At 38.5% G+C, this 61,986-nt stretch overlaps 1 protein-coding gene and 1 long non-coding RNA gene across 4 annotated transcripts; both read right to left on the bottom strand.

The window, feature by feature from the left end:
* Positions 1–10,624: 10,624 nt before the first annotated feature.
* Positions 10,625–38,503, bottom strand: LOC142545059 (uncharacterized). Of its 3 annotated transcripts, XR_012820213.1 has the most exons (4): positions 38,210–38,503; positions 11,318–11,383; positions 10,866–10,969; positions 10,625–10,734 (listed from the first exon to the last, which is right to left on the bottom strand). It is a non-coding gene; the product is annotated as an uncharacterized LOC142545059 (long non-coding RNA). The 3 variants fall into 3 exon arrangements; XR_012820214.1 differs by lacking the exon at positions 10,866–10,969; XR_012820212.1 differs by lacking the exon at positions 10,866–10,969 and having other exon boundaries at positions 10,625–10,731.
* A 330-nt stretch (positions 38,504–38,833) lies between these two features.
* On the bottom strand, positions 38,834–39,469 carry LOC142544506 (uncharacterized). Its single transcript, XM_075651549.1, has one exon. The coding sequence runs from the start codon at positions 39,467–39,469 to the stop codon at positions 38,834–38,836; it is 636 nt and encodes a 211-aa protein (XP_075507664.1).
* Between the last annotated feature and the right edge of the window lie 22,517 nt (positions 39,470–61,986).

Raw genomic sequence — 61,986 nt, 5'->3', positions numbered from 1 at the left:
ACAATGACTGATCAGTTGCTACATTCAGTGTGAGCTTATCAGCCATTTTATCAGCTGATCCCTCAAACTGTACACGTCATCAGTTAACGAAAAGGAAATTCAACCGAAAACAGTACAAAGCAGACCACAACTAATAGTGGGATCGCCGCATTTCAGAAGCATATTGATGTGGAAAACAACAGATATAAAGATTCAAATTACATTAATTATTACCGTTGAAGAGAAGCCTATAAATAGCAGAAGAGCAGTTGGAAAAACAACGATTCACTATTCTATCAATCTTGTTGTTATTCTGCTGAAATTCTCACTCATATTCTAAAGAATTAGAAGCTCACACTTATCAGATATATTTGTAGCATTCTAGGCTACTTTCGAGCATACTAGTACAAATTATCTTGTTGTAAATTACATCTTAAAGAGATCAGTTGTGCTAAGTTCAGTTGAGTACTGTGAAACATATTGTAAACTAAGAGTTTCAGTTTTCGCATTGTTAAGTCCAAACTGAAGTGAGTCTGTACAAGTATTTGTATCGATCAAAGTTTTTTAGTGGATATCATATCCTTGTTATAGAAGGGGTGACGTAGGAGTGATTGAAATCTCTGAACATCCATAAAATCTTGTGTATTCTCATTTCAGTTTTTATTCTATCTATCAGTTAGTTTATTTCATCACTTTATTGTTAACTGATTGATATCGACTGACAAGATTCGAGTTACAGTTTGTCACTAAACTGACTCAACTTTCGAAAAAATTGTGAAAATCGTGATTTTATTCAACCCCCTTCTAAACACTCTTTCACCAGTTAATCAATATTATCAAAAAACAAAAAAAATGTTGGATTAAATGTATACGGGTGAGAATAGTACTAAGATGTATGATCTCTTGAAAATTTGTGGAGACCCGGACGCTAATTCATTCCTTAATCGTCTTTTAGAATAATTCAAACAATTATAATAAACAGGGTCTATATTTTTTTTTAAAATACAAAGCGGAAACGTAATGTAATTCAATTCAAATTACATATTAAACATAATTATACAAATCTTGTATTATCTACAAGAATTCAACTAGGTTCAACTATATCTCAGTGCTGAATCCTAAGTTGCTTCGAAGCCCGGATCTCCACGCTATCTAGTCCAGCCTCGTTCTCTTCTTGACCCTGATCCTATCCCACCTGTTGTCATGCACACATACAAACAAGACAACAGCCGGATAACTCCGGTGAGAATTATATTCTCAGTATAAATCATGTATACATGCAATCATAAAGACAATATAAAAGCATATAACAGATATTTCTAACATGTATTCAAATCAGAATATAAATCCATATCAAGAATAAATCCTATTCTAAACATGTACCATCATCAGAAACATAAATCAATATGTACCATATTCAGGAACATAATCAACATGAATCAATATAACTGTCAATTAGACTCATGACTCCACATTTTAGACTAGACTCAATCCTAGTCTAGGGATCCCGATTTCCAGAAGTTAGCATTCCCATATCGACCAACAGTAATAGAAAAGACTCCAGTTCTATCCACGTCGATAGGGTATCGATCACCAGTAATAGAAGAAGCTCTGATTCTATCCACATCGATATAGTATCGATCACCAGTAATAGAAGAAACTCGAATTCTATCCACATCGATATGATATCGATCATCAGTAATAGAAGAGTTACGTTCTATCCACATCGATACAATACCGATCACCAGTAATAGAAGAAGCCACATTTCTATCCACATCGATAGCCAATCATCCGGTGACAGACTTTGGCACTATCGCCAATACACTATCTTGTGACATCGTGCAATGTGCCCGTGGCGATCCCACCACTATCAGGCACTTCTGTCACAAGATTACTCGTCTAATACCTGCTGTCTATAAATCAAGAGAACAAGTACATCAATCAAATCAATACAATAAGGTAAAGTATGTGATTTAGGGAAACTCGAGCCAAACCTCACTCGAGTTGTGCAATCCCAACTCAACATTAATTTATACCTTTATCTTCTCGGTCCGACGAAGACGAAGTATTGAAGTCAACTCTGTCCATACCCAATCTGATAATGACAATCGAATAGATACAATATCAGTATATCACTCAGTTCAAAACCTGTTCTGATTAATACTCAAATCAAAACATAATCTGATCAATGCCAATCGACATATGATACCACGATACCATCTCAATCAATACCGAATCTGATCAATATCAATCAACTGATGTTTCGACGGCATAACAATACAGTCTCGATAACCCCGTCAATTCCAACACCACACATATAATACCAGAACTCATAATCACCATCGATATAACTCATAGTTTCAACGATATAAATCTGATATCGATTTTCAATCAAATTGACTCCAAAATTCATAACAATTCCATAATCAGTCCGTTTCTTAATCTGACTTCGATTCTATGATGTCTAACATGTCAAGAACATCATATATGACGTGTATTCAATTCCAACAACATCATAATTTCAGAACATGTCAAAACGTAATAAAACTTACGTCCAGTTGTAGCCTACGTTGATAGGAACTCGTTACTGTCCTTGGATTCAAAATCAGACGAACGGATTTCTCGTAAATCGAATTCTAAAATCAAGAAGTAAAACTTTCCCTCAATTCTCGATTTATCCTTATTAACGTTTGTATGTATATATATATATACATAACTCGTGCATGATAGAAACGTGGCATGTTCTTGTTCTGCATGACTCGCGCATATGCGCGACCCCAACCGGCGCATATGCGCGAGACCTACTGGTCTCGATGCGCTGCTTCACAACTGCTGGCGCATATGCGGCCTCAACTCCGCGCATATGCGCCAAAGGTTCTGTCTCAAAACTTTGGCTACAGGACTACTTGCATAGGCTTCGCAACTACTGGCGCATATGCGCGCCTCAATCCGGCGCATATGCGCCAAAGCTTCTGTTCCAAAACGTTGGCTTCTGGACTGCTCGCGCATATGCGCGCACCCAAGTCGCGCATATGCGCGAGACCTACTGTCTCGGCGTTTCGATACTCGCGCATATGCGCGCCCATCTCGGCGCATATGCGCCCAAGGTTCTGGACATTCCGCGCATGTGCGCGTTACACGCCACGCATGTGCGCGCTTACACGCCACGCATGTGCGCGAAGGCACCCTCGCACATGTGTTTCGCGTCTGTTCTCGTCTTTCCCGGTCCACTCCGTTCCGTCTATAATCACTTCAATTAATCAAGAAATCATCCCAGATTAATCTCATATTACGGTAAATATACCCAAATCATTTCCGATTACTGTAATCAAATTCTCGGCATTACATTTCTCCCCCTCTAAGATATGATTTCGTCCTCGAAATCACAGACAATCAATTCAGATAAGGAAGGAATGTATACTCAAGGTTACTTCAGAAAATTCATTCTATCAAACCATTTTGATAAAATTACTTGCAAATACTGGCTATTCAACATCCGTATATATCAATCAACAGCTCATATCAAATCAATATCATCCGCTGTTATCAAATTCAATCTCAGATATCATCGTAATATCATTCCCATTCAGCGGAAATCCGCAGTACTCACTGTACAATACCTCGACTAGAGCTATCTCGATACTCATCTAATAGCTATTATTGTACAATAATTCATAATGGAAGATCAAGATTAGAAGATGATGGCCTTGATGATTATGAAGGTCGAAGACATGTAAATATTGGAAGCTTATGTAATAGTTGCATTTGCATCCCATGCATTTCCCTAGGATTGGACCTAGGCCCGTGTTTAGCTCACACGGGCCATTAGTTTTGGGGCGATTGATCATCCTTGTTTTGTTTACTGTTTATAATATATGCATGATATGTTATAAATAATGAGTATGTGCGTTATTATTATGATAATAACAAAGTTCCATGAATCCGGCAAACATACGATCAAACATGGCGAGCTTTTAAATAAAATTAATGATGAGACCTTTCAAAATTAAAAACCCCCATTTTGAATAAGATTCAAAATTAATATCAAGCCCGAAAAGGGAAATTATAAAGTTGTTTATAATCTCCATGTCTTCCATCGACAATGGGTGCATGATGAACGCTACCGGTACTCGGGGCTCGGCTCATATTATTGGGGGGCTCTGGGTGCCGGAAAGCTGTGACATCCATTGACATGGTGATGTGAACTACGTGGAACTCCCATGATTTCAGCTCATATTATTGAGGAAACTCATGGCGACCGTCCATTAAGGTTCAACATCGATGGGTAAGGCTTGACACGTAAAGATGAACGACGTCATATTATTGGGTCCTAATCAAACGTGAGACAAAAGTTTACGTAGAGGGTTGCATGGAGATGCAATTGGAAACTACCTTTTAGGAATTGTGATTGACTATTATTCGGGATTATAATTCGCTAATTGGACCTTGCGTACCTACTGAGGAAAGGAGTTTCCCGTTTTCACTAGAGGGTAGTGAAAGATGTCAAAACAGTGGGAGTAAAAATTTATGAAGTAAAAGTCCATACTTCATATCTTACTAAATATTTTAAAATAGTCATTAACATTTATCTGTTTTACTTTTCAATACTTTTTGACAATGTCTTCGATTCGCAATCCGCTATCTGTAATACTCGACAAACACGTATTAACCAGACCTAATTACCTCACTTGGCTAAGAAACCTAAAAATTGTCTTGAATTCGGAAAGGATAGCGTATACACTTACTAAGTCGCCCCCTGTTGAGGCTCCGACTGACTGCACTCCTGAGGAATTGCAGACTTACAAGGAATGGTGTGACCATGACTTGAAAGCCAGGGTTATATGAAGGCTTCTATGAAAGATGAGAAGTCGGTTCTTTATGTGAGCTCTTCATCTGGTACGAAGACTGGTCCACCTGGGAAGGGAAAGAAGCGTTCTTTCCAACGTCCCAAGAAGAACGTGCCCTTGAAGAGGCAAGCTCCGAATCCCGTTGTGGCAGCCACACCAGTAAAGGCTGACAAGACTGCTGATATTTATCATCACTGCAAAAAGCCTGGACATTGGAGGCGTAACTGCAGAGATATCTTGCCCAGAAGAGTTTTGGAAACAGTATGTTCTGTATTGAAGTAAACATTTCAATTAACTCTACTTCTTGGGTATTGGATACCGCTGTGGCTCATATCTCTGTAATGATTTACAGATGATGGAAGAAGTAGAAGACTTAGAGAAGGTGAGACCTTCTTGAGGTTGGGCAATGGAGCAAGAGTTGCGGCCAAGGCCGTGGGAGATGTTTACTTATTGTTGAACAATGATTTTAAGTTGATTTTAAGCGATGTTTTGTTTGTACCTGATTTGGTGAAAAACATTGTTTCCATTTCTATGCTAGATAAAGATGGATATTCTTGTTTATTTAGCAAAGCTGTTTGCAACATTTACAAGAATGAATGTTTAATTGGTACTGGAGAACTTGAAAACGATTTCTATAACTTAAAATTGAAAGATATTCCACTAAACAATGTCCAAGCAATAACAACAACAAACAAGCAAAAACAAGATACTCTAAATTCGGCACAATTGTGGCATGCTCGATTAGGACATATTTCCCTAAGAAGGATGAACAAGTTAGTAGGAGTGGGCATGTTTGATATGTCTGATATTAATGCTCTCGACTTGTGAATCCTATCTAAAAGGAAAGATGACCAAAATTCCCTTTAAGGGCCATGTGGAGCGAGCCAAAGGGCTATTGGATTTGATCCATACCGATGTGTGCGGTCCGCTTAGCATCACCACTAAGCATGGACATGCCTACTTCATCACCTTTACCGATGACTTTTCGAGGTATGGGTATGTGTATTTGATGAAATATAAGTCTCAAGCCTTTGAAAGGTTCAAAGAATTCAGAAGTGAAGTAGAGAAACAGTTGGGACGAAGCATCAAGACACTTCGATCGGATTGAGGTGGTGAATATTTGAGTGCCGAGTTCCAAGAGTATCTTAGGGAGAATGAGATTCTCTCGCAGTGGACTCTGCCCGCTACACCGCAGTTGAATGGTGTTTCGGAGCGTCGTAACGGGACTTTGATGGACATGGTTCGGTCTATGATGGGGTTCACAGAGTTGCCGCCATCCTTTTGGGGATATGCGCTTGAGACAGCGGCACTGTTGTTGAACAATGTCCATTCAAAGGCAGTTGATAAGACACCATATGAGATATGGATGGGTAAGCCTCCCAAGTATTCTTATCTTAGAATATGTGTATGCCCTGCTTATGTGAAGCAGGTAGTGGGAGATAAATTGGATAGTCGATCCATTTTATGTTATTTTGTGGGATATCCAAGGAATTCTGTTGGATATTATTTCTATCATCCCCAAGAAACAAAGTTGTTTGTTTCTAGGAATGCAACCTTTTTGGAAAAGGAATTTCTATTGGATAGAAAAGGGGAGATGATAGAACTCGAAGAGGTTCGAGAGACACCCACAATTATAGAACCCACACCCGAAGAGCCAAGAGAGGAGATACAAGATCCTAGAAGATCCGAGAGAGTCTCGAGACCACCTATGAGGTATGGTCTGCTTCTTGAAGAGGGCCATGATGAGCCTAACCATGGATGTGATCCAAGGACCTTCAAGGAAGCGTTATCTGATGCCGATTCATCCAAATGGTTTGAAGCAATGGAATCTGAGATGAATTCCATGCATTCGAACCGAGTGTGGAATCTCGTGGATCCACCTGAGGGAATTGTTCCCATAGGGTGTAAATGGATTTACAAGAGAAAACTTGGGGCGAATGGGAAGGTATTGACCTTCAAGGCGCGATTGGTAGCAAAAGGATATACTCAAAGACAAGGAGTTGACTTTGAGGAAACCTTTTCTCCAGTTGCAATGTTCAAGTCCTTAAGGATATTGCTAGCCATAACTGCATGGTATGACTATGAGATATGGCAGATGGATGTCAAGACAACCTTTCTTAATGGGGATATTAAGGAAGAGATTTACATGTCTCAACCAGAAGGGTTTACATCCGTCGGAAGTGAGCATATGGTATGCAAACTTCAAAGATCTATTTATGGTCTAAAGCAGACATCTAGGAGTTGGAACCTTAGATTCGAGAGTACAATCAAAGAGTTTGGTTTTACTAAGAATCCTGAGGAACCCTATGTGTATAAGAAGGTCAGTGGGAGTGCTGTGACATTCCTGGTGCTTTATGTTGATGACATTCTACTCATTGGGAATGATGTAGGAATGTTGCAATCAACTAAAATAGGGTTAGCGAGTAAGTTCTCGATGCAGGACTTGGGTGAAGCATTTTGTATTGGGAATACAGATCTATAGAGATAGATCGAGAAGATTGCTTGGTCTCACCCAGTCCACATACATTGATATCATCGTGAAGCGTTCTCGATGGATGAGTCCAAGAGAGGACATCTACCAATGTGTCATGGCGTGTCCCTATCCAAGTCTATGTCTCGCAAGACTGATGCAGAGATAGAGGCAATGACACGCATTCCGTATGCATCTGCAATTGGTAGCATCATTATGGGATGATATCTACACGTCCTGACGTGGCTTTCGCACTAAGTGTAGTGAGTAGATATCAATCGAACTCTGGTCTTCCACATTGGAAAGCTGTGAAAGACATCCTCAAGTATTTGAGAAGGACCAATAAGTTGTTCTTGGTCTATGGGGTGGAGAACTGAAATTGAAAGGCTATACCGACTCTAGCTTCCAAAGCGATATCGATGACTCGAAATCAACCTCTGGATTCATTCATGCTCAATGGTGCTGCTGTCTCTTGGAAGAGTTCCAAACAAGACATACAGCGGATCCCACCACTGAGGCCAAATATATTGCTGCATCAGATGCAGCAAAGGAGGCTGTTTGGATAAAGAATTTCGTCCAAGAGTTGGACGTCGTTCCTATGGAGTTGCTTCTGTCCCGGTGTGTGTGACAACACGAGAGCTATAGCTCAAGCAAAGGAGCCAAGGTCTCATCAGAAGTCCAAACATGTATTGAGAAAGTACCACATCCTCCGAGAGATTGTGGAAAGAGGAGTAGTGTCGATTGACAAAGTCGGCTCCACAGATAATGTTGCTGATCTACTAACTAAGCCTTTACCTGGACCATTATTCGAGAAGAATCGCGAATTGATGGGTTTGAAGCATATGGGTAGTTGGCTCTAGTGCAAGTGGGAGATTGTTAGAGTAGGTGCACGTCGAGCCAAGTGTTGGCCAAGTTTCACAATGAAACTCTATGTATAAACAATTTTTATTTTAATAATATTTGAAATTATTGTTTTGGCACTTCTTTATCTGTATACCCATGCTAGTTGCATAGATAAAGTACTTGAATATACAAATAGTAGAAAGAATATGAGATGCTCATATGATGAGTATCATGAAACTCATATTTGGAATACTGTATATTCTAAACAGTTCCTAGTCGATTCAGCCGCCGCTAAGAAGGATATAGGCCGCTCGAGTTCGAGACTATTATCTGCGATGTGAGTACCATGTTTCATTGGTAGGGGACATTGTGATGTCCGAGCATGCAGATAGGTGCTCCTGGTAGAGTGCACTGAACAACCCTCCATAAAGGACTTTCCAAGTGGTTCTCACTTATCGAGTGGGTCATTGAGACTCTATGTGCTAGCATTACACTTTGACTTGTTTACCGACTCTCATGGGGTCATCAGGTGGCAAGGTTGGGTGTTTTGTCGAAACATATAGGAGTCGATGCATTGTAGTCGGGGATTCACCGCTTACCTTCGGGTATGGATATCCTATGTGATCTCATGTGCATGTAGTTTGAAATATCTGATCAGAGTATGGTGGTAATTAAGAAAGGGGTTTCTTAGATTACAACATCGATGCAACTACGACATGACACATAGTATCGATTCATTGACAACTCTCGATATACCAATGGTTGTCGAATCGGTCGGGATATATGAGTTGAAGGGACCGTACTGTACGCTAACCATAATTGAATGGTTCTTGCAGGCACTATTATTGATACCTAGGGAATCATGTAAGCGATGCTACTAGGCGTTTAATATGATTGGTTGGGTACTATCAGACTTGAGTTCTGACGTTCTTGTTATCAAGGAGTTGATAATTAAGAATGGAGCAATTGGGGTATGCTCGAATAAGGACATGTTTAGTCCGAATCACATGGAGATGTGAACCCACGGCTAGTTGTATCAATGAACCATTGAGGGCCACACAAGTGCTAGCTTTCTAGATCCCGTTGAGAAGTTAAAATAGTTCAATATGTTGAACGGCTTATAAAGGAGTTTATAAGCATAAATAATATAGAAGTATGACTTCTATAAGGAGAATGTAACTTTTAATTTGAGGAAGTGTTCCTAAATTAAAAGTTGGCCAAACAATAATGTATTTGAAAATTGTGATTTTCATAAACATTATTATGGACTAAATTAAATTAATTCAAGTGTTGAATTAATTAAACACTAGTGGACCTAGTAGAGTCCAAATAATTAAATTAATTCAAGTGTTGGATTAATTAAATAACATTGAGCCTTGTAGAGCCCAATTAGAAATAATTATTAAACTATGGACTTGATTAATATCAAGTAAAGTTTAAATGGACTCAAATATGTTTGGGATATTTAAATAAAAGTCCATGGACCTTGTAATTGTTATAAGCCCAAATAGAATTGCATGCATGGGAGATGAAAGGTTGGGAGACAACATTTTCAATGTCCAAGGCATGGCATGCTTTTGGGACAACATAACCTTTTTGCTAAACCAAGAAAAGTCTTCCTTTCATTCCATGAGCTTGAGTTGGCCGAAATTTTGGGGATACTCCTTCATTTTTCTCTCATTTTCTTCTTCAATTGTTGAGGAAAGAAAACACTTCTCAAAGAAAAATCCTTTTATTTTTCTAGTGCAAAATAAGAGGGGATCTAGCTTGCAAGTGGTGGGCCTAATTTTGAAGGAAGGAAGCTTGTAGATCTTCTTGCCATTCAAGAGCTAAGGTGTTTACACCTTAGTTGGAGCCATCATCAATCTCAAGAGATTGATAGGTATATTTTTCTTAACGCCCTATGTATGACATTTTGGTGTTTTATATTTGCTACACACTATAGGCTTAGGGTGCTCGGTTTTCTTGTTGAAAAACAAATTTTGAAACTTCGGTTGCGTATTGGGGCACCTTAATCGATCCCCTTTCACCAGCAATGATCGCAATACGGACGTGGCTTTCGCGGTTTGTTGTCAGATGTAGATTTTGCCGCAAAAGGATGGTTGGAGTCGGATGAGCACATCGCCGATGCCTCCGCAGGGGTCGAAGACGACAATGGTGATTCGCCCATCATCACTTTTTGTGAGGGCCCGTGCTCCTGATTAATTTTTAATTATCAAACAACCAGGATTTATTAGCGTAAACAGCGAAAACGAGTAAAAATTTTCCATTTGGGGCCTACAGAAATTTCGGCATGACCTTCCCGTAAATAGGACATAACAAAAAAATTCAAAACAACACAACAAAACCTTTATACTCGAAAATAAAGTCCAATAAAACAAACAGAATACCAAATCGCACACAGAGCCGGCTAGGCTCGATCACACCAAAGAGGATCCAACACTTAAAATACAACCATACAAATACACGAGGCATCTCCTCGGCAAATGACTCAATATTAGTATAAATATCTGAGGACTCCAAACTCAAACCGACTCACTGGGCTCCACTGACAGACGCTCCGCCAGCTGCATCAGAACCACCTGTATAACCTGCTATGGAATCACAAAACAAACCACAGCAGCCCCGAGGGACAGGGGTCAAACCCTAGTCTGAAGATCAAATAAATTACAGCATAAATAAATGACATGTATAAAATCAATGCAATGCAATGCATGTAGGGTACCAATAATCTCGGGTATCAAACTGGATCCAAAGAAACGAAAGCAACAACTGTGGCCACATGTGCCAGGGGTGTGACTTGTCAAATACGCCCTCGGCCCTGCACATCTGCGTCAGGGGTGTCAGTTGCAGAACTGCTCGGCCCTTCCGCTAGTCATCAGAGGTGTGACGCTCAAACGCCCTCGGCTCTGATGTCTAAATAACTCATCCAAGAGTAAACAGAGATATCGGAAACAACAGAGTCATGGCTCGATATGAATGCGTGCTCAACAATGCATATAAATTCACAAATTATTCCAATATATTTAAAAAATCACATTTATTTTTAAAAATGAGGAATAATCCTAAAATACACCCAAACAGCACAAAGAGCACATAAACACATAGTTTTCATAAAATCACATCAATTTAATTACACGTTGTTATAGACGCTGTAAAGAATCGATCAATCCGTACCTTAACCTTCAAATTAAATTACCACAATAGTTTATAAACTCCTCGGTGCTTCCTGGCTACTAAAACCTGTGGCAAATAATTAATTACCATCAAATAAATATTCAACTTTTAGCCAAAAACAATTTACTAATTCCAGCTTGGACCTAAGCTCGGTTGTAAGGCCATAAATCAACCAAATCTTAACCAAAACATACTTATCATGTTAGGTATGATTTAATGGGGTGGGGCCTACACATTAAATAATATAATAATTAAAACTTCTTTTCCCACATATCCCACATCGTTATGATAACAAAACTGAACGAATTAATCGATTATAAATTGTAGAACCTGTAAATCGGACTACGTATAAGCCATGCATAATTTTCAGTATTTAATTAAAATGATGTTATTGCATGAGTATCTAAATTCTTTTCTTTAAATTTAATTATTTTTATGCAGTAGTTTAACTAATATCCTTTCAGTTAATTAAGTAAGACCGGACTGGAGTTGGAGTTTTGAGATAAAATTTAATATTAAGAAAACATTCTTAGAATTTATTTAAGATAAATAATAAGTCAATTTAATGTAAAAGAATGTTTGAGAAATTATTTAATAATTTGAGATAAGTAGTAAATAAAGTTCAATAATTAATTTCTCAATTCACTAAAATATTTAATGAGTAGATAAAACACTAAAGATTTAAAATACATTATTTAAGCAATATTTCCCCTCCACTTAATAGCATAATTTCGGCCACCTCATATGTGATTTAATATTTCTTTGGCAACTCACCACCTTTGACTCTTTCCTTATTATTTTTTGGTATGATAACCCTTTCACTTTTAATCACCATTAATTAATAAGCAATCAATATCTTAGCCTTGTTTGAGTAGGAGGAATCGGTCATCATATCACCCCTCAATCCCACCTAATGACACCTCATTCCTTATCTAGCTAACAACTAGGATAGAAAGTGAGGAGCTTGCCATTTTGTATCCCATTTAATTAGTAAACTCCCCTCACTCCAAGCCATTCTCTCCCCACCATTATCACCGAAATTCAGAGCTTAATCAGAGCAAAAATCGTGAGACTCCTAGCAAGAAAAAAGAGAAAAATCGTGTAGGAAAGAAGAACATTCCGTCTCCGCCGCGCCGCGTCGTCGTTTCGTTTGTTTTTCATTCGAAACAAACCAAGGCATGTTTATTTTTCCTTTCACTCTTCAATCAAGCCATAATATGATTTTAAACCTTTCATGATCAAGATTTTATGAGGTAAAAACCGAAATATTTGACAGCACATTTTTGAAACATGTACAGAAAGTTTTTCTTCCTTGTGCTCCTCATGGCTTGGCTTCTTTTGACGGTTTCAGGTGGTTGGCTTAAGTCCAGGCTTTCCAGGCTGCTTCTAGGAATGTTATAGGGTGTGTTAGGAAAGGATTAGTCCATTGGTTTAAGCCCTTTTTCCCTCAGAAACACGAAATGACAGCAACCTCCCCATAGTGCAAAATTGGATTTCGAAAATTCTGGTTTTGTTTGTCTAAGGATGGTTCGAATCTTGGTTGGCTCTTGGGCCTGTAACCCTGGTTTAAACCCTTTCCTAGCATGTATAGGACGTGACCAAGATTCCCTTTCATGGCTTGGTTCACGTTCCAATCAGTTTTTTAAAAATAAACAAGAACAGCCCCCTTCGATCCCTTTCATTTTCTGCATGAGTTGGTGTTCGGTTATTAGGTTGGTATGGATCTTGGTTGGCTTCTGGCCCTTAGCCACGGTCCATACCATACCCCTTGATGTCTAGATCATGCCATGGTCAATCAAATGGCCGCTGGAATGGTCCATGACATCAAACGAAGCAACTCGCCCCACGCGCACAGGTTCGCCTCTCAGGTGGAAGTTCGGGTGATCCATGGTGTTGCTTGGATTTTGGCTGGCCTAGGACCCTTAGCCATGGTTCAATCCAACCCTTAGGATGTTGGGAAGAGGTTATGGTTGGTGGTTCAAGCCCCAATGGCCATTAACCTCGCAAACAACGAAAGAAACGGAAGCGCCGCTGCTGTATTTTTGTGACAGCAAGTTGTGCTTCGGTTCAGAGGTGTGTTTCGAGTTCTTGTTTGGCTTTTAGCCTATGGTCTTAGACTGGAAAGTACCCCATTGAGTTAGAAAGGTCATGTTTTTGGCCGTTTGTGATTTGGTCAAGTTTAGAAGGCGTACGAGAATTTACGGTGCAATGTGCCAAAGTGACTCTCGAAAGAGCGTTTCATGTTTTTGGCCTCCATTCACCAAATTTCGAAATACTGACATGTTAAGAGCATTATTTCATCATTTTAAGTGTATTTTAATCATGAATAAACGATGGTTCGGTGTTGGTTCGGGATGGCACGGAGTCATGATTAAATACCAAGTCATTGGGCGTAATTGTCTCGTTTTTGGAGTCAATTACCAAGTTTGAGCGAGTAAATCATTTGCATATTTTTCATGTTAGATTTAAGTCGCAGCGAGCCTAGGAACGATCCAACCCATTCGGTAAAATTAATACAGGATATTTAATTATGTTATTTAATTATATTACGTGCAAAAATATAAAATATTCATTTTTGAGATTTATGCGATATTGCTTGTGGTCACTTCATTATCATGGGATTATTACTTCACCCGGTGGTCACTTACAGGTTCAGTTCAGTTCATTTATTGGTACGGATATCCAGTCCAAGGGCTGTGATGATCTCTACCGCCCAGTATACTGTGGTTTAGTCTGATCAGGCGATCCAGTTCAGTTCAGTTCAGGGGCCACTTGCGTAGAACATAATCTCAACAGAAAATTTATGACATGTTATTTTATTACAGGGCTCGATTGAGCAACCAGTTCACTTATGATTTTCAGTTCAGTTGTGCACGTATTATAATTACTCATGACATGATATTTTTACGTTACGCCAGACTCATGATATTTTTACCATGCATGCAATTTTATTATTATTACTTGTTATTTACGATATATGCATGCTGAGTCTTTAGACTCACTAGACTTGATTGTTGTAGGTACTGATGAGGTCGGGATCGAGGGCGGGGACCAGTGAGCCATATTGGGTCGGCAGTAGTGGAACCCGAGGACCTCATTTTCAGCACTTACTATTTTTATTCCAAACTCAGCATTTTTATTTTGTTGAATTATTTTAAGTTGTTATTTTGAAAACATTGTTTACTTCCGCTGCTACTTTAAACATTGAATCTTTTTATCAGTTTATGAGGCATTTTAATTATTTAAAAAGAAAATTTCAAATTTTTCCGCAAATTTTCAAGTACGAATTTCGGGCCTCTACAGCTGGTATCAGAGCCTATGTTCTTGTAAAGGGTTGTACTACTAGTGACCTCGAGAAGCTCATGAAGTCACGTCTTTGGTATGTAAGTTTTACGTTTACGCATTTCGTTTACAGCATGAAATATTTTAACAACATGTTCTCATGAACTATTTTATGTTCAGATTTTGATTATTCAGTAGTTATTTAAAATTTTAAAGAAATTATGGAAATTATGCATGTTAGTTACGTATGGGTTATGTATGGAACAGTATGCCCCCTAGATGCATTCTTGAGCGTGCGAGAGATGATGAGCCTCGCCAGGAGGACAGGGAGGATCAGAGACAGGAGAGGAACGGGCCTCCACCCCCTCCACCTGACATGAATGCCCAGATGCTAGCTGGGATGACTCAGTTCTTCGCACAGTTTGCGGGGAACAATGCTGTGGCAGCCAGGCCGACAGGGCCCGAGGCTACTTATGAGCGGTTTATGAAGATGCGTCCGAAGGAGTTTTCAGGGACGTCTGATCCCATGATTGCCGAGGGCTGGATTAAGTCCCTCGAGGTTATCTTCGAGTTCATGGAGCTTGGAGATGCAGACAGAGTTCGTTGTGCCACCTATCTATTCGGAGGAGATGCACGCCTATGGTGGGAAGGAGCATCAGTAGCTTTGAACTTGGCTACACTGAGTTGGACGCGCTTCACGGAGGTATTCTACTCCAAATATTTTACTGATGAGGTGCGTTCCAGATTGACCAGGGAGTTCATGACCCTGAGGCAGGGAGATATGACTGTTACGGAGTTCATCCGTAAGTTTGAGAGGGGTTGCCACTTTGTGCCCCTGATCGCCAATGATGCTGTAGCCAAACTGAGGCATTTTATGGATGGTCTGCGGCCGATCTTGCGCCGCGATGTTAGGGTGGCTGGCCCTACTACTTATGATGTTGCCATCTCCAGAGCTCTAGCTGCAGAGCAGGACCATCATGACATTGAGAGGGATCGTTAGGGTAAGCGACCGGTTCCAGTACCACACCATCCTCCTCCTCCTCAGCAGCAGCATCAGAACAAGAGGCCTTTCCACGGCCCACCCAAGAACAGAGGTCAGAGGCAGCTGCAACAAGGACGTGCAGTCCCAAGGACCTTTGAGCACCCAATCTGTCCCAAGTGCTCACGCCGCTATCCTGGAGCATGTATGTATGGTTCCGGGAAGTGTTACAAGTGTGGTAGTCCAGACCACTTGCTACCGCAATGCCCACAGGGAAGTCTGCCTACCCAAGGCAGAGTCTTTGATCTCCATGCAGCGGAGACGAACCCAGACACCATGCTCATGACAGGTATCTTACAGCTTTAAGTTTATATTTGAAATTCGATGTTTTGGGAATCTGGGTTAATATTTTGAACATAGAATTGACGATAGGATTGCATGCTCTAATCAGTGTTATTTTTGGGAATTTAGTTTAGGAGAACTCTGGCCTTTTCATGACTATAAGTTTAGTTCTTGTAATTATTGGGTTCAACTTAGAGTTCCAATCTTTCAGGGAGAATTTTTATATCCGGTTCCGCTACGAAAGCCTTGATAGATTCAGGGGCTACTCACTCGTTTATTTCGGAAGTCTTTGCTAACTTCCTCAAGGTCAAGACCGTTGGGTTAGATGTGGCGTATTCAGTAGTACTGCCTTCTGGAGATGAGATGACAGCTACCAATGTGATCCGAGACATAGACCTCGAGCTTCATGGCAATCTTGTTTATGCGGATCTTATCGTACTGCCGATGCCAGAGTTTGACATCATTCTAGGGATGGACTGGCTATTGCGGAACAGTGTTTTGATTGACTTCCAGCGGAGATATGTTCTAGTCTGACCTCTTGGGATGACGCAGTTCTTATTCGAACCAGACATGTACTTTTTTACCGTGCATTATACCTTGTGTCCAGGCTAGGAAGCTCATGCATAGAGGGTGTCGGGCGTTTTTAGCAACTTTTATATCTGTCCCAAGGCACCCAGTCAGTCAGCTTCAGATGTTCCGATTGTTAGAGACTTCTTAGACGTTTTTCCTGAGGACGTCTCTGGTATGCCACCGGGAGAGATGTGGAGTTTTCTATTGAGCTTATGCCAGGTACGGCTCCGATTTCGAAAGCACCGTACCGACTAGCACCGACAGAAATGGCAGAACTTAAGAAATAGATTCAGGAACTTCTGGACAAGGAGTTCATTCGCCCGAGTTTTTCTCCATGGGGCGCACCAGTCTTGGTTGTGAAGAAGAATGATGGTTCTATGAGGCTCTGCATTGACTACCGGGAGTTGAACAGGGTGACAGTGAAGAACAAGTATCCACTTCCGCAGATTGAAGATTTATTTGATCAGTTGCAGGGAGCTTCGGTATTCTCGAAGATTGACTTGCGTTCCGGTTATCACCAGTTGAGAGTGAAAGATGCCGATGTTTCCAAGACTGCTTTTAGGACTCGTTATGGCCACTTCGAGTTCCTTGTGATGCCGTTCGGTTTGACGAATGCGCCAGCGATCTTCATGGATCTCATGAATCGCGTATTTCAGTCGTATCTTGACCAGTTTGTGATAGTGTTCATAGAAGACATTCTCGTATACTCGAAGAATCAGGAGGATCACAGCAGACATCTGACCACTGTTGCAGACCTTGCAAATAGAAATCGTAAAATGCATGGTTAGTGGCATTCTAGCAGCGGTATTGAGGTAGACCCAGCGAAAGTTGCAGCAGTCAGAGATTGGGTTGTGCCGCAGAATGCATCAGAGATCCGCAGTTTCCTCGGGCTAGCAGGATATTATCAGAATTTTATTCAGGGATTCTCCTCTATTGCCGTTCCACTCACATCATTTACAAAGAAGAATGTTAAATTTGTGTGGAGCGATGAGTGTCAGAAGAGCTTCGATACTTTGAAGCAAGCTCTTATCTCAGCACCAGTTTTGGCCATGCCGTTAGGGCCCGGAGATTTTGTTTTGTATACCGATGCTTCGAAGCTCGGTTTGGGCGCAGTGTTGATGCAGCATGGGAAGGTGATTGTAAAGGCCCGTATTTCGTATTCATATTTTAGCGGAATTATTAAAAATTTTCTAAATAAATAATTATCTTGCCTCATTTATAAAAAACATGTAAATAATTTAACTTTAAAATAACAGCGGAAGCAAATATTGTTTTCAACCAACAATTTAAAAATAATCCAACGTAAACAACAATTTAAAAATAATCCAACGTATTAAAACTGAGTTTGAATAATAAAAGGTGCATAAACCAAAACATGAGGTCCTCGGGTTTTCTACTGCTGCCACAAGATAGCTCACTGGTCTACGCCCTCCGTCTCGACCTCATCAGTACCTACAACAATCAAGTCTAGTGAGTCTAAAGACTCAACATGTATATATCGTGAATAACAAGTAATATATATAAAATTGCATGCAACGTAAAAATAAAGTATCGTAAAACGTGCAGTGAAAATCGTATCATGAATAATTATAACCACGTGCATATCTGAAAATCACACGTAAAAGCTTTGCTCCATAGAGCTCTGTCATATCATATCATAATTTTTTTTGTAGAGATAATGTTTCTAAGCAAGTGGCCCATAACATAACGTGAGCGCCTGATCAGACTAAACCACAGTATACTGGGCGTAGAGATCACCACAGCCCTTGGACTGGATATCCATACCCATACATAATCGTAAACCGGTCGTAAGTCACCGGGTGGAGAGGTCCTCGGTTGCGCCTACCGACTTCCAAACCCATAAACATAAGGTGGCCACAAGACATATCGCATATATCTCAAAAATAAATTTTATATTTTTGCACGTATATAATATAACTTATTTTTACCGGATGAGTTGGATCGTTCCCATGCTTGCTGCGACTTAATTCTAATATGTGACACATGCAATAAATCCTAACTTGACAAAACTTAACAATCGAACTAAAAACGAGATGATTAGAACCAATAACTTGATTTTAATCATGGCTTCGTACCAACCCGAACCAACATTAAACCGACATTTAACCATGATTAAAAATACCCCTAACCTACTGAAAAATGTTCATGATGATAAAAAAAAAAAAATTGGTGAATGGAATCCAAAAACATAAAACACTCTTCCGAGAGTCATTTTGGCACCTTGCACCGTAAATTCTCGTGCGACCTCAAAACTCAACCGAATCACAAACGGCCAAAAACATGACTTTCCTAACTCATTAAGGTACTGTCCAGTCCAAGGCCATGGGCTAAAAGCCAACCAAGAACTCAAACAAGCAACAAAATCGAAATGAAAGTTGCTGTCAAAAATCCAGCAGTAGCAGCTTGTGTATTTGTGGTATAAACTCTGAAATTTAATGACCATTGGCTTGAACACCAACCAAGGACTCTTACCAATATCCTAAGGCATGGCTTGGACCATGGCTAAGGGCTAAAAGCAACCACAACCCAAGCAACCGCCTAGAACAAGAACAGAATACCAGCCGAGAGCACCCCTTGGGGTGGAGTCTTGTAATGAAATATATTTTACTGTCTTGTCTCGTTCCAAGGGTCATTTGATCGACCATGGCTCGATCTAGACATAATGGAGTGTTGTATGAACCATGGCTATGGGCTATAAGCCAACCACAATCCGTCCAACACCCAAAAACCGAAACCATACTAACACAATTCAGAAACTAAAAGAAATCGAATGATGCTTGTGATGCTTTTAAAAATCTGATGGAACCACAAACCAGGCTTTGAAAAGACACTTTGGTCACGTCCTAGACATGATAAGTGAGGGTTCTAACCATGGCTACAGTCCCTAGGACAGCTAAGATTCGAACACTCACCTTAACCACCCAAATGACCAAAACCGTGACTCATTTCTGCACCTAAGGGAAAGTTGCTGTCATTTATTTGTTTGTGCGTGTATGGATGTAAACCAACGAACCAAAAACACCCTAACACACTCTAAAACATTCCTAGAAGCATCCATGAATGCCTGGAATCGAGCAATCCCCTGTAAACAACACAAAAATCCAACCCGTGAAGCACAAAAACAAGAGCCGTGAGTGCCTTATACAGATTTCTTGCAAGTTGCTGGTATATTTCGTTTTATCTCATATGCTTGATCATATACTGATTTAAAATATCTAATATGACTTGATTGAAGAGCAAAGAAACCATATATACATGCCTGGAATTTGTTTTGAAGAAAACAAATCAATACGATGAATACGAGCGGCGGAACGGAGTTGGTTTCTTCTTCTTATTTCTGCTGCTGTTGCACGATTTTTATCAGCTGATCCTTCTGTTAATTTCGAAGTTTGTGGATGGAGGCTGCTAGGTAAAGAAGATGAAGGTTACAAGAGGTGATAAATGGGTCTTGAAGTGCATTTAGATGGGGGTTACAAGTGGGGGAATTTTGAATGGCACTTGGATTTCTTTCACCTTCTTGCTGCCGAAACTTTTCATTTTAAATCTTGCTGCACTCCTCGTTTATGTTAGGCTAATGGGTTGCGAAAATTTTAAGGGAATTATTGTTTTTGCATTACTCATAATTGATAACTTAAAAGTGGGAAATGAATATACTATAAAGCCATTAGGAGTGACTTGAATGGGGTTACTAAAATTTTGAATTGTCTTGACCGAATATTATTACTCATTTGCATGGTATATTATGGCTTAAACTTGCGTTTTTATTATTTAAGGTTTTAAATACTTATTATACATTTTAGTGAACTAACACCTTAATTTAGGATAAGCTCTTACATGGCATTGCATGACCTCAATTTAAATATCAAATGCTATGTTTAATTTCTTGAATATATTATACTTAGATTAATTCATCCTCCATTGTTTACACATTTTACTTTAAACCTTAATTATATATTAACCTAAGAACTTATTCACCAACGTAGCTCTATTAATTTATTAAATCCCAAAGACATTCGTTTTCTTTAAATTAAATTATTCTTTGACTTAATTTAAATTTAGGAATATTTTTTCTTATTATTAATCTTATTATTAATCTTAGCTCTGATCCCTCAACTCGGGTTCGGCCTCGCGTATTTATCCTGAAAGAATAAACTAGACATCTACCTTTAAAATAATATCATGACTTAAAATTATTAAAATAAATTCAAACACTTCATATATATATAAAATATTCATTTTTAATTTAAAGAGTAGCAATTATGCATGGCTTATACGTAATCTGATCTTCGGGTTCTACAGTGATAGCGTATGCTTCTCCGACAGTTGAAAACCCATGAGAAGAACTACCCTACCCATGATCTAGAGTTGGCCGCCGTGGTATTTGCCTTGAAGATTTGGAGACATTATTTGTATGGGGAGAAGTGCCAGATATTTACCGACCATAAAAGCCTCAGTATTTCTTTACACAGAAGGAGCTGAACAGCGTCAGAGACGTTGTTGGAGTTAGTGAAGGATTACGACTGTGACATTAGCTACCACCCGGGCAAAGATAATGTAGTTGCGGATGCATTGAGCAGGAAGGTCGCAGTGATGGCTCATTTGACGATTCAGATACCTCTTCAGTCTGAGATGCAGAGGTTTGATCTAGATACTTATCCTCGGTAGAGTTCCCTGCCTATCTACCTTGACTATTCAGTCCTCTCTTCTAGATCATATTCACAGTGGTCAGTCAAGTAGATGAGCCAGTTGACAAAGTGGAAGTAGAGGGATGAGGCCAAGGGCAGTGTTGTATACAGTCAGCGACGGTATAGTGAGATATCGCGACAGAATGTGGGTTCCTAGCAGTGGGTTCTATCCGAGCAGATATTCTTTCTGAGGCCCATATTCGCCGTACTCTATTCATCCTGGGAGTACGAAGATGTACAAAGACCTGTATTTATTGTATTGGTGGCCTGGTATGAAGAAAGACGTCAGACGGTTTGTATCCGAGTGTCTGACATGTCAGCTTGTGAAAGCAGAGCATCAGAGACCAGCAGGTATGCTCAAGCCTCTTCCCATTCTCGAGTGGAAGTGGGAGAATGTCACCATGGACTTTGTGACCGGTTTGCCGAAGTCAGTCAGAGGATCAAATGCTATCTGGGTGATTGTTGATCGTCTTACCAAATCAGCGCACTTCTTGCCTATCAAGAAGACTTTCACCATGATTCAGTATGCAGAGTTGTATATCCGGGAGATAGTCCGACTTCATGTATTCCAGTTTCTATAGTGTCTAACAGAGATCCCAGATTCACTTCTTCATTTTGGAAGAGTTTGCATTCGACTATGGGTACGAATTTGTTATTTAGCACAGCTTTCCACCCTCAGACAGATGGGCAGTCAGAGCAGGTTTATTCAGATTTTGGAGGATCTTCTCCACGCTTGTGTTATGGATTTCTCTGGGAGTTGGGAGTCGAACTTGCCATTAGTGGAGTTCACCAATAATAACAGTTTCCAGTCGTCTATAGGTATGGCTCGGTATGAACACTGTATGGTCGCAAGTGCAGATCTTCTATTCACTGGGATGAAGTAGGAGAAAGATCAAAGTTAGGTCCAGAGATTATTCAGCAGACTGCCGATGTAGTAGTCAAGATCCGGAATAGGATGAGGACAGCTCAGAGTCGACAGAAGAGTTATGCGGATCAGCGGAGGAGAGAGCTAGAGTTTGCCGTTGGCGACCATGTTTTTTGTGAAGGTAGCACCTATGAAGGGTATCATGCGGTTCGGGAAGAAAGGGAAGCTCAGTCCGAGATTCATTGGAACATTCGAGATCCTCGACAGAGTTGGGACGTTAGCTTATCGTGTTGCTCTTCCGCCGAATCTGGCCAGAGTACACAATGTGTTCCACGTCTCTATGCTGAGGAAGTATATGGAAAACCCTTCGCAAATGTTGAACTTGGAGCCGTTGCAGCTCACTCCGAACCTGTCTTATGAAGAGAGACCAGTGCAAATCTTAGACAGACAGGAAAAGAAGCTTCGGAACAAGCTGGTTAAGCGAGTGAAAGTCAAATAGCTTAATCATTCAGAGGAGGAAGTTACGTGAGAGTCTGAGCCAGAGATGAGAGTCGGTATCCCGAGTTATTCGGTAAGTTTTAATTTCGAGGACGAAATTTCTTTTAAGGGGGGAGAGTTGTAGAACCCGTAAATCGGACTACGTCTAAGCCATGCATAATTTCCAGTATTTAAATTAAAATGATGTTATTGCATGAGTAACTAAATTCTTTTTTTTTAATTTAATTATTTTTTTTATGCAGTAGTTTAACTAATATCCTTTCAGTTAATTAAGTGAGGCCGGACTGGAGTTGGAGTTTTGAGATAAAATTTAATATTAAGAAAATATTCTTAGAATTTATTAAGATAAATAATAAGTCAATTTAATGTAAAAGAATGTTTGAGAAATAATTTAATAATTTGAGATAAGTAGTAAATAAAGTTCAATAATTAATTTCTCAATTCACTAAAATATTTAATGGGCAGATAAAACAATAAAGATTTAAAATACATTATTTAAGCAATATTTTTCCTCCACTTAATAGCATAATTTCGACCACCTCATAGGTGATTTAATATTTCTTTGGCAGCTCATCACATTTGACTCTTTCCTTATTATTTCTTGGTATGATAACCCTTTCATTTTTAATCACCATTAATTAATAATCAATCAATATCTTAGCCTTGTTTGAGTAGGAGGAATCGGTCATCATATCACCCCTCAATCCCACCTAATGACACCTCATTCCTTATCTAGCTAACAACTAGGATAGAAAGTGAGGAGCTTGCCATTTTGTATCCCATTTAATTAGTAAACTCCCCTCACTCCTAGCCATTCTGTCCCCACCATTATCACCGAAATTCAGAGCTTAATCAGAGCAAAAATCGTGAGACTCCTAGCAAGAAACAAGAGAGAAAAATCGAGTAGGAAAGAAGAACACTCCGTCTCCGCCGCGCCGCGTCGTCGTTTCGTTTGTTTTTCATTCGAAACAAACCAAGGCATGTTTATATTTTTCCTTTCACTCTTCAATAAAGCTATAATATGATTTTAAACCTTTCATGATAAAGATTTTATGAGGTAAAAACCGAAATATTTGACAGCACATTTTTGAAACATGTACAGAAAGTTTGTCTTCCTTGTGCTCCTCACGGCTTGGCTTCTTTTGACGGTTTCAGGTGGTTGGCTCGAGTCCAGGCTTTCCAGGCTGCTTCTAGGAATGTTATAGGGTGTGTTAGGAAGGGATTAGTCCATTGGTTTAAGCCATTTTTCCCTCAGCAAAACGTAATGACAGCAACCTCCCCATAGTGCAGAATTGGATTTCGAAAATTCTGGTTTTGTTTGTCTAAGGATGGTTCGAATCTTGGTTGGATCTTGGGCCTGTACCCTGGTTTAAACCCTTCCTTAGCATGTCTAGGACATGACCAAGATGCCCTTTCATGGCTTGGTTCACGTCCCAATCGGTTTTTTAAAAATAACAAGAACAGCCCCCTTCGATCCCTTTCATTTTCTGCATGAGTTGGTGTTCTGTTATTAGGTTGGTATGGATCTTGTCTGGCATCTGGCCCTTAGCCACGGTCCATACCATACCCCTTGATGTCTAGATCATGCCATGGTCAATCAAATGGCCGCTGGAATGGTCCATGACAGCAAACGAAGCAACTCGCCCCACGCGCGCAGGTTCGCCTCTCGGATGGAATTTCGGGTGATCCATGGTGTTGATTGGATTTTGGCTGGCCTAGGGCCCTTAGCCATGGTTCAAGCCAACCCTTAGGATGTTGGGAAGAGGTTATGGTCGGTGGTTCAAGCCCCAATGGCCATTAACCTTGCAAACAACGCAAAGAAACGCAAGCGCCGCTGCTGTATTTTTGTGACAGCAAGTTGTGCTTCGGTTCAGAGGTGTGTTTCGAGTTCTTGGTTGGCTTTAGCCTACGGTCTTAGATTGAACAGTACCCCATTGAGTTAGGAAGGTCAAGTTTTTTTTCCGTTTGTGATTTGGTCAAGTTTAGAGGGCGTACGAAAATTTACGGTGCAATGTGCCAAAGTGACTCTCGAAAGAGCGTTTCATGTTTTTGGCCTCCATTCACAATGAAACATGTACAGAAAGTTTGTCTTCCTTGTGCTCCTCACGGCTTGGCTTCTTTTGACGGTTTCAGGTGGTTGGCTCGAGTCCAGGCTTTCCAGGCTGCTTCTAGGAGTGTTATAGGGTGTGTTAGGAAGGGATTAGTCCATTGGTTTAAGCCATTTTTCCCTCAGCAAAACGAAATGACAGCAACCTCCCCATAGTGCAGAATTGGATTTCGAAAATTCTGGTTTTGTTTGTCTAAGGATGGTTCGAATCTTGGTTGGATCTTGGGCCTGTACCCTAGTTTAAACCCTTCCTTAGCATGTCTAGGACATGACCAAGATGCCCTTTCATGGCTTGGTTCACGTCCCAATCGGTTTTTTAAAAATAAACAAGAACACCCCCTTCGATCCCTTTCATTTTCTGCATGAGTTGGTGTTCGGTTATTAGGTTGGTATGGATCTTGTTTGGCATCTGGCCCTTAGCCACGGTCCATACCATATCCCTCTATGTCTAGATCATGCCATGGTCAATCAAATGGCCGCTGGAATGGTCCATGACAGCAAACAAAGCAACTCGCCCCACGCGCGCAGGTTCGCCTCTCGGGTGGAAGTTCGGGTGATCCATGGTGTTGATTTGATTTTGGCTGGCCTAGGGCCCTTAGCCATGGTTCAAGCCAACCCTTAGGATGTTGGGAAGAGGTTATGGTCGGTGGTTCAAGCCCCAATGGCCATTAACCTTGCAAACAACGCAAAGAAACGCAAGCGCCGCTGCTGTATTTTTGTGACAGCAAGTTGTGCTTCGGTTCAGAGGTGTGTTTCGAGTTCTTGGTTGGCTTTTAGCCTACGGTCTTAGATTGAACAGTACCCCATTGAGTTAGGAAGGTCAAGTTTTTTTCCGTTTGTGATTTGGTCAAGTTTAGAGGGCGTACGAAAATTTACGGTGCAATGTGCCAAAGTGACTCTCGAAAGAGCGTTTCATGTTTTTGGCCTCCATTCACCAAATTTCGAAATACTGACATGTTAGGAGCATTATTTCATCATTTTAAGTGTATTTTAATCATGACTAAATGATGGTTTAGTGTTGGTTTGGGTTGGCACGGAGTCATGATTAAATACCAAGTCATTGGGCGTAATTGTCTCGTTTTTGGAGTCAATTACCAAGTTTGAGCGAGTAAATCATTTGCATATTTTTCATGTTAGATTTAAGTCGCAGCGAGCCTGGGAACGATCCAACTCATTCGGTAAAATTAATACAGGATATTTAATTATGTTATTTAATTATATTACGTGCAAAAATATAAAATATTCATTTTTGAGATTTATGCGATATTGCTTGTGGTCACTTCATTATCATGGGATTATTACTTCACCCGGTGGTCACTTACAGGTTCAGTTCAGTTCATTTATTGGTACGGATATCTAGTCCAAGGGCTGTGATGATCTCTACCGCCCAGTATACTGTGGTTTAGTCTGATCAGGCGATCCAGTTCAGTTCAGTTAAGGGGCCACTTGCGTAGAACATAATCCCAACAGAAAATTTATGACATGTTATTTTATTACAGGGCTCGATTGAGCAACCAGTTCACTTATGATTTTCAGTTCAGTTGTGCACGTATTATAATTACTCATGACATGATATTTTTACGTTACGCCAGACTCATGATATTTTTACGATGCATGCAATTTTATTATTATTACTTGTTATTTACGATATATGCATGCTGAGTCTTTAGACTCACTAGACTTGATTGTTGTAGGTACTGATGAGGTCGGGATCGAGGGCGGGGACCAGTGAGCCATCTTGGGTCGGCAGTAGTGGAACCCAAGGACCTCATTTTCAGCACTTGCTATTTTTATTCCGAACTCAGCATTTTTATTTTGTTGAATTATTTTAAGTTGTTATTTGAAAACATTGTTTACTTCCGCTGTTACTTTAAACATTGAATCTTTTTATCAGTTTATGAGGCATTTTAATTATTTAAAAAGAAAATTTTAAATTTTTTCGCAAATTTTCAAGTACGAATTTCGGGCCTCTACATAAATAGAGCTCAATTCCTTCAGTTTTTTTATCCCAAAATCAAAAGCTTTTCAGCTTTGATAAAAAAGAGAGCGCATAGAAAAAAAAGTGTATTTTTTTCTTGAGTGCGGGAATTCTCTTGTGTGAGTTAGAGAAATTATTTTCTCGGTATACTCGGGTTTGGGAGTGAGAAATATTGAGTGTATTGGTGTATACACTTGTTGTAATATTTTTTCCAGTTATAAAAGTTGTAGTAGCTCCGTGACGTAGCCTATATTGGGTGAACCACGTAAATCTTTGTGTTCTTGTTGATTATTTTATTTCGTATTTTTGGGTACTATTATCATCTTGATCGGCATCGCTTCGGTGCAATTTCCCAACAACTGGTATCAGAGCCTTGTTGTGAAAATTCTTAAGAATTCTGAGTATGCTCTGTGGTTGCAGCTTTGTCTGATCTTCCATATCATAAAAGATTTTCTAGATTTTTTGTTAAGGTTAGAGAAGTGATGGCCAGAGATGATGGATCGGGACCGAGAATCAACAAGTTCGACGGAACAGATTTTTCGTTGGTTACAGATAAAAGATTATTTGTATAGCAAGAAGTTGCATCAACCTCTATCTGGAAAGAAACCGGAAAAGATGGAGGATGATGACTTGAAGCTTCTTGACCGACAAGTGTAAGGTGTAATACGATTGACCCTAACGAAGAACGTGGCGGAGGCAAAAACAACAGAGGAAATGATGTCCATTTTGTCGGACATGTACGAAAAGCCATCAGCAAATAATAAAGTACATCTCATGAAGAAGTTATTTAACTTGAAGATGAGAGAAGATGCATCGGTGGCTAAACACATCAATGAATTCAACACGATTGTTTCATAGCTAACATCGGTTGAAATTAAATTTGATGATGAGATTCGGGCACTTATTCTTTTGGCGTCTTTACCAGACAATTGGGAACCGATGCGGGCAGCGGTTAGCAACTCTGTTGGAAAAAGAAAGCTACAATTCAATGATGTCAGAGATCAAATTCTTGCTGAAGAAGTTCGCAAGATGGATTCGGGTGAAGGAACATCATCGAGATCTACTCTAAATCTCGAGAACAGAGGAAAGGGCAGGAGTGGCGAAAAGAGTTTCAACCAATGGCATGGAAGGTCCAAGTCAAGAAATGGAAAAGACAACAACACATTTGAAAAGAATGTGAAGTGCTGGAGCTGTGGTGAGACTGGTCACTTGAAAAAGAATTGAAAATCAACAAAGAATGACGCTAATGTTGTTACTGAGGATGTACATGATGCTCTATTACTATCCATGGAAAGCCCGGTTGATTCTTGGGTTATGGACTCGGGAGCTTCGTTTCATACCACTGGTAATCGTGATGTATTCGATAATTACATTGCGGGAGATTACGGTAAAGTTTTCCTGGCTGATGGAAAACCTTGGGAAATAATTGGTATGGGTGATATCCGGATGAAGATGACAAATGAATCTGTCTGGAAAATCAACAAAGTAAGGCATGTAACAAAGTTGACACACAATCTGATTTCAGTGGGACAGCTTGACGACGAAGGTCATAAGGTGGTGACCTTTGAAGATGGTTCCTAGAAAGTGAAAAAGGGAGCCATGATTGTTGCTCGAGGAAAGAAAACTGGAATACTTTATATGACTTCCAGTTTGAGAAATAAATTAGCGGCTGTGGATACTGGAGCTAATTCAAGTCTATGGCATAGTAGGCTTGGGGATACGAGTGAGAAGGGAATGAAAATGCTTGTTTCAAATGGAAAGCTACCGGAATTAAAGATCGTTGAACACAATCCGTGTGAAGCTGTATTTTTTGGAAAGCAAAAAAAGGTGAGCTTTTCAAAAGAGGTTAGAAAACCGAAATCGACGGATTTGGAACTGGTACATACTGATGTATGTGGACCATCTCATGTGACATCCCTTGGAGATCACTCAAGATATTATGGCACTACTGTTGACGATTCGAGCAGGAAATTTTGGGTTTATTTTGTGAAAAATAAATCGGATGTATATGAGACCTTTAAACAATGGGAGTTAGCCATGGAAGATGTGATGGATTCACTGTCATCCAATCACATGTGGGAATTGTCAGAACTTCCTGAAGGTAAAAGAAGTTTTACATAGCAAGTGGGAGTATCGGTTAGAACATGACGGTAGCAAGCGGTACAAAGAAATACTTGTTGTAAAATGTGAAAAGTAAGTCATTGGTTACACTGATATTTTCTCTCTGGTGGTAAAGTTAACTACTATCAGGACTGTACTTGGATTGATGGTAAAAGAAGATTTACATCTGGAACAGTTAGATGTAAAGCCGACGTTTCTTCATGGTGAGCTAGATGAAGAAATGAATAAATCACAGGGATTTGAACTACGATGGAAAGAGAAAATGGTGTGCAAACTTTAGAAGAGCTATGGTCTCAAACAAGCTTCAAGATAGTGGTACAAGAAGTTTGATGGTGTAATGAATAATGATGGTTTTCTGAGGTATCAGGCTGATCAATATTGTTATGTGAAGCTTGATGGTTATTATATCATACTACTGATATATGTAGATGATATGTTGATAGCAAGAGCTTGTCTGGAGGAGATTGATAAACTTGAGAAAGAGTTATCAAAGGAATTTTCTTTGAAGGATTTGGGTACTGCAAAACAAATCCTTGGAATGAGGATCCTTAGAGATCGGATGAATGAAGTCTTGAAGCTTGAGAAGATTCCTGGAAGCAAGAATCCAGCTGACATACTCACGAAGGCTGTTATCATTAAAAAACTGAAGTTGCGTTTGACTTCAGTTGGTCTCCTGGACTAACAAAGGAGGTATGAGCTGCTGCACTGATGGTGTGAAGACATGATTGAATCAAGTCTTCAAGTGGGAGAATTGTTAGGTATGATTTAATGAGGTAGGGCCCACACATTAAATAATATAATAATTAAAACATATTTTCCCACATATCCCACATCGTTATGATAACAAAACTGAACGAATTAATCGATTATAAATAGAGCTCAATTCCTTCAGTTATTGTATCCAAAAATCAAAAGCTTTTCAGCTTTGATAAAAAAGAGAGCGCATAGAAAAAATGAGTGTATTTTTTTCTTGAGTGCGAGAATTCTCCTGTGTGAGTTAGAGAAATTATTTTCTCGGTATACTCGGGTTTGGGAGTGAGAAATATTGAGTGTATTGGTGTATACATTTGTTGTAATATTTCTTCCAGGTTATAAAAATTGTAGAAGCTCCGTGGACGTAGCCTATATTGGGTGAACAACGCCCAAAACCAGCAACCATGAGATGCAAGGTCTGTGACAGATTTAGTTTAGACACTTATGAATATAAAATTCATATCTAACTCCTCATTGACTCAAATCGATATCCGCCAATTGGAGATGAAAGAAAACTCAAATATATAAGTTTTCATAGAAAAAACAATTTCCAGAATCCTAACAGATAAATCCCAGAATTTACTAGAAGGCGCTACTACATGCACACTTCGCGGACAGAAGTCTGTACTGAGCAGTTTCGGCAAAATAAGCATAATGACCTCATATCTTAATGGAATTTAACGAATCTTATATCAATACAAAGAAAACGCATAACTCTACAACTCTTAATTGAATCACAAGTCTAGAATCCGAGATCAAAAATGTCATAAACTCGAATTACAGTAGCTACTCTTCACAGCTCCAACACAGAATTCCATTTTGACACATTTTAGTAGAAAAATCATATCAAATCCGTTTTTAATTGGAATTCCATTTTGTCAGTGGCTATAGAAAGCTGACACATAGAGCTATAAGTGCTATTTGAACCACAAGTCAAGATTCTTAGTGCAATCCACACAAAAACCCAAAAATCAGAAGCCAAAAACCTGCAACTCGAAAAACAGAAACCAACTTCTTCCATGGATAAAACTTTGAAAACCTAGGCTTAGGGATTACTTTCAAAAGATTTCCTTGAACTGAAATAAAGCTAGAATCAACCTCTTCACACTCTAAAGAACCAAGAAAAATAGAAATCAAGAGCTGGAAAGGAAACGCAGCAACTTGGAAGAAACATGGTAAAAAGAAACAAGCTCCTCTATGATGATTATGGCAAGGAGAGCTGAGGGACTTCTTGGGCTAACTTGGGAGAGCTATGGAGACCCACTTCCTAGCAGCCAGAGGCGACGAGTAGCTGCTCACGATGGAGAAGAAAAAATAATGGATGGAAGAGAAGAGACAAGAAGAAACGAGAAACTTAAAGGAAGAAATGGATTGGGCTTGGGGCAAATGGGCTTCCTTATAAACACATATCCATATACACATATACATGTATTTGAATGATTTAGCCCAATTGCTAGAATGTGACCCGATCCAAATATTTACAACTCCTGTGTGCTATTAAACATCGATATGTATTTTAATATCGTCTATAATTCCGATATTTTTTCTAATACATATTTTTAACACACAAGTATAATTATTTGGCTTAATTATTTTAATTTAGCACTTTAAAATAATTATTTCTAATTCTTGCCAAATACCGAATAATTAAATTTGGGTTCTCACATTCTCCCCTCCTAATAAAAGATTTCGTCCTCGAAATCTAATGTACACAACACTTATACACAAAGTGGTTAAAACATTTATCATTGATAATACATCGGAAAATCTGAGTACATGGTGTTATTCATCATATTTTCAAACAAGTGAGGCCACTCTTGACGCATTCGAGACTCTAACTCCCATCTAGCTTCTTCTATCCCATGTCTACTCCACTGCACCAAAACCAAAGGAATCGTCTTGTTCCTGAGTTGCTTCTCTTTACGATCAAGAATTTGAACTGGATGCTCAACATAAATTAGAGAATTATCTAACTCCACATCCTCGATACTCAAAACATGAGATGGATCTGGCTCATACTTCCGCAGTATAGATACATGAAACACATCGTGTATCACAGACAAACTCTGCGGCAAGTCCAAACGATAAGCCAAAGTGCCAATCCTCTCAACAATTGCATACGGACCATTATAACGTGGAGCTAACTACCCTTTACGTCCAAATCTCATAGTACCATGAAACGGTGATACTTTCAAGAAAACATAATCGCCAACCTGGAACTCTAAGGGCCGACGCCTTTTATTAGCATAACTTGCTTGACGATCCTGGGCTGCTTTCATTCTTTTTCTGATCAATTCAACTTTATCTTTCATTTCTTGTACAAACTCTGGTTTAGACATCTGTGGTTCTCCCACATCTTCCCAACAAATCGGAGATCTACACTTTCTGCCATATAAAGCTTCAAATGGTGCCATACCGATCGTTGTCTGAAAACTATTGTTGTAAGAGAATTCGACAAAAGACAATGATTCTTGCCAACCACCCCTGAAATCCATTACAACTGCTCGTAACAAATCCTCTAGAGTCTGGATGGTTCTTTCTGATTGACCATCTGTTTGGGGATGATAAGCAGTGCTCATGGCCAACTTTGAACCCAAAGATGATTGCAAACTACTCCAAAACTTCGAAGTAAACCTTGGATCACGGTCTGATACTATGGTTATTGGCACACCATGCAATCTTACCACATGATCAATGTACAATTTTGCCATTTTCTTGTAAGTACAAGTACGGTCATATGGAATAAAATTGGCTGATTTAGACAATCTATCAACAATCACCCAAATTGCATCACAACCACGATTAGAACGAGGTAGGTGTGTCACAAAATCCATAGCAATGTGCTTCCAATTCCGGTGTGGTACTTCAAGACTATTTAACATACCGCCAGGTCTCATTCGTTCAGCTTTAACCTATTGGCAAGTTAAACATTTAGCCACAAAATCAGAAATTTCCTTCTTCATACCTTCCCACTAATAATGAGCTCTCAAAGTATGATACATCTTTCGATTTCCTGGATGAATGCTATGTCTACTACAATGTGCTTCACGTAATAAATCTTCTTTCATATCTATCAAATTAGGAACCACAAGTCTCTCATTAAAGCGCAAATTACCATCTGAGGCAACACTGAACTTATTTGACTGATTGGTTTGAACCAATTCTTTCAATCTATGAATGTGTGGATCAGTTCTCTGCGCTGCTTTAATAGTTGATATTATATGTGGCTCGACTTTGATAGATGAAACTATAAAGTAATCTCCACTTGTTTGATAAGTCCATCCTGATGTTCCCAAATGCTCGTAGACTTTAGAAATATTCAGAGATGTCAGCATAGCGTTTTGAGCTTTCCTGCTAAGTGCATCTGCAACTAGATTCATTCGCCCTGGTTGATACTGAATCTCACAATCAAAGTCTTTAAGCAACTCCATCCATTTACGTTGTCTCATATTCAAGTCGGACTGTGTGAAAAGATATTTAAGGCTCTTGTGATCAGAAAAAATTACAAATTGTTCACCGTACAGATAATGACGCCATATTTTTAACGCAAACACAATGGTAGCCAATTCTAAATCATGAACTTGATATCGAGTCTCATGTGGCTTCAACTGTCGAGATGCATATGCAATAACTCGCCCATTTTGCATTAAAACACATCCCAGTCCATCCAGAGAAGCATCTGTACACACAACAAATCCACCTGAGCCTGAAGGTAAAGCTAACACTGGAGCTGTTGTCAACTTTTCCTTCAAAGTTTGAAAACTTGATTCACATTCTGCAGTCCACACAAAACGTCGATCTTTTTGCATTAATTGGGTCATAGGCCTTGCAATAACGGAAAATCTTTCAATAAAATGCCTATAATACCCTGCTAATCCTAGAAAACTGCGAATCTCAGAAACATTTGTTGGTGTTGGCCAATTAATAACAGCTTCGACTTTACTGGGATCCACTGAAACTCCCTGAGCGGATATAACATGACCTAGAAATACTACTCTGTCCAACCAAATTCACACTTAGAAAATTTAGCATATAATTGTGCTGCTCTGAGTGTTTGGAGTACTAGTCTCAAATGTTCTCGATGTTCCTTCTTTGTTTTTGAATAAATCAAAATGTCATCGATAAAGAAAATAATGAATTTGTCTAAAAATTCTCGAAAAACATGATTCATCAAATCCATGAAAACTGCTGGAGCATTAGTCAATCCGAAAGGCATGACTAAGAATTCATAATGCCCATAACGTGTCCGAAATGCAGTTTTAGGAACATGTTCCTCTTTAACTCTAAGCTGATGATATCCAGAATGAAGATCGATCTTGGAATACACGGATGTACCCTGCAACTGATCAAACAAATCATCGATACGTGGGAGAGGATATTTATTCTTCACTGTAGCTTTATTCAATTGCCGATAATCAATACACATCCTCATCGTCCCGTCTTTCTTCTTTACAAACAATACTGGAGCTCCCAAGGTGACATACTTGGTCTAATATAACCTTTCCCCAGTAAGTCTCGTAATTGTTCCTTGAGTTCTTTCAACTCCGCTAGAGCCAAACGATACGGTGCTCTAGAAATATGGTTCGTCCCTGACATTAACTCAATGCTGAAATCTATTTCCCTTTGGGGCGGAAAGCCAGGAATTTCATCAGGAAATACATCAGGAAAATCCTTTACCACAGGAATATCTGAAACTTTCAACATTTCTTCCTGTGTGACATCAACTGCATAAATCATGAATCCTTCATTCCCTGCCGAATGCTGATAGCAGTCTAAACATTTCCATTGCTGACACTAATGGAATGCATGACTGAGAATCATTACCATAAAAGTTCCACTTATGGCCATAATAAGGTCTAAATCTGACAACTCCATGGAAACAATCAACGGTGGCTCGATAATTCGTCAAAGTATCTATTCCCAAAATACAGCCGAAGTCAGACATAAACAATTTGATTAGATTAGTTATCATAAGTTTATCATCAAATCTAATCACACAGTTCAGAACTATCTCACGAGACATCAAATACACACCAGCAGGGGTAGACACAGACACTGTATCCATCAACAAGGTAGTAGCTATCTCATGCTCATCGATAAATGCAGCAGACAGAAATGAATGAGATGCTCCAGTGTCTATCAATATACGTGCAGGATGATAAAAAATAAAGCATATACCTGCAATGACCCATCCGGGCGTCTCATGAGCCTGGTCCTATGTCAACTCATGCACCCTAGCCTACTGAGGTCTTGGAAAGTACTGCTGAGAAGATCCTCTTGGCTGTTGGTAGTTAAGCTGTAGAGTAGATGGTCTAGGCACAGGGGCTCTCGGAAACTGGCTAAATTGCGAGGGTTGATACTGTTGTCTTCCCCCATTTGGACAAAATCTCGCATAATGTCCCGGTAATCCACATGTATGGCAGTCTCCCTGAACTCCTGTGCATTCGGTAGTAGGATGCCTACCTCCACATCTCCCACAAGAATCTCGAACATAACCACTAGATCTTCCTCCCCTAGAACTACCTGAACTAGATGAACTGCTGTAAGACTTCTTCTTAAAGTGCTTTCCTTTAGCTCTGAATTTCTGCTACTTTGGTGGCTGGTTTGATTGTGGAGGCTGATAAGGAGGTATGCCCACTGGCATCTGAATGCTACTCCCGGACCCTTGGGAAGTAAAAGATGGAACCTGTTGTGATCCTCCCCAAAGCAAACTAGCCTCAATATTCTTTGCTTTCTCTACCGCTTCTGCATAAGTAGTTGGTGCTCCAGTCATAACCAATGTATGTATCGTCCGATTCAGTCCTTGCATGAAACGCGAAAGCTTGGAACGATCACTATTAGAAACATGAGGTACGTAAGCTAGTAGAGCAGAAAATTCAGAGGCTTACTCTCCCACTGACATATTTCCCTGAACCAACTGATTGAACTCGACTTCCTTAGAAGAATAATAAGATGGAGGCAAGTATTCTTGAATAAAATGAGTACGGAATACCTCCCAAGAAATTATCTGACCAGATTCTCGGATTGCTTCCTCTGTGGCTTCCCACCACAGTTGTGCTCGATCCTTGAGTTGGTAAACAGCTAATTTGAGTCTCAGCTCCGGAGTGTACTTCACCAGATTAAACAAATAGTTCATGCTCTTCAGCCACACTTTTGTCTTTTCGCCACCTTCATTTCCAAAGAATTTGGAGGACGCATATCTTGGAATTTAGAAATCACTAACTCCATTTCTCTCATTCTTTGGGTCAGCTGCTGAACTTCACGATCAACTTCCACATTTCTTGCAACATGCCTTTCTCGACGAATTGGTGGTTCCTGCTCCACCTCTATCTCTATATTCACATTTTGATTTGCCCTTCCTCTAGAGCGGCCACGTCTACCTTTGCCAATACCCTCAGTATTTCCTATGTTTGAGCTTCGAACTCTTGGATAACTTCTTTTCCTTTTCTGCCTCTTCCTCCCTGTACCATCTACAAGACACAAGGATTAATCCACAAGCAGAAAATAATAGTAAGCACTGAAGGGTTTCAAGGAAAATTAAAACTTACTCCACTAGGTACAAATAAACGAAGCGTCAAACTTACTTCACTACCAGCTCTATCTCAGCTAAGTTAATAATCATAGCATGCAAATCAAATAAAGAGCAAGTAATAAATCAAATACGAAATCTATTTATTTGTGTCTAAACTCGAGTGTCCTAGACTCTAATTCGAGCATATTCCAGTTACGCTCTGATACCAACTGTGAGGGCCCGTGCTCCTGATTAATTTTTAATTATCAAACAACCAGGATTTATTAGCGTAAACAGCAAAAACGTGTAAAAATTTTCCATTTTAAGCCTACAGAAATTTCGGCATGACCTTCCCTTAAATAGGACATACCAAAAAAATTAAAACAACACAACAAAACCTTTATACTCGAAAATAGAGTCCAATAAAACAAACAGAATACCAATCGCACACAGAGCCGACTAGGCTCGATCACACCAAATAGGATCCAACACTCAAAATACAACCATACAAATACACGAGGCATCTACTCGGAAAATGACTCAGTATATAGTATAAATATCTGGGGACTCCAAACTCAAACTGACTCGCTGGGCTCCACCAACAGACGCTCCGCCAGCTGCATCAGAACCACCTGTATAACAGGCTATGGAATCACAAAACAAACCACAGCAGCCCCGAGGGACAGGGGTCAAACCCCAGTACGAAGATCAAATAAATTACAGCATAAATAAATGACATATAATAAAATCAATGCAATGCAATGCATGTAGGGTACCAATAATCTCGGATATCAAACTGGATCCAAGGAAACGAAAGCAACAACTATGGCCACATGTGCCAGGGGTGTGACGTGTCAAATACGCCCTCGGCCCTGCACATCTGCGTCAGGGGTGTCAGTCTGAAGAACTGCTTGGCTCTTCCGCTAGTCATCAGAGGTGTGACGCTCAAACGCCCTCGGCTCTGATGTCTAAATAACTCATCCAAGAGTAAACAGAGATCTCGGAAACAACGGAGTCATGGCTCGATATGAATGCGTGTTCAACAATGCATATAAATTCACAAATTATTCCAATATATTAAAAACTCACATTTAATTTTAAAAATGAGGAATAATCCTAAAATACACCCAAACAGCACAAAGAGCACATAAACACATAGTTTTCATAAAATCACATCAATTTAATTACACGTTGTTATAGACGCTGTAAAGAATCGATCAATCCGTACCTTAACCTTCAAATTAAATTACCACAATAGTTTATAAACTCCTCGGTGCTTCCTGGCTACTAAAGCCTGTGGCAAATAATTAATTACCATCAAATAAATATTCAACTTTTAGCCAAAAACAATTTACTAATTCCAGCTTGGACCTAAGCTCGGTTGTAAGGCCATAACTCAACCAAAACTTAACCAAAACATACTTATCATACATGGCTGGAATCCTGACTCAAAATTCCATATTTAATCAGAAGACATCAAAATGAAATTCAATCATCTTGACATTGAACAACGCCCAAAACCAACAACCATGAGATGCAAGGTCTGTGACAGATTTAGTTTAGACACTTATGAATATAAAATTCATATCTAACTCATCATTGACTCAAATCGATATACGCCAATTGGAAATGAAAGACAACTCAAATATATAAGTTTTCCTAGAAGAAACCATTTCCAGAATCCTAACAGATAAATCCCAGAATTTACTAGAAGGCGCTACTACATGCACACTTCACGGACAGAAGTCTGTACTGAGCAGTTTCGGCAAATGAGCATAACGACCTCAATTCTTAATGGAATTTAACGAATCTTATATCAATACAAAGAAAACGCATAGCTCTACAACTCTTATTTGAATCTCAATTCCAGAATCCGAGAGCAAAAATGTCATAAACTTGAATTACAGTAGCTACGCTGCATAGCTCCAACACAGAATTCCATTTTGACACATTTTAGTAGAAAAATCATATCAAATCCGTTTTTAATTGAAATTCCATTTTGTCAGTGGCTATAGAAAGCTGACACATAGAGCTATAAGTGCTATTTGAACCACAAGTCAAGATTCTTAGTGCAATCCGCACAAAAACCCGAAAATCAGAAGCCAAAAACCTGCAACTCGAAAAACAGAAACCAACTTCTTCCATGGATAAAATTTTGAAAACCTAGGCTTAGAGATTACCTTCAAAAGCTTCCCTTGAACTGAAATAAAGCTAGAATCAACCTCTTTACACTCTAAAGAACCAAGAAAAATAGAAATCAAGAAGCTGGAAAGGAAACGCAGCAACTTGGAAGAAACATGGTAACAAGAAACAAGCTCCTCTATGATGATTATGGCAAGGAGAGCTGAGGGACTTCCTGGGCTAACTTGGGAGAGCTATGGAGACCCACTTCCTAGCAGCCAGAGGCGACGAGTAGCTACTCACGATGGAGAAGAAAAAAAATGGATGGAAGAGAAGAGACAAGAAGAAACGAGAAACTTAAAGGAAGAAATGGATTGGGCTTGGGGCAAATGGGCTTCCTTATAAACAAATATCCATATACACATATACATGTATTTGAATGATTTAGCCTAATTGCTAGAATGTGACCCGGTCCAAATATTTACAACTCCCGTGTGCTATTAAACATCGATATGTATTTTAATATCGTCTATAATTCCGATATTTTCTAATACATATTTTTAACACACAAGTATAATTATTTGGCTTAATTATTTTAATTTAGCACTTTAAAATAATTATTTCTAATTCTTGCCGAATACTGAATAATTAAATTTGGGTTCTCACACTTTTCGCCGACTCTCTTAATGTCGAACAGATGAGAATGCCTCCTGAAGTGACGGTAATGGCTTGATACTGAGAATACGGCCTCGGACGTCATCGAACTCCTTATTCAGTCCGGATAACATCTTTAACACACGCTTGGTCTCAATGATTTTGTTATAGAGATGGGCATCTGCAGGGCATGTCCACTTGTGTTGATCGTAGAGGTCTAGTTTCTGCCAAATTCGAACAAGGATGGTGTAGTAGTGAGTGACTGAGGAATCGCCCTGTCGGAGGTCATGGAGACAGCACTCTATCTCGAAGAGCTCAGACGTGTTATCGATGTTGGATTGTGTTGTTATTGCGTGGTCCCATATCTCTGCAGCAGTATCATACATCAGAAACCCTTCACCGATTTTAGTGGTCATGGAGCTGATTAGCCACGTCTTGACCATGTTGTTATTTGTCTTCCATACTCTATGGCCTGGATCGTCTTCCTCTGGAGCTTGGATCATTCCAATTAGGTAGTCGTCCTTGCGTTTACCACTCACAAACATCAAAACTGATCTGGACCATGCTAAGTAATTTTGGCCATTCAGCATGTGATGTGTGATGAAACTAGTAAAAGAGTCTGTGGCTGAAGAAGTAGAGATAACTGGTAAAGGTGATGTGGCCATGATGTTAAGATGGTGCTATGGCTCTAATACCATGTGGAAAAAATGAGTGAGGAATAATCTGATTATCTTCTCATTAACAAACGAAGTAAATATACAACTTAATATCCTTAAAAGTAGGAGTTGTAACAAATCTAATAACAAAATCAGTAACAAGATAATCTTAAAACTAGGAATATAACAGACAGATTACATAACTAATCCATGTATTTATATCCTATAATTATTTCTAAATACATGGCAAGCTTCTAGACATTCCACATATATGAACGTGTTATGATTTCCTACGATTACGCTGCCAATATAGGATGTTTAAGGGATAAAACAAGGGCGGTTAAAGGAGGAAACGAGGGCTAGACAAGGACTAGAAGGGGCTGTGCGTGGCTGATGGTAGAGCCTAGGGTTTTCATGGGGCATGTGCATGCAAGGCTCGGCCGTAAGGAGGGGCTGCACCAGGGCTCGACCAGGCTTGGTCTCGGCCCTGTGCAAGTGATGTTCAAGGGCCAAGAAGAGTCCTAGCCATTCGGCCGTAAGGGGGGGCTGCACCAGGGCTCGACCAGGCTTGGTTTCGGCCCTGTGCAAGCGATGTTCAAGGGCCAAGAAGAGTCCTAGCATGGCTAGGACTCAAGTTGCTGCGCGCAAGGAAGAGTCTGCATGAGCTAAGACTCTTCCTATGCATGCAAGGAGTGAGTGCTGCGTGGGGAAGTCATGGCTCGGTTGGGACTGGCTGTGCTGGTCCAGTATGGTCTAGGGAGGATGGTCTAGAGTCGAGTCAGGGGCTGGTGCGGTGCATGGTGGCTCGACCAAAGCTTGAGAAAAGCGCGCGAATCTTGTTCTCGTGCGCAGGAGCGTTTTGCTTGGGCTAGGGGCTGGTCAGCTGGGTTAGGCTAGGTCAGAGAGGGTCCAGGGGGCTTGAGTGAGGGCCTGGTTCATGATGGTCCAGGGTGGCTAGGTGAAAATCGAGCCGTGGCTCAATATGTTAGGATAGGGTTCGGTCGAGGCTAGGAAAAATAAAGGGGTTGAAACCACGGTCCACGGGGGCCGGCTCATGGTCCACAAGGGTAATTTAGGTATAAAAAGTTTATGTTTAAAATTCGAAAAGAAAATATTAAAGTTTGAATTAATTCGGGAATAAAACGCTTCATGAATTAGTAATTAAAGAATTAAATAGAAATCCTCGAATTTACGTCAAATAAAAATATCTAAAATTTAATTGAAGCTTAAATAATTATTCGGGATGGTCTAGAGTCAATAAAAGTAAGAAAAAGTCAAAAACGAGAAATTTTACATCTTGGGACAAAACTGTCATTTTACACCTAGGTAGTACGAAAAGCTTGGCAGCGTCCTGAAAGATCATAACGCATGATAAATGTTCTAAAATAATCATTTTGATGAAAAATGGAATTTTATGATTTATGGTAAAGTTGTGCAATTTTTACTGTTAAAATGTTATTTTTGGAAAGTCGCGATATTTTATGCTTTAAAAAAGAAAAAAGAAAAGTATTTTGAGGGATATGAATTGATTGTGACAAAATGATAGATGATATGTGAGGGATCCTTTTTAAGAAGGAACGACGAACTTACAATTTATGAAAATGTCGTGAGGGAAAAGGCATCAGAGGGAGCCCGTTTACGGGACAAAGCCCCAGAGGGAGCCTGACAAACGTATTTCCATAGAGGTGCCTAGTGCCCTTCCCCATGCGCTATGGTGAGCTAAGACTGATCAGTCGACCATATGATAAAAGGCTAGTCACTTTTAAGGATCAAACTTCACCCAAAATGATAAAAGATGCAAAGCTTTACGATTTTATGTTTTTACGATATATGATTTATTATGCTTAAAAGTTATTTTAAATAAAAGTTCGTTTTAATGCATGTGCTTGTATATGTATTATTTGTTACTCATGTTTAGAATGCTGAGTCATTAGACTCATTAGGTTTTAATTCTGTAGGTGATGATGATATTGAGGGAGGCGCTGACGCTTGAGTGGATCAAGTACGGCAGTACATTCCCGAGAGATTTATTTTCGTACTAGATTGATCATAGGAAAGTTTAAAGGATTTTGTTAAGGATGTTATTAGAGATTTTATGCTTTATTTTTAAGTTAATTTTGATCATGTTAAATGTAGAAGTTGAATTTTGATCATCGACGATTTTAGAGGTTTTATGCACTTGAGATTCAAATTGTTAAGTTATTTTGATTTATGGAAATGATAAGTTATTTATAAATGGTGATTTTTGAATTAATAGATATAAAAAAATTTAGTAGAATTTCAAAGTTGAAAAGAAAGAGTCGTTTCATATATATATATATATATATATATATATATATATATTAATTATTTGTATAATTAGATTAGATGAATGAAAAGAAAAAAAACTATGTGACCTAGCTAGATATAATATGGATTTTGAGACTTCTGATTTTGGTTCTATACATGATTCAAATTTCTAATAGTCAAATCTACTCTCAAGATTTATTAACAGAAACCAAAACCAAAAATAATATTTTGATTAGCATACGGATTCGGAATTCAGGTTATAATCTGAAACCAAAAGAAATATTAACTGCATGCTCGTTTCTGTTTATTAAGAGAATATATATAGGTTGGGGAAAATAAATTTCAAACTTTAAATGCGTAACGTCTTAAATTCGAAGATTATCATCATTGAACCAAGACGAGTCTTTCCAGCGTGTTTATATCTGAGAGTTCATCACAAAAGAACTTCAAAGTTAAACGTGCTTGACTTGGGATAATTCTGGGATAGGTGACCCCCTGTAAAATTTCCTAAGGTACGTGTGACTGAGGAGATAAACATGCTAGAAAGACTCGTCTTGATACAGTAGGGATATTCGTCAAATATGAGGTGTTACAAAATGTAAATATTCTTAAACAATCTCAATCTCGAACAAAGCAAACGAATACAAATATTTAATTTCGAAATCTTTAACATGTGAAATATATGGTATTAGAAATATTAACAATCATAAAATATATATACGATTTGTAATTTTAGTGAATGTAAGTACTTTAAAACATGATTGATGGGGTCGACTATAATATTAGCCTAGAGACTCTTGAACACAAGCCATGAACAAGACAACTCAATTATTATAATATTTTTGTCTCAGTAACACCTTTTTGCCCACATTTTACATCAAATTTGGTAACATTGGGAACTAAAGTTGTTGTTTCCATGCTTTACGAGAAGTCTCAAAGTTTCTTGTAAGTTTCAGTAATAAAGCCGTAATCAATAGAAACTTGAGATTGCGATGCGCACTCGTCTTCGACTCACATTATTGCAAGTGAATTTTTTTCTTCTTCAACGTTTTTGCCAATTGTAAAAATTTGTGATAAATTGGATTTTTATGTGGTTATTAGTTCCACGAGTATTATTAATTTACTTCAAGATAAAGGTTGATATGACTAGTCCAAAGCCTCGATGGATTTTTTAACGATCGAAAGTTCAAGAAAAGTTCACCTAGATAGCAGGAAGTTATTTAAATACTAGATATTAATTATTAAATTAAGTTTACTGTTTAAGTAAATATTTTTAACCTTATTTCCAATATAGTTGTGATTTCTCATGTGTGGTGGTTTCGATATAGATTCTCGGGGGAAGATACCGGAATATAGTGAAAGATTCAGTTTTAGAATTTTACAAGAAAAATCTTGAGGCAAATCGAACATTTTATTTATTTTTGGAGAGAAATAAAATATTTAATTTTCTTATTCCATGAGTTTTCCTACCTTATGAGTCAGAGAGTGTTTGACAGAGCTTATAGCTCAGAAAACACTTATAAGTTGTTTTAAAGCTTATAAGCTCTCATAATTTATTTTATAAAAAAAGTTGCAAACAACTTATAAGCAATCAAAATAAGTTACTTAACAACTTATAAGCTGTTTTAAAAAAACATAAAATACCCCATTATTTTTCAAAAAGATATTATTTTTATATTTCACTTATCTAAGATATCTTTATTGATTTTCTTAAACCATCATTTTATCATGGGCAACTTATTTAAAAATACCCAACTCCCTTTTCAACTTTATTTTTAATATTCATCCCTTCAAAACTTAGTTTTAACTATCCCATTTTCTAAAAATTCTCATAATACCCTTACACCTTCATTCTTTGGTACGTGACATTGTTATACATATCGAGCATGTTCTTAAAGGCATATAGCCTCAAGACACTACGCAATGTTTCCAGCCTTTATACCAATATTCAAATGATCGTTTTTTTAAAAAGCCCATCATGCTTCCGTATGATAAATTGAACAGTTTACCTTTTTGACCAGAGTGTCACCGGGTTATATCCACCAAGTTTTACAGACTGCTCCTCACAGTCCAACCACACAATCGCAATAGATGGTTTCTGACGCAGACTCCTTCAGCAACACTTAGCACAACCCTATTTTGTTTCCTACCTCAGTGTGTAGAGTAAAGTAATTCAATTTGAGACTTATACATGAGAGGGGCAAAAGCCTTGGTCTTTTTATTCAAAAATTATTTTGAAGAAAATCGAAGAGGTTGAGTGATGTCTTCATCTTCCTAGTTATTTATAGAAGTCCCTTGCGGATTTGATTTTCGGACTTCAACTCTTGCCATAGCTTTTCTTTGTTGCCATCCAGCTATGTTTGGCACTATCTTTTGAGTGGGTTGAGTGGGTGGTTGAATTGTCCCTCCATCTTTTCTTGATTTGTCTTATTTCTAGATCATTAATCTAGAAATAGCTCGTTCTTCTGATCTTATCTCCTGGCATAACCAGTAGATATGTGTTTGTATTATATCAGTTGAGATATCGTTCCATTCTTCTTTTAACAGTTTGTAAAGATCTTTAAGATTCATCAGCTGCTTTCTTAATGCTTTAATCCGTCTTTTAGAAACCTTAAGTTATGTAGAATACATTTTCTTTGGTTCTAAATTTTGGTTTAAATCTTGTGTGATTTTCTTGTTCCCATTTATTCTTTATTTATAGTTGTTTGGGTCCAAGTTTTCTAGGTCTTTTAGTGGGTTTATCACATGCCCACTAGCTTCTGTCGGGGAATCTTTTGACTTTTGTAATCCCCAATGAAAAGAAATGGTATTCACATGTCCACTTATTTTTGTCGAGAAATCTTAAACTTTTGATTTCCCCGAGAAAAACGTGGTTGTGGTCCTTCACCACTTGTTCATGTCTCAGCAAGATGCTTCTTGTCTGACCGAGGTCAGACACTTTAATGCCCGAGATTTTGATTCTGTTAATATGAGATTATTTATTTTGAACTGATATGATGATAGACGGATCACTCCGAGACCAGATTAGGTAAAACATAAGAATTGTGTAAACTTTGGACAGAAAGTCTGGTGCCCGAGCAATAGAAAATGACCGCCCGAGCGCCAGTGTTCAACAAGATGAGATATCAGACAGAGAGTCTGGCGCCCAAGCGGTAGTTTTTGACTGCCCGAGCGCTAGTGCACCACAAACCGAGTAACCGGACAGAGTGTTCGGCGCCCGAGCGGTAATTTATAACTGCCCGAGCGTCGCTTGATATGTATGGAAAATGATCCACGTTTCTGTTACATGCAACTTGATATATATATATATATATATATATATATATATATATATATATATCATTCCTTCAGAAATGAAACGGAGAAGAGCTTCAGGAAAGATAAGGAAAATCCTTAGGCCTTTACACTTTTTAGATTTGTGATTTGTGAACGATCCGTCCGTTAGATTTTCAATCCGACTTCAATACCGTGTTTGTATCGACGAGAGCTTCAACTGGACGTAAGTTTTACTACGTTTTGTTATGATTTGAAAATATGATATTGAAAGAATCGGATATGATTCATATATGATGTTCTTGATATGTTAGACATCGTATAATCGAAACCGGATTGAAGAACGGATACCGTATGAAATTGTTATGATTTTCAGAGTTGATTTGACTGAGATTTGATATCAGATTTGTATTGTTATTGATTATAAGTTTTGGGAATTGATATCTATTGATTTGTATTGCTGGGTGTATTGAGATGGTGCAGTTATGCCGTTGAAACAGAATTTGATTGAGTTCTGATTATATCCTGTATTGATTTGAGTGGTGTATTGATATTATACTTCTCGTTATTGTCATTGCCAAATTGAGTAATTGACAGATTCGAATTCAAGACTTCGACAGAACCAAAAACGACAGAAAGAAATGTATAAATCAATGTTGATCTGGGATTGCACAACTCGAGTTTGATTTAACTTGAGTTTCTCAAAATCACATACTGAATGATTATTGCATTGATAGTTACAATTCTTGAGATTGATCTGCTTAGTCTATTGAATTATAGCAAATCATGTACTGAGTCGTGGGCTGATGTGCCTAGTCATTGACTGATGTGCCAAGTCTTCGGCTGATTTGCTAAGACACTGGATGTTTGGTTTATATCGATGTCGCTTAGGAGTTGATTCATTCCTATCGCTGAGATTCGATATTTGTGCCCATGTCCAGGAATCGGGATCCATAGATTAGAGATGAGTCGAGTCTGAAATGACGTGTCCAGAGTTATTTACAGCTTTATATCGATACATGTATTTCTGATTTGATACATGTTATTGATATCTGTTTCATGCTTCTATATCTGTTTATATGATTGCATGTTTACATTGTTTATACTGGGATGTATTTCTCACCGGAGTTATCCGGCTGTTGTCTTGTTTGTTTGTGTGCATGACAATAGGTGGGGCAGGATCAGGAAGAGGATGAGAGATTACAATTAGCGTGGAGATCCGGACTTAGAATAGATTGATTTTCAGTACTTGAGATAGTGACTGAACTTTAGTTGGAGATGAATAAATGTTGTACAAGACTTATACTTTTGTATTGACATGTATATCAGATTGAGTACATTACGTTTCCGCATTTGCATTTTAAAGAAAAAATTTTATGTCCCATGTTACTTAATTGTCATATTGATTCTTAATAATGATTAAGAAGATGAATTAGGTTCGGGTCCCCACAGCAAGTGGTATCAGAGCAGTAGGTTCCTTAGAATGAGATAGGAGCTATTGAGCGGGGTAGAATGAGTTTTCTTTCCTTGCTTTTGCATGCTAGCAATCTATTATTTTTTACTGCTTTATATAATACATGTTTACTTGACTATCTGATTGATTGGTAACGTGTATTATTGAGAATGAATCAGAACCGATTCTTGATCAGCAGCAAGATGATCAGAGTAGGACTGAAATAGGTTTGTTGTATTTGGTTACTAACCATTTTGGTAATCAGATATGCCTCCCCGAAGAGTACCAGAACAGAGTAGTACATCTGCAAATCCGAAGGATGTGACAGCAACTCCGATGGAAACGTTACTGAAGAGGTTTCAGTTGTTCAAACCGCCAACTCTGAAAGGAACATAGACTTCTGTTGACTGTGAGTGTTGGTTAGATGATATTGAGATGCTGTTTGATTCTTTGGATTACATAGATGAGCGCCGAGTCCGATTGATAGAACACCAGTTGCATGATGTTGCAAAGAACTGGTGGATTACGACAAAGAGAGCATTGGAGCATCGAGGTACGACTATCACTTGGAATGTATTTAAAGCTGAGTTTTATCAGAAATTTTTCCCAATGTCGTACAGGAAAGACAAAGGGGCAGAGTTTGCCAATCTGAGACAGGGTCAGTTGAATATTGAGGAGTATGTGGCCAAGTTCTCTACCTTGTTGAGATTTGCTCCACACGTGGCTGAGAATGACAAAGCCTTTGCCGATCAGTTTATCAATGGATTGAATCCCGAGATCTTTACATTGGTAAACACCGGGCGACCGAATAACTACACCGATGCCCTGAACAGAGCCAAAAGAGCAGAAGCTGGTCTGATGAGACAGAAAAGAGCTTCGTTTGTTCCTCCGGCACCGAGGCCAGAGCAACCCCCTCCCAGATTCGAGGGTGGCAGCAGTAGTGGTGGAAAGAAAGAGTTCTTGAAAGCCCGAGGAAAACAGTTCAAGAAGTCGGGCAGCAGTTCTTCTGGCTCCAGTGGATCCAAACAGAGTTATACCGGAGCTTACTGCAGAACTTGCGGAGGGAGACATCCCACAGAGCAATGCCAAGGAGTGTTTGGTAGTTGTCACATCTGCACACAATCGGGACATTTTGCGAGAGTGTGTCCACAGAGAGGTTCCCAAAGATCCCAGGGAGCCGAATCATTGGGATCAGCGGCACAGACTGATATACGATCAGCTGCTGTTCACTCATTCCAGCTAGCACCAGCTCAGTCAGAGCAGAGGCCAGGAGGAAGCCAGACAGTGAGCCAGCCTCCTAGACAACAGGCCAGAGTATTTGCTTTGACAGAGGAGCAGGCTCAGGAAGCACCAGATGACGTTGTTGCAGGTAACTGTTCTTTATGTGGTTACCCTGCTTATGTATTGATTGATACCGGTGCTTCTCATACATTTATTTCTGAGAGATTTGCATTGAGTCATGCATTGCCTGTTGAGTCTTTATCATTTGTAGTGTCTTTTTCTTCTCCTTTGGGGATAGGTTTAATATCAATGAATTCTGTGAAACATTGTATACTACAGTATGACGGGCATGAGATTGAGTTAGACTGCATAGTACTTGGATTGTCTGATTTTGACTGTATTATAGGTATTGATATGCTGACAAAGTATAGAGCTATTGTTGATTGTTTCCACAAGATTGTGAGATTCAGACCGGATATGGCTGATGAGTGGAAATTCTACGGTAAGGGTTCTAGATCTAGAATTCCTTTGATATCCGTATTGTCTATGACTCGATTATTACAGAAAGGAGCGGAGGGATTCCTTGTCTATTCAGTTGATTTACTGAAATCGAGTCCATCATTGGCTGATTTGCCAGTGGTATGCGAGTTTGCTGATGTCTTCCCAGATGAGATTCCGGGTTTGCCTCCGATTCGAGAGATAGACTTCAGTATTGAATTGATGCCAGGTACAGTTTCGATTTCTAGAGCTCCGTACAGAATGGCACCGATTGAGTTGAAAGAGTTGAAAGATCAGTTGGAAGATTTACTGGCCAAGAGTTACATTAGATCGAGTGTTTCTCCTTGGGGTGCTCCAGTATTGTTTGTGAGAAAGAAAGACGGTTCAATGAGACTCTGTATTGACTATCGGCAACTGAACAAGGCTACGATAAAGAATAAATATCCTTTGCCTAGTATCGATGATTTATTTGATCAGTTGCAGGGTTCTTCTGTATATTCCAAGATCGATCTGAGATCTGGATATCATCAGCTGAGGGTCAGAGATTCTGATATCTCGAAGATAGCATTCCGAACCAGGTATGGACATTATGAGTTTATTGTCATGCCGTTTGGGTTGACTAATGCTCCAGCTGTATTTATGGGTCTGATGAACCATATATTCCAGAGATATCTAGATGATTTCGTGATTATTTTTATTGATGACATTTTGATTTATTCGAAGAACATGATTGATCATGTCGAGCATTTGAGAATTGTGTTGAGAACTCTGAGAGCTGAGAAAATGTATGCGAAATTGTCAAAACGTGAATTTTGGCTGTGACAGGTTGTATTTCTGGGTCATATTGTATCTGGAGATGGGATTTCTGTTGATCCTAGCACGTTGTGCACGCACAAAGTTGCGCATATGCGCCGGTAGTTCGAACCAGCATTCTGTCAGCTCGCGCATATGCGCCATCTACGTCGCGCATATGCGCGAAAGGTTCTGCCTTCCTCGCGCATGTGCGCCCAACACGTCGCGCATGTGCGCGAGGACTTCTCCTTACATCTCATGTCAAATCTTCTTTCGGCTCTCCCGGTCTGATCCGTTCCGTCTATAATTATCTCAATTAATAAATAAATCATTTCATATTAATCTCAGATTACAGTAATAAAATCTCGGGCCTTACATTTCTCCCCCTCTTAGATCTGAGTTCGTCCTCGAACTCGTAATTAATCAATTCAGACATATCAGAAGAAATGTACACAGAGTTTAAAGCAGAAACTTATCTCAATGAATCCATTCTGAAATCTTAATCTCATGACAAATTTTGTCTTTTAGATAATCTCTTTGATGCCCTGTCAACTTACTGTATTTTCAATAATAGAATAGTCTTCATTCTGAAATATCTTTCTTGTACGGATCTCTGATTCTAAATTGGAATAATAATTCAAGAGCATAATATATTAATACCCTTCGAAATAACTCTGACAGAATCAATCTCACAATACTGGCTATACTACATCCGTATATACCAATCAACAGCTCATATCATCAGCTGTTATCAAATCTGTTTATCCCAGTCAAGGATTTACTCAATCTTCGGCTTCAATTACCAATCGTCACCATCCGACGTCGGCATATTAAGTCTGTTCATTCGAAGCTGGTTTTCATTCTTTCCTGAATCACCTTCATTTTCTTTATCAGATTTCTGCTTTTATCAAATTCAATCTCAGATATCATCGTAATATCATTCCCATTCAGAGGAAATCCGCAATACTGAGCTGTACAATGTCTCATCTGTAGCTATCTCAATACTCGTTTGATAGCTATCATTATACAATAATTCATATAGTGACAATATGTCATGTCAATTAGTGCTAACATCCAACACTATAACTCCATAAATATCTTTTAATATCTGGATAGTACGTTCTGGCTATCTGTCAGTCGGTGGATAATATATGAATGAGTTCATGGTATGTTCTGCCAGAATTACAAACTCAATCAAAATTCACAATCTGATATAATCTATTTCAACATTCTGATCAATCTGACCATTTATTTGACATCGATCTTTGTCATCTGGTCATGTTTGTACGTCATCTTGTACAAACTAATAGATATAGATTGAACAATCTGTCAATCACAATCATATCATATCACAATCTGGAAAGTATTATAGTGATCTCATTACGAAATTCATCGAATTATACTCCCCATGTCTAGTCAGAAATATACCAATTCTGTAATAACTCTTCTGATTTCTATCTTTCTATCTTCATTTATTGGCGATTCAGACATTTCAGTACAAATTCTGTCAACATTTCAGTACAATTCTGTCACAACTGATTTAATCTGTCTATGTCAAAACTATCTGTTCAAATATCATACATTCTCATTCACCAAAATGAAACCGAATCTACTATGGTGCATTTCGGACACTACCTGTCATTTCAGATTCGAACTATTTGGTACACACAAATCAGTTAATAATATAAATTAAAAAAAATACCTACCTGGTATTCGGTTCTGACTATCGATATCAAATTCTGTCGTGCAAATCTGACACTTTTGACATCATACGATAATCATTCTCATACAGTAAAAATCACATATCTGTCACTCTGATCGATGCTCTGCTCTGATTATCGAAATTAAGTTCTGAACATTCTGGTTAATTCTCTGAACTGCCGAAATTCTCGAATTCAGCTCTGATTCGATTTGAATAATCTGTATCAAATATTTATCTTGAAGCTAACAATTCACAAGTAGTTCAAAACATAATCGGATAAGATAATCTGCCAACTCAGACAAAATAAATTTCTGACATTTCTGAAATTTCTGATCTTTCTGATATCGATATCGTTCTCAGTCACTGATCACAATCTCAAATGTGTCAAAATCAATCGGTATATTAAATTCAAATATCGCTTATTCTGAATACAGTCTGTTTCAAGCAAGATTCTTATCTGAATAATTTCTGTATACAATAATCACAGTTCTCAGAGTATTCAATACAATCTTCAGATATTCGATTCAATCAATCAGATGCTGCAAATATAACAAAATATCATAGATACAACGAGCATGAAATCATCAGAATATCTCTGAATATACTGAAACATGCCATAGAGAAACACTAAATCAAATGTAACTCATGGCCAGTACTCTTAATACTGATCTTTCAATTCTTTATTCAATATCATTCTGTACTGAATTCTAAAATACAAACAGTACCTGGTATCAATTCAATTCTGAAATCTATCTTCCTGATATAAAGCAAATCCAAAATCTTATCTAGGAAGACGTCAACCAACTCGTACATCACTTGGCAAATCTCCCCTTACTAGGCTCGATTTCAGCATGTCTACTGAATACATAAGGATACCATCTGCTCCTTTCTATATCAATCGAGTCATAAACAATACAGATATCAAAGGAATTCTAGATCTAGAATCCTTACCGTGGAATTTCTACTCATCAGCCCTATCTGGTCTGAATCTTATATTTTTCTGGAAAGAATCTACAATAGTTCTGTACTTGTTCAGCATATTAATATCAATAAGGCGGTCAAATCAGAAACACAAGTACATCATAATCTAACTCGACCTCATTCTCATCTTACTGTAGTATACAATATTTCACAGAAATCTCTGATATCAATCTTTCTTTCCCAAAAGTAAGGGAATCAATACTACAGTACAAACAGACTCAACAGATACAGCATATCTCAATGCAACTCAGTCAAAGATCATCGTAGGGAATGCATTAGTATATATCAATACCTATGCAATATAATCATAAAAGAACAGTACCTGCCACTATATCATCAAGTGTGTCCTGTGTCTGCTCCTCGGTCTTCTGCTCCCTAAAATCTTCGGGAACTTCTTCTGAGGACAAACTCTAACAAAGTGTCCCGGCTGTCTACAAATATGGCAACTACCAGTCACTCCCTGGCATTGCTCTGTGGGATGTCTCCCTCCGCAAATCCTACAATACACTCTAGTATAACTTGGGCTGGAACCACTGGAGCTAGATGAATCGCTCAGTCCGCTCCCTAACTTCTTAAACTGTTTCTTTCGAGCTTTCAGTAAATCTTGCTTTCCACTCGTACTACCTTTATCAAATCTAAGAGGGAGTTGCTTTGTCGGGAGTTGAATTACATCTAACCTTTCTCGTTGTCGAATCAGACTCACCTCAGCTCTCTTTGCCCTACTCAAAGTATCAGCAAAATGGTAAGGTCGTTACATATTTATCAATGCAACTATTTCTGAATTCAATCCTTTGATGAACTGCTCAGCTACAGCTTCATCATTTCCAGTTATCTGAGGAACAAAATGCAGTAGAGTAGAGAATTTAGCAACATATTCTTCAATATTCAGTTGGCCTTGTCTCAAATTCTCAAACTCTGCTCTTTTGTCTTCTCGCTATGAAACTGAGAAAAATCTTCGATAGAATTCATCTTTGAAGACTTCCCACATGATCACAGTACCACGTTGTTCTAATATTCCTTTGATTGTAATCCACCAACTTCTGGCAGCCTCTCGTAACTGGTGGAATATCAGTTCAATTCTCTGTTCATCTGAATACTTAAGCAAATCAAACAACAGTTCTATGTCATCTAACCAATTCTGACACTCTTCAGACATCTCAGTACCCCTCAAAATCGGCGGTTGAAACGACTGAAATTTCTTCAACTGTATTTCCATCGGAGTTTCTGATATATCTATCTGTTCAACCGAAGTACTGCCCCGTTCTGGAATTCTTCTAGGAGGTATATCTGATTATCAAAACCATTAGTAACCCAAGTACTACAAACCTGTTCCATTCTTTCTCGGATCATCTTACTCTGATCATGAATCAGATCTGATTCATACTCAATAATACATAATACCAACTCAAATCGGATAATCAGGTAAACATGTATTTCAAATCAGTAAATCATAGTATCATGCTAGCACACATAATGTAAATCAACATTAAAATAAATCTCATGCTAGCAATCACATGCAAGGAAAGAAAACTCAATATGCCCCGATCATTCTATTCTATCTCAGTCTAAAGGATCTATCGCTCTGATACCACCTGTTGTGGGGACCCGGACGCTAATCATCTTCTTACTCATCTTTGGGAGTTAATTATCAATTAAGATAAACATGGTCTAAAAATTTTTCTTTTTTTAAAAATATAAGTGCGGAACGTAATGGAATTTAACTAATATACATCTCAGTATAAAAGTACAATAATGTACAACACTTATTCAAACTAGTCTAAGGTTAAACTACTAAATTTCAAGTATTAAACCAAGTCTACAACAAGTCCGGAATCACCACTCTAACTCATCTTCTCTCATCATCTTCTTGACCCCGATCCTGCCCCACCTGTTGTCATGCACACATACAAAACAAGACAACAGCCGGATACTTCGGTGAGAATAAATCCCAGTATAAAACATGGTAGACATGCATGTACACAATATAAATCATAAAGCATACTATCATGCATAAAATCAATAGCAATAGGTTTCATAGTCTATGGAACTAAATCAAAATAAGCATGCAGTAACAATGGGTTCCATAATCTCTGAAACCAAAATAAAATTAACATGCAACTCAATTCAATTCATATCCTGACTCAACTCAACTTTAACTCTAGGGATCCCGGTGTGAATAAGACGTCACTGTCTGTCACCTACCCTCCCAATCGGGGTGACTGTACGTCTTATTCCTAGACTTCGGCCCTGTCTGTATCGAATATCTACAATCGGAGTGACTCTGATCCGAAGCGTCGATACCACCGAACATCTAGTAATTTGGCGAATCTACCAAATGACTTTCCTATCTCAAATGCTTGAATATAAATCTATAAACAAAGCATAATCATAGAAAAAGATAAACAACAATTCTAGTATGTGATTTTGTTGGGAAACTCAAATTGAATCTCATTTGAGTTGTGTCTTCCCAAAACAAAACATGAATTATACCTTTGTCTTCCCGGTCTGACGAAGACGAAGTCTTGTATTCCAATCTGTCCATACCCAGTCTGGCAATGACAATCACATTAATACAATATCAGTATATAATTCAATTCAAAACCTGTTCTGATCAATACTCAAATCAGTATATAATCTGATCCATATCTGATGCGATCCCGCCCACGAGATCTTTAATTTTTCCCGATCTTTGAAACAAGTAATTGATAGGTGTAAAAATCGCCTCTAGATCACGCGGTCTAGCAACAATTCATCAACGATAGAAACAATCTCGTTCAACAGAACCTCCAAAGAACCCGTCCTTGGCAACCCTCGTGATATTCGATTGACAAACGCCACAAAAGATAAATCTTTTGATAAGTTTGATTTGATACAACGCAAAAAGTTATAACGAAACTTAATCTTGTTTTTGAGAGAATTCTCAAAGAAAGTTTTTATAAACTCAATCAATAATGAACAAAAGTTGTTTTCAATCAATAAAATTCGTCTATATATTGATACCAAATCAAAAAGATATGAAATCTACTTGCCAAGATAATAAAAACTCTAAAATAGGAAAGTAGGATTCTTCCCGAAACTGACTCGCGCTCGGGCGGTCAAATATTACCGCTCGAGCGCCAAGGCTTCTGTACTACTCGCGCTCGGACAGTAAGTATGGCGCTCGGGCGGTAATATTTGACCGCTCGGGCGCCGATGCTGCTGGACTCAACTTCATCTATCACTTGAATAATGTTCTTGTGACTTCCAAACTCACTTCCATGCATCAAAAACCCTCCAGCACTTTGCACCTCGCTTGTAAGACCTTCTTCATTGCTCATAAGTCCGTGCAATGCTTCCTTGAACTTCTTCAATCGTCCCCTCGTGATTGGTCCCTCCGGCAACTCCAAAGGGTCCCATGCTTTCCTTGGCGCCTGACCATCCGTGTTCGCATCATCCTCCCCTTCTTGAAAAGGATTTGTCCTCAAATCTTTGATACCTACACAAAAACGAAGCAAGTTAGTAATAACAAGAATTGTATGACTAATATGCTTACCTTTAAAGTCAAGTTTGTAGGTGCTATCGCCCACACGCGACATCAACGTTTCGATCCCTAACTCCATGGCAGCATTCACCATCAACTCATCAACATCAACATATACCAAATAGTAAAAGGCACCAAATGATAAAATATGATTAAGTATCACAAAAATCAGATTTCTCCCCTTCTTAGACGTAGTCAACACCAAAATAATATCCACACACGTGTACGACCATAGTTCACTAGGAATAAGATATAACTGATGCCTGACATATGAATACACTCGACATGTCATTCTCCTGTATGTAATGCATATACCCCAATCACACTCAACATGTCGTTTCATGTGCAACCAACACATAAAATCATTCATTTTATCAAAGATAAAAACACCACTATATGCATCACTAGTACGTAACTCATGCAATGAATGTAGAATGACGAATTTATTCTCCTTAAAATTGTACTCATTATGAACATAAAAATTCTTATGTTCGATGCATGATTCACAATTCCACCCAATAGACCTCCTCATATGCAACCATAGTAAAAATTCATGCATCCTATCAATGACCCTATTTACTTCATGGCTACCAATCAAACAAAGGTCATGCGCCTCAATATCAAACAGAAACTCATGCAATAGGTGTGTGATGAAAATTTATTCTCTTTAAACATGTATTCATCATAAACAAAGAAATAAGCATCTTCATCCCTGCACCTCTCAAAACCATAACCAAACAAATATAAATCATGCAAATAGGACACAGTAAATGTACTATCCATGCAATCATTTAACTCATCACATGAATTTAATTCTAATGCACACAAGTCATTGCCATGACAAAGCCTCATCAATTTGACAATCTTTGAACACTCAAAATAACTAACATTTGAATTTAATTCATGCATTATATCACCATCCTCAACGCTGTGACTCCCTGACAAAATCGTCATCTCATCGTTAGACCATTTGGACATCACACTTTCAACACTCACCCCAAATTCTTGAGCACAACACAGCAATGAACTAAGATAAGGACTAAAGTCATACCTGCTTACCTCACGGTGATTGCTCTCAACGCCAAATGGATCATCCCATTGCATTTTTACACCTTCCACATTTGCTCGTCTCCTCATCACAACTTCATCACAGATATAATATCAGAATTCATAATCAGTATCAGTACAATTCATAATCTCAATATCTGTACACTTAAGATCAGTAACAACACAACTCTGATATCAAATCCCAATCAATATCTTTCAAAAATCATAACAATTGTATAAACAGTCTATTCTTTAATCTGACTTCAATTATACAATGTCTACTGTAGCAGAAACACTATATCTGATTCATATTCAATTCTGACAATATCATGAATTTAAATCATGTCTAAACATAACAAACTTACGTCCAGTTTTAGCCTGCGTCGGTAGGAATTCAGTACTGTAATCGGATTCAAAAACAGACGGACGAATTTTACGTGACATTCAATTTCTCACCCGAGAGAACTTGGAGCTTTATCCCTCGTTTCTTTCCTTTTTAATCTGGAGGGTTTGCATGTAGGTATATATATATATACATATGCTACATGATACAAGGGCAAGTGGCATCGTGCATGTTCTGCACAAAGTCGCGCATATGAGCCGGTAGTTCGAACCAGCATTCTGTCAGCTCGCGCATATGCGCCATCTACGTCGCGCATATGCGCCAAACATTCTGCCCATCCCGCGCATGTGCTCCATCTACGTCGTGCATATGCGCGAAAGGTTCTGCCTTCCTCGCGCATGTGCGCCCAACACGTCGTGCATGTGCGCGAGGACTTCTCCTTACATCTCATGTCAAATCTTCTTTTGGCTCTCCCGATTTGATCATTCCGTATATAATTATCTCAATTAATAAATAAATCATTTCAGATTAATCTCAGATTACAGTAATAAATCTCGGGCCTTACAGATATGCTCAGAGCTTGTACTATCGACTATCCTGGTAGTTGGGATTCCAAATTGCCTCTTGTTGAGTTCACGTACAATAACAGTTACCAAACGACGATTGGCATGGCACCGTATGAAGCACTTTATGGCAGAAAGTGTAGATCCCCCTTATATTGGGATGAGATTGGCGAGAGAAAGATGTTGGGTCCAGAGTTGGTCCAACAGTCAGCTGATGTTGTTGCTGTTATTCAAGAAAGGATGAAGACAGCACATTCAAGACAGAAGAGTGATGCTGATGTAAGACGTAGGCCGTTGCAGTTTCAGGTTGGAGATCATGTGTTCTTAAAGATTGCACCTCTTAAAGGTGTAATGCGGTTTGGAAAAAAGGGAAAGTCGAGTCCAAGGTTTATTGGCCCATTTGAGATATTGGACAGAGTTGGTGATCGAGCTTACAGATTAGCCTTACCACCAGATCTTGATAGAGTTCACAATGTTTTTCATGTCTCCATGCTCAGGAAGTATATTGCGAATCCTTCCCATGTTCTTCGTCACAAGCCATTGGATTTGACGCCAAATTTGACGTACCAAGAGATTCCAATCCAAATTCTGGATCGCAAAGTTAAAGTATTGAGAAACAAAGAGATCGGCATTGTTAAAGTCCTTTGGACAAATCAATTGATTGAAGAAGCCACGTGGGAACCATGGGATGAGATGAAATGAAAGTATCCTGAGTTGTTTGCGCAGTGATGTCAATTTCGGGGACGAAACTCCTTTAAGGAGAGGAGATTGTAATATCCAAGCTTGGTGAACGGTACGGTTTAAGATTTCTTATGTTTATGGACTATTTGGTTAAGTTTAAGTATAGTTTAGATGTTAAGAATTTGGATTTATGATTTATGGTATTGTTGATTATAAATGTTGTGTAGTCATAGTGTAGCGTCATTGCGATTTAATTCATTATCATTTGTATGTTGAGCCAATTGGTATGAGACCAATTGTAGTTGTTAGATAAGACATAGTGGTGCAACTTTCTTGCTGATAGTGTTGCCTAATTATGAGGAGAAGCGACGTTGCGATTCGATTTAGTTGCAAAGAGTATATTGTTGGCTACAGAGGAGAGTGCACCCGCGGTCCATTATGCAGTGCACCCGCGGTGATTGGACAGAAGAATCAGTGCACCCGCACTGGAAAAGAGACCGCACCCGCGGTGTTTGGGCAGAACCTTCAGCGCACCCGCGGTCTGTTGAGCAGCGCACCCGCGGTCTGTTGAGCAGCGCACCCGCGGTTGTCGCCTTTGGATTTTCGGAAGTTGTACAGATTGCTTAGCGCACCCGCAGTATGAACTGTAGCCCACCCGCGGTCGTGAACAGTAAAGTCGTGTTTTCGAGATTTAAGTGATTAAATACAAGAGTTTGCCTCATTTTCACTCATTTCCATCCATTCTTCTCAGTTATTCATCTCAAGGGATACCTAGGGTTCTCAATTTCTTTCTTTTCTTCCTTTGATTCAAGCTTCTTGTTGGGTATTTGAAGTGAGAACAAGATCATTGTGGGTTCAAGGAGCTAAGGTAAGCTTGTGGTTTAGTTATTCTTGGATTATGGTGTTGGAGAAATTATGGGATTCATTATTGTGTTGTTTTTATCGGTTTTATGGTATGGTTGTTTGATTATTGGGTTGTTGATGGTGCAATACATGGTTTATTGTTGTAGGTTTTGTACCAAGAGATTAGATTCAAGCTTTCTATTGGTTGTAAGTGGAATTCATTCCTTGTGCTCACATGAAGTATATGTATTGTATTTCAATGGTTTTAACATGCTATTCCCTTCCATTTGATTCATGTTATGTGTAGAATATACTTTGTTGTATATGAGAGGCATTTTTATGTCTCAGTTATGTAAAAGGGAATGCAAAGGAAAGAGTATGCAAAGTGTTTGTTTTAATGTCCAAGAGAGAGTTCAAATTGATTTATTTGATTGATAAAGAGATAGTCAGAGATTGCATGCAATTAGTTGATCAACGACCATAGGCTTATATCCCAACAGAGTAATCGATTTATATCGATGGGATATAGGTACAGAGACAGAGATACTATTGAAATATCAATCCATCAGATAAAAGAATAATTCCATCGTTATGTTAATGTTCTACTATATTATTCATGTTTAAAGAGTTAGATGATATTTAATGATTTCAAAGCATGTTTTACAGAGTATGATATGTATACATTGTTATGTAAGAGTTTCACTTGCTGAGTTTTATACTCATTTCAGTTATTTCATGTGATGCGGATAAGAGTGACGGGCCAGGACGTTTATTCGAGCCGAGGTCATATGCATAGAAGATGGAAGGAAGAAGGCTATTTTGTTAGCATTGTTGGACATGATAAAAATGATATTTTTTATTTTGATGCAACACTTATTTGATCATGTATATACTTTTGATTATTTAAATTGAAAATGTGTTTATGTCAAGAAATTTTAAATCCTTCCTCCCTTCAAATAAATTTTAGAAAAATTTCGCTGTTATTTTATGAAATCGGTCAGAGGTGTTACATAATTTGCGTCGATCGTGTGATTATTGGAATTCCTAATTTGATTTGATAGATTTCTGTCGAATCTTAGAATTTTAGTTAATTGCGCCGAGTCTCAGTAATTCAGAATTTGATTTGGGAGAATTGTGCTGAGTAACAGAATTTGGGAGAATTGCGCCGAGTCTAAGTCGAATCTATGTTTTTTCTTTCTATATTGAATTGTTTTATGTATATTATATCTGATAATGTTTGTAATTAATTGCAGATATTAAACTCTGGTAGCTCATTTAATTACAAATTCTGTACAACGACATTTGAAAAGGTAATTTCAATAATTCTTATATTTTAATTGTATTATTTATGTTTTATTAATGTAATTATAATTTTTTTCGGTTGCATTATACTATTTTATATAATTTTGTTATATTTTATATTTTTAATATTAATTATGTTTTATATTTCTCACAAACATGGATACTGTCAGTGTAGAACCCGAAAATCAGATTACGTATAACCCATGCATAATTGTTACTATTTAAATTAAAAATGAATTTTTATAAATATATGAGGTGTTTAATTCTTTTTTGTAATTGTTAAGTCATGATTATTTATTTTAAAAGTAGATGTTTAGTTTTATCTTTTCAGGATAAATACGCGAGGCTGGACCGGAGTTTGGAGATTAGAGATAAGATTAATAATAAGAAAAAAAAATATTCCTAAATTTAATTTAAGTCAAGGAATAATTTAATTTAAAGAAAAAGAATGTTTTAGGATTTATTAAATTAATTGGAGCTAAGTTATTAAATAAGTTATTTTAGATTCAATATTTAATTAAAGTTTAAATTAAAATGTGTAAACAAATTTGGGATGAATTAATCTAAGTATAATATATTCAAGAAATTAAATATAGCATTTAAATACTTAAATTTTAAACCATGCAATGCCATGCAAGATTTTATTCTAAATAATGTGTTAATTCACTAAAATGTATAATGGGTATTTAAAACCTTAAACAATTAAAATGCAAAGTTTAAATAATAATATACCATGCAAATGAGTAATAATTTCGGTAAAGAGAATTCAAAAGTGTAGTAAATCCATTCAAGTCACACTCAAATAGCCTTTAAGGTGAATACAATTCCTCACCTTTAATTCATTAGTTATTAGTAAATTCAAACACAATAATACACCTTAATTCTTTCTCAATCCATCATGCTAGCAAATAAACGTGTATAGGCTGCAAGAATAAGAAAAGAATCGGCCAGCCAAGAGAAGAAGAAGCATTTCAAATTCCTTCAACTTCTTGACTTGTAAGCCCCAACTTAATGTATATTATGGCACCTTTAACACCTCCTATAACACTCATATTCAGTGTCTAGCAAACCCACACTCTCACTGTAATGTCCGAGATTTAATTACTGTAATCAGATGTTGATTAATTGATAGAATTGAAGTTGTAGGAGCTCGATTGGAGAACCGGGTGTCAGCACAATGCAAGATCAATATTTGTACAGAACTGTTGGCGCCCGAGCGGTAGAAAAGGACCGCCCGAGCGCCAATGCACCAAAAAAGCATGTTTTGGGCAGAAAGTGTGGCGCCCGAGCGGTAGTTAATGACCGCCCGAGCGCCAGTGTTCAGCAAGAATATTTTGTGGACAGAACGTCTGGCGCCCGAGCAGTAGTTTTTGACCGTCCGAGCGCCAGAGCATCACAAGCCGATTAACCGAACAGAGTGTTCGGCGCCCGAGCGGTAATTTTTGACCGCCCGAGCGCCAACCATAATTGAAGAAGAGTGTGCCACGTATCTTACACATGCACAAGATATATATATAAGTTTCCTTCTTTCAGATCAGTAAAAACGAAGAAAGGAACGAGAAATCTTTTAGAAAATCCTTACGCCTTTATATTCTGATCCGTCTGTTTGATTTGGAATCCGACTTCAGTACTGTGTTCCTATCGACGCAGGCTATAAATGGACGTAAGTTTTACTACATTTTGATATGTCTTGAAATTATGATATTGGGGGAATTGTGATTTGACTGATATATTGTGTTTTTGGTATACTGATCAGTATATAATTGAAGTCAGATCGAAGAACGTACAATTTATATAATTGTTATGATTTTCGGAAGTAATATGATCGAGATTGTACAGATTTGATATTATGATATTTTATTATTGAAGATTATGATTAGTATTGATATCGATTATGAGTTGTGGTATTATATATGTGATGTTGAGGTTGACGGGGTTATCAAGACTGTATTGTTATGCCGTCGAAACATCAGTAGATTGATTTTGATCAGATTCAGTATTGATTGAGATTGTATCAT

Source organism: Primulina tabacum, chromosome 5, assembly GCF_025594145.1.
Source record: "Primulina tabacum isolate GXHZ01 chromosome 5, ASM2559414v2, whole genome shotgun sequence".
Classification (NCBI taxonomy): Eukaryota; Viridiplantae; Streptophyta; class Magnoliopsida; order Lamiales; family Gesneriaceae; genus Primulina; species Primulina tabacum.
Note: the sequence above shows the minus strand (reverse complement) of the source record. Positions and strands in the feature narration are given on the sequence as shown.

What these genes read in the sequence shown, in the direction of transcription:
- LOC142544506 (XM_075651549.1), bottom strand. Translation starts at nt 39,469, where the DNA reads ATGGCCACATCACCTTTACCAGTTATCTCTACTTCTTCAGCCACAGAC.